Source organism: Rhipicephalus microplus, chromosome 9, assembly GCF_043290135.1.
Source record: "Rhipicephalus microplus isolate Deutch F79 chromosome 9, USDA_Rmic, whole genome shotgun sequence".
In the NCBI taxonomy this organism is placed as follows: Eukaryota; Metazoa; Arthropoda; class Arachnida; order Ixodida; family Ixodidae; genus Rhipicephalus; species Rhipicephalus microplus.
In genome coordinates, this window is record NC_134708.1 from 13,637,079 (window position 1) to 13,709,167 (window position 72,089).

The window sequence follows — 72,089 nt, forward strand, 5'->3', positions numbered from 1 at the left end:
ATAGAACGTGCGTATGTGTCATGCAGCTCTTAGCGTGACTTAGGCATGCATGTCATAATCACTACATGTGCAGGTAGGCTGGTTCTCATTGCCATCTCTCGTTCCTTCTTTTCTTCTTTTTTTCGTTCGTTCTTTCTTTGCTCTTTCTTGTTCTTTTTCTCTCGTTCCTTCTTCCTTTCTTTCTCTCTTTCTTTCTCGCTATTTCCTTTTTTTGTTCTTGTCACACTGCCTTTCTTTTTTTTCCTTCTTTTACTTAGTAATTTTTATTCTTTTCGTTCGTTTTTCCTTCTCTCTTGCTCTCATTCTTGTTCTTCCTTGTTTTCTTTGTTTCGCGATTTTTGATTTAATGCTCTGTCACTGCATTCTGCTCCCTGCTAACTCTAACAGAAGGAGTCTGCTTCTGCACCATCCACCCAAACGAAATATTTTTTTCCTCTCAATTCGCTCTATAGAAAGAGAGTTACCCTTCTTTATAAAGAACTTTGGCAGCGAAAGAGATTGATGAAGCTTCTCGACAGCAAGCAATACAAGTGCCTGACCGGTGGGCTCACTGTCTAGTTTGCATGCCTGAGCGATTACTTCTTATTCACTTTGGTTTACGCACCAGATCCGCGATATTGAAACCAAGCGGTAGCCCCGCTTCCCCGTTCACCAACTCGCGTGCGAGCGCACACACGCATGCACACACATACGTACACATGGGCATACGTGCACCCTTAGAGGTTTTCATTTATTCACCCATCTATAATGCTTCATCAATACGGTCGCAATCGATAAATCGGCGAAATGTAGAAATGCCACTGACCTATGCACTCGGATTGTGACGTCGTCCTCTATGGCGATGTTGATGTCATGGCTGTAGACGGCATCAAATTTGCGTCAAGAGCCCTGTATATACATATATATATAAATATACATATATATATATATATATATATATATATATATATATATATATATATATATATATATATATATATAGTAAGATGTGGGAAGGAAGGAATGGTCGCTGATGATGACATCCCACCGCTGCCACCAGTTGTAAGATGTTGAAGGAAGGAATCAGGTCGCTGATGATGGCATCCCACCGCTGTCATCAGTTGTTCAGGCCGAAAGGAGGAACGCAGGAGGATACGGGAAAACATAACAGGGATTTATGACATTATTTACACATATTTACAGAAAAGAAGGGATTGTGGTTTCACAAACCACGAGCGTGGTGGTTGAACACTACATAGTTCAGAGCCAGGTTCAGAGAGCCCCGTCCAGCACTCTGCTGCTTCGTTTTATGCCCTGTCAGGCTCCTCCTCTCCGAGTCGAACACCAATCACGCACACACAGGTGAGGAAGGCGAGCATGCAAGGTCCACGTGAACACTGCACAATGGGTGGCGCCAGCAGGGCTCTTCCGCGTCGTGTGTGTGCCGCCACTCGAGAGTTCCCAAGATCCTGGCAGCATACTTCAAAGGGTCCGCCAATTTTGTTCGCTCAATTAGCGGGGTAATTTGCGGTGGCTGTTGGTCTCCTCCAGGAAAGTGCTGTCTCTGTTGGCCTCTCTCGAATGGTTAGCGGCGTCTTGGTGACACGACGTCTCGCCCTCCGGCTAGCACGTACAATGCATGACGAGCATAGGCAGTCTGCCGGTCGGCTTGGTGAATGGGGATCCAAAAGGGAGCGCCGCTCCTCGGTCAGCTCCGGCGCCGGGCAAGCCAGCCCTCCTGTCACCCGACGAGTCGACGAGGTCATCAGTCACGCTGCTGCTCGAAGGGACGACCAAAGGGTCCGCACCTGAAGGACGGGACTCGCCTCTGCCCGCCGCCTGGTCGGGACAATCACTCAAATACTTGACAGCGTCGGTAAGACTGGGCGCCGAAGGGATTGAGAGATGAATTCCCAGGCCAAACCTAACAGCTCCTCCGCCGCCCGGAAAATCTCGGCTGGCCAGCGCTCCCAACCGCTGGGCACGAAGAGAATGGGTGGTGACGAGGACGATGGCCTGGCTTTTCTCTCCAGCTGCGTACTCGAAACCAACTCCCAAACCAGCCCACAATGGTCGACAACAGCAAGGCGAACCACACGACACAATACCATGCTGCAGTCAAGCACATTGGACCCGCTTACAACCCTCCAGGCTTCTCGAAACACAAACAAAAAAGAAATCTGTAGGCTAAAATTTTGAAACAATTTTGTGCCGCCAAAGTTACAACAATCATGGATGTGGAGATGCTTACTAAAGATGGAACAAATTGCCGTGTGAGAAAAGCACACAAAGGCAAACACAATTTGGCCCCATATAACCGTAATTCCAATTTTACAAAACGCTTTCTCCTACCACCCGCACTCCTAAGTTGTAACTGACATTTAATTTCATGCTAACTTCATGAAACAAAACCAAATACAAAGGTTTCAGACCAATGCTGCCATACCCTATACACAAGTTATCTGGGCGCTTTCTTCATCCTCTCAATACATACTTGCAAGGTGTGGTCGAGAGTACCTATTTTTATGACACCCTGACGCGAACAAAACTCTCTCACATCAAATCAAACTGCGTCTTATAAATCCTAGAAATGTATCTAGTCTCAAAATTTTGGTGAACGCAGTGCTTTCATCTGAAGTGATCATATATGATCCCTAAGTGATCACAAAAACAACAAAACGATGTAAACTTGGTCTGCTAACACGCTCCTTTGTTGGATGTAGTTTCATGTCAGCCCATGGTTTTAAAGAACGCACATGACTTTGCTGTGCGCTCTAGCACGACATCTTACTTTGATCCAAAGAGCGCTAGCATACCCACATGCACCTAACCATAGGTGATATCTCTCTCACCTACGTATCCTTAAACCCTCATCTGAACGTAAATTTTCTCAAGATATCGAACTGTGTAAATCCTTAAAACGCATCTCTAATCTCAACGTTCGATATATAACATAATGCTCAGCTAAAGAATTTCACCTGATTCCTGAGCACATATTAAAATCACAAAGGGAAATGCAACTCGTGTACTAACACGCTCATTTGTTGAATGTAGTTTCATGTCAGCCCATGTTTTTAAAGAACGCACATTGCTGTGCGCCCTAGCACGACATCATACTCTCAACCAAAGAGCGTCAGCACACCAATCGCACACCTAACCATAGGCCATTTCCCTGTAACTACACTAAAAACATTTACAATGCCCTTAGAAAATCTAGAAGGGAAAACTGTATCCAAACAAACTAGCCTGGGAGAGGACAAAGGAGTATTACTTCAAAACCAATAATAATGAAAAAGCATGCTACTAAGAACACTCCCCTGTTCACTCACCAGCTTACAGTTGTCCCTCCCTTCAATCGCACTCGTGGCGGTCGAGGACTTGGCGGATTTCGAGGGCGCCCGAGGCAACGTCGCGTAAGTGCTACAAGCTGAACGGCAGCGCTACGCCTCATTTGCGATTTCGGCCGTCCTCTGTCAATCCGGCGGAGGGAACCCGAGCAATGCAAGGGAAAGAGTGACGGGGTCCTATTTGGTCTAGCGGAGCGGTGTTTAGCTATTGTGGTCTTTCTTCTAGGACCTCGTCGACACTCTTTTCCATGAAAAGCTCTAAATCTCCACCGCGCATACCGTCGCGTGGACTTGCACCATGGCCTACCGCTTCGCCGCTGGCGTTTTGCTGCACGACACAAAGGCCTCCCCGGCAAACTGGCCAGTAACCTACCCTTTTCTCGTTCGCCCGGCTGATGGCCATCTTTAACATTCCTTCGTCGCTTCGCTTTCCTACGGCAACGTTTGCTACCGACCCTTTTCTCACAACTGGGAAATTGATCTCTGGTTGCGTTATTGCTGGCTTCACCCCTCAAGGGTACTTCTGCACCACCTGTCACCTTACCTCGGCCCTTCGGTCTCTTAGCACTGTTGTCACGTCGGGCCGATTCACCTGTACTGAACCTGCATTCGCGCGCGCCCTGAAACGTGCAGTCGATAGAACCGAAGTACCGACGACTTACGCGGGAATGTATTCGCGAAGAACCCGCTTTTCTTTTTCTTGTCTGGTGGCTCGGACGCTTACAAACCGACTTAGACGTCGATGCAAAGTGCCTAGTACTACTTGCTACGCTCGAAGCTTTTCCACATTCCTTTACACGCGTAGTACTGTTCGTCTCCCTCGCGGCCTTGCGGCGTCTTTTCCGTCTGCGCCGCTTCTTGCGGCTCGTTGCCGAGCCTTCCGATTTGATCCCAAGCTCGTCAACTCTCTCACAGTATTCGTCAGCTGTCAAACTCGCGCCGTCTAAATGATTTTCGAGAAAATCACCTTTTCCACACTCTAGATCGGCGGACAGCTCGACGCTCTCAGAAACAGTGCAGCTGCTTTCCCGAAACAAATCTCGCTCGTCTTGCTGGGAGCTGCCTACAAGCACACTGTTCTCATCCTCTACCTTCGCTGCTTCTCCTGAGCTTTCTCCAGTGTTCTTGCCTACTTCGACCTCATTTGCAAGATCCACTGTCGCGACAAACACAGTTGAGGTCTGTACCAGCTGTTCTACAGCTATCCTAGCTGTTTCGCTAACAGTTAACTGGCACAGTACCTCGTCGCACTCGCTCTGGCCTTCGTCGGCCTCTCTACGCAGCGCAGCATCTTTAGCAGCACTCAAATTTGGTTCTTCATCGAACCTGCTGCTGTCTTTAAACGTGCTAGCCTTCTCTACAACTCTGGGCTGCACCTCACTCACTAGATTATCGCACTTCTCGTGCGCTACAGTTGCGGACGGCTGCATCTTCCGCCTCCCTGCCTCGACTTTTTCTTCCGACAGTTCAATCACTAGGCTGAGTGCTCGCTCACGCTCGTCACCTCGCTCCCGTTTTTCTATCTCCCATTTACGCTCACTATCTAGCTTGGGGCTATAAGAGACACGCGGACCTCTCTCAGGCTTGGTTTTACTACCAGCACAACGTCGCGCGTTCTTCACGGGAGCGTTCGTGAGCTTGTACTCTATTCGCTTTCTGTCAACTCTGATGCCGAAGCACCGCAGTAAAGCTGCCTTAGCTACATCGTACCTATTGAACTGTTCCTCGGAAAGGTATAGTAACCTACCCATCAAGCTGCACGGAAGGACACTCGATAAGGCTAAAGACCAATAGTCCTCGTCGAGCTCTAGTTCCCTGCAAACTTTCTCGTAAGAGGTTAGATAACTCTCTAAATCCTCGCCCGCTTCGAATGCATGTATCCTCGAATTTACTTGAGCCAATCTAAGGTACTGTATTGATCTTTTTCTCTCTTCCTGTTTTAATTTCAGGCTTTTTTTTTCCACTGCTCTCTCTCTTTCTGTCCTTCCAATCTTTCTTTTTCTTCTTTTTCTTTTCTTTCCCTTCTCCGTGCCTCAATTTCTTTCTATCGTTCCAATCTTTCTTTTTCTTCTTTTTCTTATCTTTCCCTTCTCCGTGCCTCTCTTTCGCGTTCCTCTCGTTTCCGTTCCTCCAACCCTTTTAAAGCTTTTAACGCGTATCCAATATCCACCGCACTGGCGCTTTCCAAAATTAGCTCTAAAATTTCTGACCTGCCCATTCCTTTCTTAATCTTAATACCAAGGTCTTCACAAATGTCCAAAAGACCATCTTTTAGCAGTGTCTTCACCTCACTGGCTTTTTGCGAGATCAGCCTCACAATGTCTGTCCTGCCCATTCCTTCCTCTACTTCAATGCCTAGATGCTTACTCACAAGCAAAAGCTCATCTTTTAGCATTGCCTTCCACGACATGATTGCCGTTGTACTTTGGTCCTGCATCTCACACAATTGTAGGGGATCCCTCTAATACACAAATAGGTGATCTCCCTAACTCACACACAATCCAGCTTCTACTCAATTCACACTCACAAAATGAAGCCTGGAAAGTTAAAGCAAAGACCAAGCACTCACCACAGCACAGCACCATGCCGCGAAGTCGATCCCACCGCTGCCACCAGTTGTAAGATGTGGGAAGGAAGGAATGGTCGCTGATGATGACATCCCACCGCTGCCACCAGTTGTAAGATGTTGAAGGAAGGAATCAGGTCGCTGATGATGGCATCCCACCGCTGTCATCAGTTGTTCAGGCCGAAAGGAGGAACGCAGGAGGATACGGGAAAACATAACAGGGATTTATGACATTATTTACACATATTTACAGAAAAGAAGGGATTGTGGTTTCACAAACCACGAGCGTGGTGGTTGAACACTACATAGTTCAGAGCCAGGTTCAGAGAGCCCTGTCCAGCACTCTGCTGCTTCGTTTTATGCCCTGTCGGGCTCCTCCTCTCCGAGTCGAACACCAATCACGCACACACAGGTGAGGAAGGCGAGCATGCAAGGTCCACGTGAACACTGCACAATGGGTGGCGCCAGTAGGGCTCTTCCGCGTCGTGTGTGTGCCGCCACTCGAGAGTTCCCAAGATCCTGGCAGCATACTTCAAAGGGTCCGCCAATTTTGTTCGCTCAATTAGCGGGGTAATTTGCGGTGGCTGTTGGTCTCCCCCAGGAAAGTGCTGTCTCTGTTGGCCTCTCTCGAATGGTTAGCGGCGTCTTGGCGACACGACGTCTCGCCCTCCGGCTAGCACGTACAATGCATGACGAGCATAGGCAGTCTGCCGGTCGGCTTGGTGAATGGGGATCCAAAAGGGAGCGCCGCTCCTCGGTCAGCTCCGGCGCCGGGCAAGCCAGCCCTCCTGTCACCCGACGAGTCGACGAGGTCATCAGTCACGCTGCCGCTCGAAGGGACGACCAAAGGGTCCGCACCTGAAGGACGGGACTCGCCTCTGCCCGCCGCCTGGTCGGGACCATCACTCAAATACTTGACAGCGTCGGTAAGACTGGGCGCAGAAGGGATTGAGAGATGAATTCCCAGGCCAAACCTAACAATATATATATATATATATATATATATATATATATATATATATATATATATATATATATATATATATATATATATATATATATATATATATATATATATATATATATATACTGAGAAGAAATGATGCTGGGTCCGGGCAAAAATATGCGCATTGAACTTGACACACGTACGAAGTAACTTTATTGACGTTTCGGCCGCGGGTGCATGGCATGAGTGCTGTTTATAGACATGCGCATATCAATGAGAATAACATAGGAAAACTGACATGACAGATGACATATGGGCAAACATGTTTGTCACTAGCTTTGAAGTGCACCAGACACACCTGTAAAAAGGGTATCATTTCAACGATCGAGCACGTGGTGAGCACGTGGTCTACAAATGAAGGATAAAACGCATAACATGACATGTAGTACAGCCGGTAATAGCAATTTGCAAAACCGAACCAATATGTAAAAAAACGTGAAAGAACTATATCAAATACGTTACTGTGCTGCTACGTAAAACACCACATATGGACAATGTAGTGTGGCTTGCTAGGCAAAGAAGAGATAAACAACGCGATACAGTTTACACAGATAGGCAACTGAGTTTTCTTACGTTTTCATTTAGGTCAGACGCGACGTTGTCAGACTTTTAGATGAGGAATGATTCATGGGCTTCTCTATCATAATTTGTGGAGTAACCAGATTCGAGTAATGTGACCTGTAGATATTCAAAAGAGAGGCGCACGTGTCTTGAAATGGGCAAGTGGGGCAAGGTATTAGCATGAGATTTATGGTTGTTAAAACGCAGTCTAAAAAGGCCCTTCTGTTTGACCAATGTACTGTTTTTCGCGTAGCACACATTCTATCATATATACCAGGTTCTTCGAGTCACAGTCGAGGTTGCTTTTGATTTTTAAGGAGAAGTAGGAACCAGTGCTGGTGACCTGTTGAGCTGTGCGCATGTACGGGCCTACTTCGCATCACGGTTTTCTGCAAGGATGGCACCCGATCGTATCGGGACAGTCTTTTTTCGACGACGATGATGATGAGAGTACGTCTTGAATATTTTTTTTTGCTCTGCGATACACTGCTCTAGGTGGTTTTGCAAAAACGGTTCTGAGGTGTTTGCTTCACATTAGAATATTATTGTGCTTCTTTAGCACACGAACAACACGTAAAACTGACGCAGAATGAGTGAGGACAAGGTTTGTCTGCGGTCAGGAAGTAGAGTTCTTAGAAGCGCACAACAGCGTTCAACGATTATGCTATAGTCGGCACGTTTTATCGCGTCATAAATTAATTGTTGTGGATGTTTTTGTTTGACTAGACCATCCTTTAGGGTCCTGCAATTTTTTCAAACTCAGATAGCTCTGAGCAGATTCTTTTGAAGCGTAAAGCCTGGCTTTGGGGGATGCTATTTTTGCAGTGTTTCACGTGGCTACTATCAAAGTGAAAAAAATTGGTATCGGTCTGTAGGCTTCTTGTACAGGGAAGTGGAGAGTTTATGATTCACAACCAAAATACTTACACCAAGAAAACCAATCGTAGATGAGGAATAGGTGTGAGAAAATGATATTGATGGGTGGGCATCACCAAAGTCGGATATGAAGGGAAGCAACTCTTGTTCACCGTGTGGCCAAATAAGAAAATGTCATCGATGTAACGTTTGTAAAAAAAAAGGTTTTAGTGCGCGGCTTTGCAAAAATTAACTTTCAAGCTGGCTCATAAAAATGTTAGCCTAGTTGGGTGCTATCCGCGTGCCTATTGACGTGCCGCTGAGTAGGACATAGTGTTGCCCTTCGAATTTGAATTTGTTTAGCTGTAAAATAGGCCTGAGGAATGTTGCTAATGTGCTGCTGTCAATGAGCCTATCCAGTGGTATTATATATATATATATATATATATATATATATATATATATATATATATATATATATATATATATATATATATATATATATATATATATATATATATATATATATATATATATATACATATATGCGCGTGTAATATCACCTACCTGCAGACACTTGGAACTAAACTTCAAGTTACAAAATCTTCGCGCCCCCTCACCCTTAGACGCGCAAGCATAAAAAAAGTTCATGTATATCCAAAACGTGAATCATGACGACTGCGTTATGCTCAGGGTATCGTATGAATAAGTAACCACGTAAGTTGCCCTGTTAAGTCACGCAGAGTGACATAAAAAGCTGATGACAGAGCTACGTCCATAATGTGGATGTTGCAGTGGCCAGCCGGCATAAAGGGTTTGTGCTTCTAGGGGCTCCATATTGTTCGGTCACAATTATGATTGGTATTAGTCAGTTTTTTTTATTCTTGCATACCCGAACTTCTCTGTGAAAGACACTGCGGACGGACAAGGGTCAGACCTCAGGTGATTTACCTCTAAAAGACGCCTTAAATAAAGTAAAACATGCATTTTGCTTGATGTCATAAAAAAATGCGAGACATACAGAATGATGTCACGGAAACAAAGAGTCGCCAACAAAAATGTCTTCGTGAAAAATTAATTACAAACATAACCATGATAGCATGAAAGCAACGCAAGGCACAAGCAGGGACGCGCAGACAAGGGCTAACATTCAGCCAAAGGCTTTATTGTCAAACGACAGGTTTATATACGCATGCAGTGGTTGCATGACTCACAGAAAGAATAAAGGCACACACGTGTCAATTAGGCATCGACAGAATGAACAGTGGGTGTACGATTGGTGCACAAAACAAAATTCCCCTCAGAAAACCCCCAAAATAACCCGGGCGGACACTGTACTCCCAGCCAGGATTTCGGAACCACAGCGCTGATATGGCTCCGCCCAAGCATTCTAACGAAACAATTGCGTTTCGCTCACGCGATGCACAGTTTCGGGGAATGATTTCATCAGATAGATTTGCCCCTGAGGCGACCCATGTCTCCTGACCAAACTCCGCGCTCGCCGGTGAAATGTAACGCAGTTGCGTTTTGATTCTGCGGGGGACAAAAAATTAACGTGTACGATTAAAAGACGTGTGTTTAGTTACACTCTGGCCTTGAGGGCGTGGTGGCGGTAGAGTTCACGACACGATTGATGAAATCTAGTCAGACTAAAGCTGCACGCGATGCCCGGAAACTCGAATGGTGACTAAGTTCGCGTGCGTGGCTCGCTTACATTAAACGCAGATCGCCCGCTGATTCCCTTCCACGTGCCTGTCGCGTGCATACAAGTACTTCGTCCTTACTCGGTGGCTGCAGTCGCACCGCCTTTCTATAGACACTCCCGTTTCGTAAATATCGTGCAGCGCTGTGGATGCAACGCGGGAAGGTCGACTGTCAGAACGAATAGCGCCGTGGGCGTTTCCTGACGGTATTTCGCGGCTGGAAATGCACGCCTTTTGCACCATTACGCTGCTTGCAAAAAAAAAAACAGTAAAATAAAATATAATAAATAGGTCAAAGCCAATTCAAGCACAAGTGAGAGCTGTACGAACTGAGGAGTGTCGATGGGTTTGTTTGCCTTCTGTTTACCTGCATGCTCTATTCTGTTCTACTGGCATGGTTGTGTGATGTATCTGTCACTGCTATCTTCTAGTGAATGTCTTACTTGTTTTTCGACTGCCTATTTTCGGTTCTTTCCAGTCCTTGCTGCTGTTTTGATACTGGTCAATATGTTTTGTCGATATAGGACACGACAATAAGCTAACCATCTACGCCTTTGCCCAGTCAGCGTGAATAGGCTCCGTCACGATTGTCTAGGGCACCGTCGTAAGCTTTACGCTACCGACACCTTTGGCGCCGTCTACTGGAAAGAGATGGAACTAACAAGTTACTTGTGAGCCTGCACCACCAGAAGGACGGGGCTTCCGCTTTTGGGGTCATCGCGGATGAAAGACTATTAGAGTCGCAAAACAAGAGTGAAACGGAACACATAATCTGAACACGTGGTCGACACGTCACAGAGAAATGTAGGCTGTGGGGTTGTCGCTGCACTCCGGTTTCATCACGGGCAGTGCTATACTGCCGGGCAACTTAACAAGTTCGCATGTAGTGAAAACTGCAAACGAGGGACAAAACAGGCTTAGTCACAGAGTGCACGTATTAAACCGACACCGCAATAAAGAAAAAAAAAGAATAAACCGGCCACTTCATGAAGGATTCGCTTGTCAAGAAAAGTTTGAGATTGGATTAGTTGATTGATTGATTGATTGATTGATTGATATATAGGTATTAACGTTCCGAAAACACCATGAGACGCCGTACTGGAGGGCTTCGGAAATTTCGACCACCTGGGGTTCTTTAAGAGATTGGATTAGTCAGTCATGCATTCTCAACAACTGGTGCCGAGCGCGCAACGAATCGGGAAGGGATTGTGATTCCGGATTTATAGTTAAAGGCGTATGTCACCTCCCCCCAGAACGCCCACATCACGACACCCCAAGGCGCTGGCTTAAAACATCGTTATTAGCCTTAGAGCGCAGAACACCAAGTATAAAAAAAAGCTTTTGTGCCCATGGACAACAAGAGGTCCACAGAACAGCGCTTTAAAAGCTTTGAAGACATTTCTTGAACACAGTGGCATTCTTTGCCGTTACTAGCTCATTTCAGCTTCGTTTCATTTTAATGGTGCAATGTATAATTGTGTAACTGCTGAGTATTCTTGTGTTGGTCATGTTTGTTTAGCGGTTGCTCCGCAAATTTGTCAGCTGTGTTTTTTTACATCACTGTGTATACCGTGTATGGGATTGTTGCTTATGGCTTTGACTGTTATGTCTTAACTGTTACTAAGTTGTATATTTGTGTGCTGTGGGCGGTTATGGTTAGAAATGTGTACCCTACGCGCTTTATGTTTGAGACATCTAAAAGCTAACAAGCAGCCGGTGCATTATGTATGCGTGAACGTCTCCTTACACCGCGTCAATAAAATAAAAAACAAGCTGTTGGTAATTTTACGAATAAAGTTTTGTCAACCAAAACAAAACCGCCCAAGCACTCCGTACAAATGGTTGACCAGCAAAAGCTGGAATGTGTAACCTCGGTGTTAAGCAGTGGATAACCGCCGCTCGTTCAGCGCGCCATTGTTGCAAGTGTTTGACATCGCGAGCTAACTCGCTAACTTGGCCGCGCGGATTGTAGGATCCGCCTGCCACCGGCGCCTGCACTATATACCGTTCGCGATTTAGCGCGGCTTGGAGGGCTGCTGGATCATCAGTTCGCAGTTGTTCACGGCGTTCGGCCTCCCGGGCCTGTTTTTGTGTCCACACTGCAGCATCGATCAAGCTGGCCTTTGCGGGCTCTCTCTCTCGTTTCTCCGGTCGGCGCTCTCATAAAGTTGTCAGCTGTTCGGTAGCTCGTAGGATCCGCAACTTACCAAAGTGGAAGCTCTAAGTATAAATTTATGCGCGTATGCTCAGTGTCATGGCTGCAGCGGGATGGACGACGTCACTCGCAACGCAGCCAATGGCGCGCGTGCCTAGGTACGACGCTGAGAATGACGTATCTGATAGCACAGCTGATGGAGACCGCTCGTGACACCGATGTCAAACAGTTTTTTTTTGTTTCTCCTGGTCATATACAGCTTTCACTGTAAAATGAACGAAGACAAGCGTTGACCTCCAACTGTCACTTGCCAAGCCAGGTTGCGTGACGAAGCTCTCTCCTAGTTTACTTCCCGCCCTGCATTGCCGTCAGTTACGCGCGTCGCCCAGCCCGCCATATCTCATGATTCTGTCTATTTAGGATCTGAAAGGCGCCATGCATGTGAAAGCAACCGTAATTTATCAGCGAGCGCCCTTGCTCGATAACGCAACCATTACAGCACGAGAAAGAAAGAACTATGCCTCGTGCAATCTGTCATAGGGCGCAATAATCTAAATCGCGAGTCACGTGACTATTATCATCGTGAGCCGATGCGCCTCGTCCACAGTGTTCGCGCATGCTCAAACGAGTTATTTTGACGTTTCGAACATTTTCCAGTAGGCGGCATCACTGGTCATGACGTGACGCGATTACCGCCACTTTCAACAGTCATCGAAGGGGGGGGGGGATTTTCGAAACGTGTGCGCGTATCGAGAACTAGCTTCATCAGAAGCGAAACCGGAGTTGCATGCCCCCAGTTACCCCTTCACTCTTCACTCAACGCCTCACCTTCACTTGAGAAAGCCGTCGGAAGCGCCCTCCCCAGGCACGGCAAGTCACTGCATATCAGCGGTAATGTTGAGCGATTCTCGAGCAGCGCAGCGTCATTTTCAGCCGAGAAGCGGCGCATTGCTCAACTCTGTCAAGTGAAGGGTGAAAGTCGAGTCGAGGAGCGTTTGTGAATACGGGGGTTAGGCCTACTGCCGTACTCTTCCTTTTTGCAGATGCTGTCTCGAAAGCCCCGAAACACCTGACAGTCATGGAAGGTGAACAGACGTCGCTTTCCTGCCCTATCAACATGTTACGCGAGCCTCTGTCCGCCGTCTGGTTGCACTTCAGCACCGTGGCGTTTCACAGTTCGAGTGCAGACAGCGGCGCCAAGAAGAAAGAGCCGAAGAAAGTGTACGCCCTGACGGCTCCCGTCTCGACCCAGAGAGTGCTGGCTGCAAGCGTCAGCTTGGTGGACGGAAGCCACTGGAAACAACCACGGTGGAAACACCGGGCATTCTTTTCCCTGCTAAGCCAGCCACCGGCGCTGCGCCTCAACAGGCTGGACAGGTCCGACACCGGAATTTACGTCTGCAACGTCACGTATCGCGACGACAACGCCACCGCCGGTTCAGTCACCGTAAACGAGGCCCACTTCACGCTGTTTGTTGCAGGTGAGCTGCCTTCTTGTCTCGGGCCTTGATCTGAAGAGGGGGCCGGACAGGCAAGTTTCGAGTGTCAATTCGAGCCCGCATTTCTCGGGGGGAAAATTCGCTGGTTGAGAGGAGAAAGCATGAGCCCGGTGTGCCACACCCTGGCTACGCCACCGGGCGGGAGAAACGAGTAACAAAGATTGCATGCAGACAAAGAGCCAGGGCTGTGTACAAACGTTTTCTAGTGTGTGTGGTTTCTTCCGTACTCGTATTTTGTGCGTTTCAACTTTGCAGACGTCGCAACAAGTTGACAAGACCTATGCACTCCTGAACCCAGCAAATATTGTTCTACCGCTACTCGTCTGCATTAGCGAAGAACAGTCGGTCGTCTTTTTTTTTTGGTTTAGAGGAATATTCAAGTTTTTTTTTTTACGCACGAAAACCGGGACCTAATTGTCAAGCACGCCGAAGGTGTCAGTTGAGGAAGCTATTGGGCGCGAGGCGAACCACTGAAGGTGCGGGTGCTGCAATCGCTGTAACGTGCAGGGTTGGATCACGTGGTCTCACCTCGCTCTGGCGAAGGGAAGCGAGCAGTTGAATGCATTGTTTTTAACCAAGACTTCGCAGTGTTTTCACTTTCGAACTGCATTGTTCTGTTTACTTAATGTGTGCGAACTTTCGGAGACTACACAATGCTGAAATGTGCAGGAAAGGCTATCGGTGGCGTGAGATTCTTCATGCTAGCTCCGTACCACAGTGCGCTACGTGTGCAATACTCACGGGTTTAAACAGGACACTCAGAGCGTGTCAGTCGCTACATGTGCCGCCGCTCGTGGAAGCAAGGTGTTACATTGCGGTATAGAATGAGGAGTAGAACACCTACAGAGTAGGATTACTCCTTCCGGTCACCAAAGAGTCGGCACTTAGTTCGCAAAGTGCACACGTCCCATGCGGCGCCACAAGACACGCGCTTTCGCATGCCGCCCGAGTATACGCTCGGTGCCGCGTGCCATTTATATTGCGGCGCGAGCAGGATACGCTCCCCCTCCCATCCACAGGGTAGCAAACCGGCTGTCTATAGGCTGGTTAACCTCCTTGTCGCTCTTTTTCTCCTATTTTTTCTTTCTTCCTCGATGATGCAGCACGCATGTTGTGCCGGTAAGAAACGCGATTCAGCTAAGACATTGAGACTGATGTGCGTCCATAGACAAGATAAATAGCTGCAGAAAAGGATAAAAAAATTTCGTGCTTGTGGCCTGTTTTAGGACAGGATTGAAACAATGATTCATTATTTTGTTGTTTCGCGCCGAGCAGCCACTACTGTGGCTATTCGGCGTGGCAAACTTTCGTAAAGCTATCAACCATGGCGGAACAAGCCAGATTCTGCGTTTTTTTTATTCAATGATTGATCCCAGTTTGCCCTATGAACAGAATACATGTTGTTGAGTATTAAGCGTGGCAAACTTTCGTAAAGCTATCAGCCATGGAGGAACGAGCCACATTCTGCCATTTTTTAATCAACCATTGGCCACATTTTGCTTTATGCACACTGATACCCGATGTTGTTGCGCAAAGGCAGGCTGGCGACTAACTTTCCTATATGTCGTGACAGAATCCACGAAATAAACGTTCTGTGCTTCTACGCAGATGTTTATCGCGTCTATACGAATGCATGCAAGGCGCGATCTCCTAGCTGAATCCTGCGTCGTACTTGCACAGAATCTGTAGCGCATCGCGTAAGCGCGCGAAACGAGAGGGTCGTCCAGTGGCGCCGCTGTGTAAGTGGTGCGCAGCGGCGAGCCAATCCGGTCGACGCGCGAATGTTCCCATAAGGTGCTTGAGCCTCACAGCACAACGCTGACAGTGGGCACTTTGTGAACTAAGGACTGGCTCTTGTGACCGGAAGGAGTATTTATGCTCTATAGGTGTTCTCCCCTCGCTCTACCACAATTCATCACGTTGGTTCCACCAACGCCGTGCTCTCTACCAGGCTGCTGAAATTAGGTGCCTTCTTCTAACCTTACTAAACAAGACTGAATGCTGTGAATATAGTGAATGTTTGGACAGCACTCTACTACCTCAAAAGCTAGTAAGTAGTAATACCTTTTTTTAAGAGTGCCTGGCACTGCACCCTATTTTTCGTTGTTGAGCCCTCATCGTTTTGACCTCGTTCGATAGAAAACGAATCGAACTTGCGTGGCTGTTTCAATTTTAGGGGAAAAAAAATGAGGGCACGTCAAGGCCGCTTGCATGTGGCCTCGCCTTTCGTGCGATTCGATTTAGCATGCGCGGCATAGAATGCAGCTTTCTCGTAAACGATCTGAGGGCAAGCACTGATAATGATCTATATAGAAGATAAAGAAATGATCTTATACGCAATTTTATGTCTGCTGAAATAACGAATCCATCATGGCCAACTAGTGACTAGCAAATGTGGAATTGCTCAATATCCGAATAAATGAGACACGTGCAAACGCAGCAAGAGAAAAATTAAAGTGCGTTTCATATAGATCTTGTCATTGACCCCCCCCCCTCACTCTGGGGGTGGGGGTGGGGGGTGAAGGGTGTTCAAGTATGCGTTGTGATGGGGCGCTTATTCGTTTTGTGTAGCCTAAATACCTAGAAAATCTCATAACGTAAGCACACAGGAACCACACCTTATTAACGTACATGTCTGTACAATTCGTTAAACGATGCCTATTTTTACATGCTTTGCTTAAAGGCGCACTAACACGAATATCCAGAGGTGACTACTATACTCGGCCAAACAGATCTCCTGTATCAAGAGACGACTCTGCGCAGTATGTTGCTCAGTTAAAGCTCATGAATTTTTTCGTTCTTTGACAATAATATTCATTTTATCATGGCGTGCCTTCTGACAACAACACTAGCGTGCCGTCCGACCACAGTGTGCATTCTGGTGACTTCAAGCTTCACTGTGGCTCGACGTGATGAAGCCTGGCACCAAAACATTCAAAATGGGTGATTGTGCACCACGAACGGAACCTGGAATGGAGCAGCCATGCAGATCTCACGACATGGTCACGTGATCGTGACGTTAACGAACGTCAAGATCAGGCTTTTTGTTTGGGTGAACCCATGCCCGGGAAACGAAAAGTAAGGATAGAGCAATATATGCATTATACTGACAGGGGATAAGTATCACGTGTCGATAATCTTATCACTGACGCAACGTTTTGCCTTGTATACAGTAAGTTCTTCCAGCGCTATCGCAAGTTCTCCCGCAATCCTACGAATACTTGACTGGTTTGCTTTCGGCGAGTTATGCAATAAAACTAACACTCAATTTATAGTGAAACTTTCAAAACATTGCGGCACGTTCTACGCCGGGCGTGGCTAGTGTTTTTTGCGGGTAAGACCTGAACTCACCAAAAGTAATAAACACACGTGAAAATTTCTTGCCCGAGAGTCTGACGAGATGCTCATACCTCGTCTTTTTTTTGACGTAAGGGCACCTTAATAACCAGAACTTTCTTTTGAAAACATATTGGAATTACTTTTTTGGGCGCAATCTTACCACTAAATTCTTTAGGATCTTCACGGTGTAGCCTTTTAACTGATACAAATAAAAAAAAGAGAGAACATTTTCGTTCCAGTATTCCTCTATTTTTGTATTATCTTCAGTTGCCCTGACACATTCCAAGTGTCTGGCACAACGTAATACTTGGTCTACGCATTTTTTCCAATGGCTCTCGCAAAGCGAATGTCGATAGGGAACGTTATGCGGGGAAGCAAAAGTGTCGGCATCGCCTTTTCAAGACTGCCCCTCTCGTGCGAATTGCTTCTGCATCACTGGGCTGCCACCCTAGCTTCCCTCTCGCATTTCTCCTTTGCGCACCATTTCTTCCAGGCTGCGCTTGCCTTACTGCCCTTTGCGCAATATAAACGGAAATTCGCTGTAACACGCGTCTTTCGAGCGCCTACCAATATCTGCACGTCGCGCATGAGTGCACCCGGAAAAAGCCTTACTCAAGCCTTACTCAAGCCTTACTGAACACGAAGCGAAGATCTCGGCAATATAAAAGATGCCGGTGCGTCTTCGATTCCAACGCTCCCATTCAATGATTCTATGCAGGAAGCAACATGTCCACACCGTGGTTCATTTACGATCACGAAGTATTTTGCGACGCATTACACATCTGATGATTAAAAAAAAGAAAGCGAAATTATGTTACGGCGAAATAACAAAACGTGCTCTGCATTGCACTCTTGTTCTACATTGCAAAATCTCTCATGCAGCAGATAAGGGAGTTTCGTTGTGGCATGGGTTGAGGGGTGAGTTATTGGATTTTCATGCGCGCATTTGTCGAATCGCAGTCGCGGGTGCGTCACTTGTGAATCCACACGAATGCTTTACCATAGGGCAAAATTTACGAACATGCAATGACCGAGCTTTGCGGTGCTCTCATTCTGGGGTTGTTGTACCAACATGTCTTAATGGAAGTATCGACTTCTTTGATGGTCTTCGGCAATGTCAAACTAGAACAAAAACCAAGGAATGGAAAGCACGTTACTTGGGCGTGCTCATTCATCATATTGCCTCCTTATAAAGCATACATGCATTGTTATTTATGATTGCCTAACCTAAGTAAGATGCAAAGGAAGAGGTAATTGTTTATATTAGCACAGTCTGTCTGTATAACAAAGATTTATACCGTCAGTGTGTCAAAATAGAAGCTGCAGAATAACTGTGTTCAACATGTAATGTGGTATCATCCAAAATAATAGTTTACTTGAAATAAAGACTGTTTTTCTAATTACCCTTGAATAAGTACGCCTCTTTTTAGTGTTTTTCATCTAAAGGGTCTTTAAGTTGACCTAATTATTCAAGCTTGTATCATTTTTACAGTTGTATATAGGTATACACTTCTTCGAAATTTAGTGAGGAGTCCATAAGAGAGATCCTAAAACTACCAGCATCTGCTGACTTGTCAACCCAGTAACAATTTCGGTGAGCTGAACTATGAAGGTTCATAGAGAAAAACATGAGACTTCGACAATTTCACTGCAAGCAAATCCAAAGTTGCACTCCTGAGGAGTCCCAGTTCGACTGCTACTAGAAACAACTTTGTGCTTGCTCCTGTAAAGGATGCTAAACCACAATAGGACTATTAGTGCGACGTAGTCAGCTTCGTGTTGGTCGAAGTCCAAATAGCAGAATGGATATGGAGTAGATGTACCAACATTAAGAAGTGGAGAAGGGCATCGGAGAAGCACAAAGATGTTCGAAGGGAAGGGCGAAATGCGAAAGACGGCCTTGGCACTGAAATGATCGATCAGAATAAGCAGACCATTTCTAGTCTTAGACGATTAATTTAAGCGACCGATATTCGTATTGAAAAAAAGAAATCAGTAATTGTTGCTCTTGAGCTCGAGCCCAGATTTCTACAAGTACACTTGTCCTATTCAAAGCTGGAATGATTTCCTTAACGCTGGCACGTGGATCTTTCGTACCCTATCCTCCTATTCGAACAAATGTGAGGGCAACTGTGGATGCTGGGTCACAAGAGGGGGGTCACCATGACAAATTTTGGACAGGCACAGATTAGGAGTGCAACTTAGATGGAGCTGTTAATGAAAAACAAAACGTAGGTTACTTGAACGTGCACGTCATGCTTCTATTTCATCAGCAGTGGAACATATTTAGCTTTCGTACGAATAAAGGAAACTACAGACATTTATAAATCTTCTTCATAACGCGCTAACATTAGTACTGTTGGGACGTTAAACCCCACATATCAACATTAGTACTGTCGTGCGAACGAAAACTCAGTTGCGTCCGTCGGTTACCTTGTGCTTCGCTAGATGTGGACTGCGTTACGCATATACGTGATTGGTCAGAGCAAGATCACATGACCTGTCGACTCGCACAAGATCTATTCAGGTGGTGGCCGGTGAATTCGTCAATCAGCCGCAGGAATTCAAATGCGCGTGGTTACAGCTGATTGGCCAAAGCGAAGTCACGTGACCTGCCGGCTCAGCCGACCACCACCACCGCCACTCTAATACCACAACTACCGCTAGTACTATTCCTATTACCACTACTACTATTCCTACCACTGCAACTAATACAAGTACAAGTAACACTGCTATTAGTACTCTACTGTTACTACTTTAATGTTGCGACCCAGGCTACCTTAAGACAGCTGCACTGTAAACTTTTTGGGCCATTATTAAGTGAGCCGTACCCAGGGTGCACGTGCATGAACGATATCACAGCAGTAACTTATAGCTCGCACCACTTAGACTCTAACCCACAAGGGATGTTCAACCATTTAAGAAGCCACTTGTCGCAGTTTCACAAGCGTATCGCGCATTTATGGGACGCATATCAGCGCCGAGTCTTACTTTCCTTTCACGATGCCCGTAATTAATCACTCTTGCGAATTACTAGACAACATCGTGTTGATTAGACGCTAATGAAAGAAAGTCGGCACAGCCTCCTTGATGCCGGGATGGCGCACTTGGCATTACGCGCGGACGCTTTTATGAAGTAGCTGTCGATAGCAGAGGCGGCGATGTATAAAAATCTGCCTGTGAGATAATTAATCCAGAGGCTGTAAGCAAGGCAACACCGGCTCGTTATAACGTCTTCGATCTCCCTTATTGCTGGAGTGCTGTGTCGGCATGCTGCGTAGATCGCCTCTAGCGTTGGCCGTCTGTTTTTACGCTCTACATCAGCACTAATCGGCAACTATCTCGCTCAAGAACGTTACCAGTGACGCGGCGTTTCCACTAGGAAGAACCAATCAGCGTCGGGTTTTCATCTTGCGAGGCCAGCACTGTAGGATATGGTTCAGACGTCGGATGCACGCGCAGATGTGACCCACGAACGCGATAGCGCAAGCTTGAAAGCGGATATGCTGCAGCAGCGTAGGGAGTTGGGCCGTTTCTTGAGAAGTCTCTGCGATGAGGAGAGGAGAATGTTTCGAGTGTCTTTAATTTTTTCTGCTTAATACGGCCCTAATGAAACATACCGGCAGTTAAGTCAATAATATCATAGGAAGTATTGTCGTTTTCTAACTGTAGTGTAATGTCAGCTGCCACCTCACGCTAAAAAAATTTGCCGCAAGCCATATTCCGGTGTTTCGGGACATCGGCCTCCACCAATAGGGTCCTTTGTCTAGGAACTCCACCTGGTACAGTAAAGGAGCTGACACACATGGGGCTGGTTTTCCAGACAACCTCTCTGTTAATAACAGTTTAATAAATAACCACCACCATCCTCTCGGGCGATAAGTGGGCTGCCACATCTTGGTAAGATAGCATTCAGCGTGATGACGCCCACTGGAGAAAAATGGTTCCACACTCGTCGCCTGGACCAGGAGGGGCTCTGGCGAACACTCTTAGGTATAAACAACTTATAATTATTACACTACAAAAAATGTGGACGAGGGAGTGCCCTCCATTATTGTTCGAAGGGTGGAGTGTCAGACGTGTAGTTAAAAGGTCGTCAGGTTTGTATCCTACTTGCGGAAAAGGAAATATCGGGATCGAGACGCTTGTCAAGAAAGAAGCGCACCGGCTGTCCTGCAAGTCATGTGCCGCTTTCGTCAATGTAATCTTTTGTCGACACGTTTTTCGCTCTTGATCTTAGAATAATTGCAAATGCATGACCGCGCTTGTGACCATAGGTTTGAAGTTACCAAATATCTGGAAACAGATGAACGTGTGAACGTGCATGCTGGGATAATTTCGCCACAAGATTCAATCATTACTGTGAAGATGTGACAAATATGCCCTGGGACAGCTGCTATTTTGTTCAAGTACTTTTATGGCTAGAACGATTTCGCAAAACGTTCCTACATCAATTTTTGTATTGGCTGCCTCCATTTCAGCGGCAGCCCGTCAAAACCTGATGCAGGTTGAAGTAAATAAATAGATAAATAAATAAATAAATAAATAAATAAATACAGATTGCGTTAAGTGTCACGTACAAGGCACCGAAACTCACGAAATTTAGATCACATATATCACGTGGCGCATATTAGGCTGTCCCAAGCATTGTGCTGTAACACGTAATCCTACGCTGTAACATTGGGAGCGGAATTGATGTACCAACTTTTGTACTGTACACTCCGTAGATGCTGTGTTGTGCAGCGCCCCACTGCGGTGGTCTAGCGGCTAAGGTACTTGGAAGCTGACCCGCATGTCGCGACATCGAATCCCTGCTGCGGCGGCTGCATTTTCGATGGAGGCGAAAATGCTGTAGGCCCGTGTGCTCACATTTGGGTGCACGTTCTAAAACCTAGGTGGTCGAAATTTTCGGAGCACACTACTGTGGCTTCTCTCATAATCATATGGCGGTTTTGCGAAGTTATACCCACCATCTCAATGACCACATGTTCTTAGGCCTGTTGTGTAGATAGCGCCAAATCGACTATCAATTTAACGGGAAATGGGGATAAAGCAGGAGCCCAAAACTACTAAACTGTGTCAGCGTGCGTAAAAAGTAAAAAAAAGAGTTGAAACATACGCACAAAGATCAGCAAAAATGCAAGGGTTCCAACAAACGTGAAAATGGACAATTTTAGCGTGCTCAACGCCTAAAGAGCATAACGCGCGGCGCGTTGGGTACGCAATGGCTGAGGTTACCGCGTACATCACACCTGCGGAGATAAAGTAGGGTTGCTGTGAGTATTTGTCGGGTTTTAGGGGTGAAGCTCTTTGAAACGGCACCTGTTCGTCCCTCGTAATAGTCGTAGTCGTAGTGTGTAACCAGTGTTACGTTTTGACCTCCAAGGTGGTGCCGGTGGGAGATTTCTCCTGTGTGTTGTTGAACAATAAGAAATGCGCAGCGTGCGCGTTACCTAAAAGCCCAATTCTCCTGTCTCTCATTCCCCATTAGCAGTCACTGGCATGTACATTGAGCACTATCTGACAAGAAAGGGTTGCTACGTTATACTCGCTGGGCATAACCTCCTTGGTTTTAGAAAGGTTTAGCGAGCGTTGGGCCGCAGTGCATTGAATACAGTAAACTAGTATATGCCACGAACTCGAGGTGGTTAAAGTTGGGAAGTAGACACGAAGCACAAGCCGTAAGAAAGTGTGCGTGTGCCACCTCTCCTTTACTCCTTGGAATGTCCGCTGGATGGCGGTGCTTCTGTTGGGGAATATATGATGAAAAGATGCGAGATGGGGGTACTTGGAGTGTTGAATAGATGAACGAACGGACACACAGACAGATGTATGAATGGACGCACGGATGGCTGCACGGACAGATGGACGCATGGACGGACGCAGGGGCAGATGCATGGACGAACGCAGGGACCGACGCACAGATGGACGTGTGGACGCACTAACAGACGCACGCACGGACGGGCGGATGGACGCATGGACTGTCACACAGACGGACGTATGAACGGACGGAGGCTTCGTCCTACTCTCCATCATTCACTCCGTGGCTATGCTGGAATTTTTTTCTTGGTCTCGTGCGTCGCATTCACACATGTTGCATCTGTGGAGGCATTTTATAGATGGGGCTATCCAACAGCGCCGAACTGTATAGATGTTGCGACTTTTTCTCCGTTGTAAAAACACAAGTTGGAGTCAAACCTCTTATACAAGGACTTGCAAGGACTCTTCCAACTGAGGGCTCAGCATTAACTCGGTGGGAATGGAAACGATTTCTTTCTAGCCGGAATTGAAATTACTCGACAACTTGTAGCTCTTGTGCTCATACGTAGCTGATATATAAGTTGGCTCAGCTCGTTTATAATCGGGCGTTCATAAAGTAGTGAAAACCGACACCCAAGCGACATAGGAGGTGCACGTTATTGAATCAAGTTGCATATAAATATCTGTCGTCTTACTTCTCAAGCTGGCGCACGCATTATAAGAAACGCCTGAATCGGTAGAGCGTGGAATAATTACGCTTATAAACTCCTTGTTCTTCGATGTGCTTCGAAAGCATTGGGCTAAGGCATGTGCTGCATCAGAAGAAAGCAAAGTTATTGCAGAGGTTCACGCTTCAGGCTGATGTCCTAATAGCTTGTTCTTGTTATAAAGCTCTCCTTGATGCTAGTACACTACAGCCATCATTAGGTGCTGGTAAACAGGACATAACGAGGCGCTGCCTAATATCGGAGGCACCTCACAATAGCAGCAGCGATGCAAATACTTTGTAGTGCTCCTTGTCCCGCAGCCTCGACATATTGTGAACATCTGGTGGAAGCCTCGAAGGAAAAACAAAAGCGCTAATGTTATGCGCACAAGGAGTGCTTCGGCGTTGGGGCTGTAAGTGTTTGCGAACGAACGTGTATTCTTAGGCTACAAAGCTAAGGCAAAAAAAAAGACGCGTGGAGGATATTTATTGCACTGCCTTCAACAGACGCCCCTCATAACTTGCCCGCGGTTTTCACATCGCAAGTATAGCCTTCATGATCTCTTTTGTATATTGTCCCGTCTAATAGAGAGAGGATGTTTTGAAAGCGGCGTTACAAAGCCCAAGTCTTCAAAGAGATCAGGATAGCATAGTCAAAACACAGAGGGTAGTCTTGTGAAAACATTGAGTGTATACTGAAAGTGGTAATCTCACAAAAACACGTACCAGGTCTAGAATAACAGAAAGGCTCCCACGTGCGTCAGCCAGCTGTTTTTTAGCATACTAAACCGAGAAGCGGCTTATCTCGGTAAGTCTCTGGCGTTGGGAATAGATCTGCTGAAGGCAAGTGCACGATTGGCATGGTGTGGTTTATTTCACCACAGCTCTACCACTTTAGTTTTGTGACACTCATGGGCAAAATTCACTTTTTGTGTTCGGTTTGTTTTTGTTATAGTTAATAGTTTTGAGCTGGTACTCGTTGATCCGTTTTGCCTGTTGCTGTCGCCTTTTGGTGTGCGATAAAATCGGGCCACTCTGTCTAGCTAAACTTCCGTTTCAAGTAAGCGTTCGTCTTGTCTAGGTCTTTTTCTGTTCTTTGCGTGTTTGGAGCTTCCAAGTATGTTCACAGGCAGATACAATGAAAAGGAATTTTGGAGCACTGCTTCTAATTAAGTTATTTCCAGGGCTTAAGGACATCTGTACGTGGCGCCGTCTTTCGGCGGCAGAAACGGCGTGGAACGATGCTCTCCTGTTTTAACTGCATGGTAAATGATTATGATTAATATATAGAAGTTGCAAAAAGTTTGTCATCAAAAACAACTCCGGAATATATTCACAATGAGCCTTCTGGAGCTTTTTGGTAGAATTTCAGTGTCGCTTAACAAGAGCATGTGCCTTCACAGAACGATTGAATCCCGCTTTTCAAAAACGCATGGGGCCCATTTTTAAAACGCTTGAGCACTCTGGGAAGCGGAATAGTTGGGATTGCGAAAATGCAATTATAACAAAACGTTCAAATAAGCCTCTGTTGTACAAAACCGAGAGGTCGTTTAGAGGTTTTTTTTTTGCAATAGATTCATTCTTTTTGTCTATTTCCTATTACGTTATAGCGGGCCACAATTCTGACCTACAAAAAAGAGCGCTGCGTGATCGTCGTTTTTTGGTATAGAGTTTTGTAAATAGATGATTAAGGCATTAATTAGGCCAACACTAAAAGACTAATGTTTTTTATCTCTTTGTCGAACCTGGTAACACACTTGTCGCTACCCTTTTGTATAGTGGTAAGGACAAGTGTGTTATTAGGCTCTGTAAGAAACTTGAAGAACTAGAATAACACATTTCTAGCTATAGTTGTTTGATCATTCTGAGGAGATCTTGACGATGACTGACAGAAGGAACACGGGAAACAATGCTCTGTGTTCCTTCTTTTCATCCTCGTTAAGTGTGCGCTGTTTTCGCCTAGGTAAGTAAATCGGGCGGACGGAAAAGGCTTTCACGTGAAGTCGTAAAAGGTGAATTCGTAAGGGGCCATAGGATTTTTGAGACGGTTGCACTTTTACGGAAAAGCGAACTTTGTATTAACTTTTACCAAACGCTTAAAGTAGTTTCTTAAAACATGTACAGTGACGATAGTATTTGTGGCGCTTACGCAAGTACGGCTATTTATTATACAGCATTACAATGAAAAGTTGCCTACTCGGAATAGCTGCATGATGCGCACACACACACGCACACAGTGCACAGGACGAGAAGCCAGGTCAAATTAATTTTTTTTCCATATGAGGAATCACCATGTCAACGCCCACCTCATTAGCGTAATGCAGCATAAATAAATTAAGGGCGTATCGGCAGCAGTTAATGGAACGTGCTAACTTTCGCGGCAAAGCTTTCAGCGAAACATATTGCATGCGCAGGCGCTATTTCTCTATGCAACACGTGATAGCTTCATCAGTTAGAGTGGTAGCATTTTATTATTTCAAATTCTAGTCGTACATGTGTCTTCTGATATTTACGCAATCTGTGATGGTTTGTTCATTTAGAATGGTCGTATATTTATTCATACAACTTCTTTTTCCTCCTGCTAGAGTGTTCTCGTATAGTTCAGTAATACATACAGCATAGCAATGATTGAGCTAACTTGAATCATAGAAATTTATCAAGCTCTGGTAATGATGCTTTAATACATTGCCAACGATTGCCGAGGTCAGTACGTATTGTTGGCAACAGCTTAAAATAGCTGTTGCCACGGTCTCCCACGTACTATTAGCATCCTCAACATTTCACTTACGAGCCTCTTCTTCTGCCTCTTAGCTTAGCTTTTCCGCACCAGGTTTCGCTAACCAAGAACGTGGTTGGTGCATCTCCGTCTTTCCCCTTCATTTGCTCACTCTCTCTCGTGCTCTCCAAATCGAAATGCATAGAGGAGCAAAATGTGGGAAGGCCTCAGTCGTTTTGTTTGGTGCATGTTTCAGTCAGATAAGTAGTTCAATACGGTTCGTATAATGAGATAATATCTTTGGAAGGACTACTACGGGTTCTCGGAAGCTTGCTTGGTTATCGAACGGGCAGGAAACATCGGGGCGACAGAGAGGGCGCTTTCCTAATTACCAGAAATGGGCTCCCAATCTTCCTGTTACCATTACCCGGTTAAACCCATGGCGTCGTTGCTTATTTAGAAGAGTTATAGCCATGCAGGTTTTTTTACGGTGATTGTGACCGATGAAAACTAATGTTGTTTGTTATGTCTGCACTGCCGCTTGGCGCGGCTGATGAGTTATTACGCCATAGGAGTATTAATATTCATGAGCATCAATAAGTTCGGACATAGCTTGGGTGTTGGAGTCCCAACCGGACAACGTTCTATGCAAAAAAAAAAGGAGCACTGCGTTCACGTGCACGATCTTCTTGGCTGTCACCTTTTACCACGTCATGTCTCTCTTCAAAAAACCATTAGCTTGCTGTCTTTAACCCCGGAAAGATGGGTAGAAATAACAGGTCGTTGCAAGAAGCGCGTCATCACTTCATTTTCATTTTGGCATGAATAGCGGAACGTATACGGCGAAAGCCTTTAATGGCTTATACGCATTAGCGTCCGACCCTGGAATACCGCCAGCTGCGGCCTCTACCCTTCGAAGTCTCACTCATCATGGGATGCCACAGCGGTGGCGTCCGACCGTCCGTCCGTCCGTGTCCCCTCACACTCTGGACAATCACTGGATGGCACAGCAGGGGCGTCCCACATTCTGTCCATCCGTGTCTTCTCAAGTTCTCTCAGCAAACAGGCGCTGCACAACGGGGCGCGAAGCAACGCTCCTCCTTCCGGTGTCGAGTTTGGTCGGACGGCTTACAAGTGGCCCGATGATGATTCCCCTCCCACTGGAAGAGGCACAGGCTTTCTCCGAACACTTAGAAATTCACAAAATGGCTCACAATTGTTCCGTTTCCCACTTTACCACTGGGGGAAGGGGCAGGCAATACGAGGATATTTCATCTATTGTTCCTATACCGGGTGTTTAAAGAAATGTGCCCAAAATCCTCAAAAATAAGGAAAGTGCGATATCTGCTCGCCACTTTCACCATTTTTGCTTGAGTTTCAATAATTACTTGAGGTTCCTTTTCGAAATCTTTAAGATGAATTGGGTTCTCAGCAAGAAGAACTTCATTTCTCCCTTTTTACGTAATTGCTAAAGTCTACTAATTTAAAGACTCATAATATGACGTTCCTACTTACCATCCAAAATGATGTCTGTTACCATCTGAAGATGCCTACCGCTACAAAAAAGCGATTGTAATGGCAGTGAGGAAATATCGCATTCTAATTTTTGAGAATTTCGGCCACATTTCCTGAAAGTCCCTGCTTTTGATACCACAGGCTCCCTGCCGAAGCATATAAAGAAACATCGCCTTCGAGCCCCCTCTCTTGTTTTCTAAAGTGTAAAACCTTGAGCACGCTTATATGGACCACTTTATACTTTGCGGCAAATTGCATTCCTTGAAACGGGCTACTTTCCTTTTACGAAATATTTCGGCAACCGCTGTCAAAAGCGCGCAAGTATAACCAGCAGTCAGCAAGCGCCCAGAAAGATCATTTGAAAACTGACCTGCATTTCATGTCGGCAAGATTTCCTGTGAGCAGCTTGCAGACATAGCTTAGCAATCCCAGTTTCACTAATGTTGCTTCCACTAAGAATATAGGGTAGTGATGCCTTGCACACTCTGGGCCTTGTGGAAACAGCAGACACGATTGTTACAAATTAGATATAAATCTTAATACTGCAAAGAGTCATTAAAGAACCTTGCGGGTAAAGAACAAACCTTTCTTATTCTCTTCAGAGGAGCCTTTGTCATTCTCTTTAAAAGCGCCGAAATCAAAGTGTACAGGAGGGTGGAGACGGTAAATCGTTAAAATAATTAAGAATTCATTACCATCTTGTATCATTTTAAGAACAACACTGTCACCTTAGTTAATCATCATAGTATTTATTATACGTTGTCTGTTATGTTGCCCACACGGGATGACTAGAGACTGTTTTGGGGACATTACTACTTGTGCTTGGGACATCTTCTTTTGTCTAATCTTGGTTGCCCGCGTTGTCTGCAATGCATCGTTTATATCCGAGTGTTACTGTGAATATTTTTTATGCTTCTTCTTGGTGTTTCATGGTGATATCCTGGTGCTACTGTAAAAAAGTAGCGAGTTGTATGCTCGATCCCTTCAAGAGCTTGAGAGCAACCTGTGCCTCACTTGTACGCCAACGTCTTCTTCGAATCATATCAGTAAAAAACAAAAAAGAGGCAAATTGTGCAAGAAAGCATGAAAAAACGCCCTAAAAATTTACTCAGCGGGGCTGACACAGTGGTGTCTTTTCTGTGCATTTCGCGTTTTTCTTCGTGTGCAAAGAGCGCGTCGCTAGCTTCAACTATGAACAATCAACTAGCACCTATACGCTGGCAGTTTCACTCTTTAGGGCATACGCTCTAACAATAATAATAATAATAATAATAATAATAATAATAATAATAATAATAATAATAATAATAATAATAATAATAATAATAATAATAATAATAATAATAATAATAATAATAATAATAATAATAATAATAATAATAATAATAATAATAATAATAATAATAATAATAATAATAATAAATAGTAATAATAAATAATAATAATAATAATAAACAATGGTGCTTTACGTCCCACGGCCACCATACCACGACTGACAGACACCGCAGTGGAGTGCTCCGGAAGTTCTGACCACCTGGCGCACTTGAGATCGCACAATACACAACCCTATAACATTCGGCCTCCACCTAAATGCGACTTGTGGGGCTGGAATCGAACCCGCCACCTTCGAATCAGCCCCGAAACCACTGTTCCATCGACGCTGTTCTGCACGGCCAAATACACCGAAGAGACTAATGCGGCTCCTTAGAAGGATGTACATTTTACACACACAAAAGCGCACGTACGCCATAAGTCGTGTTCCGGGAAGGATGGGGCTCTGACTGAACAGCAGTTAGGGCTAGCCAGCTTATGAAGTGTCTGTCACCGCCAGGGCGACCAGGAATGCGAGTACGCCCCATAATATAGCGAATGCCGGGCTCTAGCGAAATGGCGCAGTCGCAGGGTGTCTGCGGAATCTCTCGTCTGCGTCCTACGCCTTCGGTATTGCGTACGCGGTTCCGCTCTGAGACGTGGTTTTGTATCACGAGCTCTACCCGGAACGCAGCCTGGACATGTCACGAATCTGCATATTGATCTCGCAGTTTTCGCTGGATGTTGGTTTTCCTCGGCTTATCATCGATTTGTGTCTATGGTTGGAGCTTAGCTGTACTGCATGTTGAAACCTGCGTGGTGCAGTGGGCGTGTCCCCTGCGTGCGCAAGCTGCGCACATTCTAAGAAGGAAAAGGAGGTATCGAGGTTGCTCTTTTAGAGGAGTAACTAACTTGCCGCACCCATTGCACCATTTTGGGAGCAACTGCGAAACAGTAACCGCACTCTCGCGGCTGCTTCTCAAAGGAGCAGCAGTCAGCAAAAGAAAAACCAGGTTTTGGTTCGGGCTTAACCACCTTTTCGAAGTGCGTGCGGGCATTTGAATAGATGTACAATCGATGTGCAAGCACCACATTCAGAAATGAATTTCGGAAAATTGGCAGCAAGCGCACGGGATTCGAACCTCACGACCACTGAGCCACCATGCGCGTACACTAACCACTACAGCACACCGCGCACCATCTCAAAAGAAAACAGGCTTCTGTAGGCACCGATGGGTCGTTTGCACACGGCGCGAACATTCCTGCAGCTACTCCTAAAAATGGCGCTTTACTCCACAAGGAGGAAAGAGCCCTTCCTAGCCGTGCCGTGTGCAATATTTTGCGTGCATTCCGTCTTTAGCAGGAGCAAAAAGCTCTTTACGGGGGGGTAGCTGTGTGTTTCCCCCGGAAAACGCTTTAGATTGTACTCGGGCGAGTGAAACGTTGTACAAGTGAAACGTTGAGATCGAGGTTGACTTAGATTCGGGTGAATGTAAAGGAACCCCAGGAAGTCGAAATTTTCGGAGCCTTCCACTACGGCGTCTCTCATAATCATATGGTGGTTTTGGGACGTTGAACCCCACAAACCAATCAATCAATCGAGATCGAGGTTGATTAGCAGGAAAGAATATGTCAATATGAATCGGAAAGGATAACCAACTATGAGCTCCAGTTTATAATGGGTTTGATTCATCATGCCGAATTTCGGCTGGTGATATCAAAGTGGCCGCAACGTTCTATTGTTGAACTCTAGTTTATAGCGGGTTTGATTCATTGTCCAGGCGGCCGCATTTAAGTTGCGGCGAAACGTAGACGTACTTGTCTACCTAGATTTATCAACGCATGCGAAAATAAAACGCAGACCATGATAGTTAATTCGTAGTTCACCGCTATACTCTGTCAACTCTCGTTTACATGCGCTGTTTATCCAGCGAAAAAGTTCAATGTAACGACGCTACCTGAGCAGTCCGAAATTAACAAGGGTCCTTGTGTTAGCGTTACACTATTATGTGGCACAATAGTTCAAAGTAACTCCACTTTCGAAAGGCCCCTCCAAGTGGGGTTCTTCTATCGGGTGCAAACTTCAGGATAATTTTGTTTGCGAAGCAGAATGTCTTGACACTTATATGTGTAGTACAAAAGTTTAAAACAGCGACGCTTTCGAAGCGGCCCGATCTGTGAGTGGGGCTATTCGGTGCCGTATACACAAATTGAGTCGGGGTGCTTACAGAGCATTTCATATGTATGTGACCGGTTATTTGAGCAGCCCTTGGCGTTTTTCTTCGTTTTTTGTTGATTTTACAGTTTTAAACTAATAGAGAATACCCAAGATTTCACCCGCATGCACACACAGCAGTTATAAATCGTACAGCGCGATCGCGACGAGCGGCTGGTTTCGGAATCAGACGATGATGTGACATGTAAATGAAAGGGTTTATTAAAAACTATATATCTGCGCAATACGTTTAGAGAAATAAAAAAATAAAATAATAAAACAGGCAAGCAAAACAGAAATCCGATAAAAACTTTCTCATTATGTTTATGTTGCCGACGGACGAGTATCGTACCATCCATTTTAAAGAAAAAAAAACACCAAATGTACATATTTTAAGACTAACTGAACCTAACCCACAAGTAATTTGTTTTTAGATGAAACGTACCCTGAATACGTTCCTTTAAAAAAAAAGCAAATGCTGTCGGAACACTGTTTCAAATCATGCCGTATATAGATACGTGACCACGAGATTTCTGCAGAACCTTACCGCCTGGGGGCCATACATACCAAGCCACGTTGAGATTGGGTTCGCCGATCGGCTGCCGTGCTCGTCGCTATCATTCGAGTGCTCTATTTCTCTATGAATACCGATTCGCCCAACAAGCAGTTCGATTCTGTACTCATTTTTTCCCCGTCAATATTTCTACTTCGCTACCGCAACCGAGTGGAAGCGTTCAGTAGCCTGGGGCTTTCTAAGCGGATTTGCCTAATGGTGGTTCTGGAAGACAGCTCTCTCTCTCTGTCTCTCTCTCTCTTTATTGGTTATGTGCTCAGCAATCGGTCCAAATGAATTGTTAAGCAGATTGATCGCGAAGTATTTGCACTAAAGCGCCTTCGGTGGCATTTGAATATCTATGCCGAAATTTAGATTGTGCTACCTCCACCAAACAATAGTAAAGGTAACAGTTGCAAAAAAGCGAACAAGCAAGCCAGGTTTCAAACAGATCAAATGTAGTAGCAGATTCACAGCCACATTATGCCACCACCGAACTGCGCTGCGCCACAAATTATGCTTCAATCACAATTTGCGATTCACAGAATAACAATAGGATCTGTGGCTTCACGTTCCAGAAACACGATAAGATAACGAGGGATGCCGTAATGGAAGTTTTTGGGGAATTCAGACAACCCTAAAGGTGCACTGATATCGCACAGTACACGAACCTTTATCATTTAGTCTCTGCCGAAATTATTTTGTCACGGCAGGAATCGAACCCGCGACCTTCTGGTCGGCAACCGTAGCCGCTGCTCCACCACGGGAACGTGCATTCAACTGCGCTTAAAAGTTTGCAACCAAGGCCGAGAAGCACGTGGCATGATGTTGATTCTGGCGCCTATTTCCAACCCCTTACTGTAAGCGGATATGATGTCCACGCTGTGACTGTCGACGCTCACTTCTAACAACACTTGTCTCGGAAGCCATCGTTAGCAGAGCACAACGGAAAGTGGTGTAGAAAGGGAAAATGAATATTAGAACCCGGAGCAGAAGCTGGAAAGCAAATGAGGAATTGAAAGTACCAACTGGTATTTATTTGAGCCCGGTGTAGCACAAAAACGGAAGTGAAATTGGTAACTAGAAATTGAAAACGGTGATTATTTCGCTACCGGAAGTAGAACCGGGAAGTGAGTGCCGGACATGTGTGTCATTAAACCTCGACCCGATTTTTTTACGCACTACGGCAGTTCCATTTAAAGGAAATAGCTGTAAATATTTTGTTTTCTTCATTACAAATTCCCGAAAATCTTGGAACGAAACCTCCTCCCTGTTTCGCACCGACAAGATAATGAATATTTTCTGAACCGTGGTGAATAGGCACGATTATAGGCGAGAAAAAAATCATTACGTTCACTCTTCTGAAACATTTCTTAACTAGTAAAATAAAAGCTGTAAATTACGAATATTTTGATTATGCAACTTTCTCTTCAATTACGCGACCACCCGGTGTTCAATCTTTGGAGCATTAAACACGTGACGCAAGAGCCGTAAAAAAATGAAAAATAAAGCTCCAACGCTGCACCTCGTTTTATTGCAGTATTTGCTGTGTGTTGTATTCCGCTTCCGCAAACCGCAATAACTGTTTATCGCTTAATTTTTTACGTGCGTGGGCTTGCTTCGAAATTGCATTCGAATTCACACCACCGTACTGGCGAGAAAGTTTGTTTTTCCTACGGACTCGTACTAAACCGCCAACATTGCAACAACCAGCGCTTTGCGCTACTGATATGTGGTTTATGGGGACACAGATGAAAATGTGGCTTTCAGTGAAGCATCGCTGAAGCTTTCAATGTGCGCAGAACCATTAACACCTGACTGTAATTACTATTTTATTTTAACCAATTGATACCAAATATGAATACGAAAAAAAGGTCTTGTCTCAAGTTAATTTCGAACTCTAGCCCGAGGCAAGGAAAAACTAAATGAACAGCGATAACTCTCTCCAGGACCAAAATATAAAACGCTATAAATAATTTCCAACAAACATCTTCAAAAACTGATGGTGGAAAGTGCTAGCAAATGATGACAATGTATGAGATGTTAATTAGCAGGTAGTTAATAAAAAACGATGAAATCACCATGTTCGGCGAAAAACTCAATAGTAGCGACAACGTGACGTTACTATAGGTGTTCCGTGCACTGTCTACCTACCTACCTACCTGCCTACCTGCCTGCCTGCCTGCCTGCCTGCCTGCCTGCCTGCCTGCCTGCCTGCCTGCCTGCCTGCCTGCCTACCTACCTACCTACTTACCTACTGACAACGCATTTCTGTTTTTCAAGTCTTTCATGCGTGTCTTATTGCTGGTCGTCATTGAACACTCTTCGTTCAGCTCCGAGGTGGCATAGTATATCCACCATCCACAACCTTAGATAGCCACAAGAGAGAGAGAACACAAGGAGAAAGGCAAGGAGGTTAATTAGGGCTGAGCCCCGGTAGGCTACCCTGCACTGGGGAAGGCGAGAGGGGAAGATAGCCACAAAGTATCTGAAGGGCTAAGGGAAATGAACGAGTGCATCATCGCGCTAGAAAATCATGCCAAACTGCTTAAATCCGCGTTACTGGGAGCGGATTTAGGGAGCGTGCTTTGCAACGTGAAAATGGCCACGCCCACACACATTGATGGGCCGGGAGTTCATTACGTAGAGGGACAGATTCCTCGAGCCCCACTGACTTCTCAGGGCGGAGACGAAAGCGGAATCCATATTGGAAAACGATAAAAGCACTATCTGTATTTGAGTGTGGGACTGCGGGGAGTACGTTGGTAAAAGATCACTCCTGTAGCAGTACTTTTGAACAATAACGGAGACTTCAACTTAGAGCATTTTAAGAGACTTTAGCCTCTGCAGCGTCCCTTTTTGGTTACCGGGCCTGGCCAAACAGGAGGACGAGGTGTCTGCACACTAATAAGAAGCTGACACATGTCACGCACAAATTGAAGCTAGCAAAGCAGCAATGTCGAAAGTGTGTAATGGGGGAGATCCTGCTTGACACACCGCGGCGCAATCAGCGCAAAAATGGTGTATTTGGTTTGGACGTCTACAGTAACCCCAAGCACAGGCGCCAGAAGTTCCAGACGTTGCTCGAGATGGCAATAGAATTAGCTTGTCCTCGGCCCCTCGTCATAGTCTGTGACTTCATTGCCCCGCATGGCTTATGGGGATACGTGTATAAGACGAGAAAGGGTCGAGACCTCTGGCAGGACGGCAACGAACTAGAATTTACCTTAATAATAATAAGGCTTTTCCTACGCGGATAGGCGATTCGGCAATCGGAGACACGACGCCAGACCTCACTTTCATCAAGAATATTGAAAAGACTACATGGACCAACATCGCCATGGTAGCGGCCACTACGTTCTTCGAACCTTTGTATTGGTGGAACTTAGCAGAGAGTTGCTTCCTCACGTTGCTTCCAATAAAAATTTGGTTCAGTATTTAGATGTTTATGTGAGATTTGGCTTTAAAGGACTTATCCTGCTTTTTTTTACAATAAACTCCATACATAAATAATTCCGGATAGCAGCTTTTGTTACCGTCCTCTTTTAGCGTGTTTTGTCCTAGTGTGAAGAAAAGTCACGTTGCGCTGTACCGGAAACATGTTTCCATGTGTTTCTTTCAAAAAAATTACCAAATAACAGTGGTAGTACAGGAAGAATTAGTTAGGGTGGCAGCTATTAGCTGCGAAATTGTTTCCTGAAAGTAAGCACAGGAAAACACAATAAAGAGAATCCGTTTGGCATGAGTTTTTCTCAGCTTTTACAGAATACTGAGCATACAGAAAATATGGCCAGATTTGTCGTTTGTTCATTTGCTGCACGTGATGTCATATATAAATAACAAGCGTTTTTTTTCACACACTATCTAACGTACCTTAAGCTGGGGCCGATTGTGTCCCGCTTTATATTCTATGCTTGCTTATAATCTCACAATTCTGAGTGTCAGTTTGCTCACGAGAGTTATCTGCAAAGCTTGAAACATTGCATGTAATTTTTATTCGTTTTTTTGTTTTTGGTAACTCACTTATTTTGACCATGATATTTTCTGACATATAATTTGCAAACTTGAGCCTTTTCGTAGCCGCGGCTGGGACATAGCGGTTACGATGCTCTGTTGCTGACCCAAAAGACGCGAGTTCAAATCCTGTCGCGGCGGCCGTATTTTGGTAGAGGCAAAACGCTATAGTGCCGTGTGCTTAGATTTATGCAGACGTTAAATTTTATTCAAAATACAGTTGTCCATACCGCAATTATAGATTGGGTTGTGAGGCAACAACAAAAAATAGCTCCAGATGGTCGAAATTTTTGGAACAGTGCGCTGCGGCGTCTCTCATAATCATATTGTGGCTTTGAAATATGAAACTCAATTGTTATTGAGTGGTGCTCTGAGTAGACGTATATCCCGGTCTTTTCTCTCTCTCCAAAAGTTGTCCTTGATGACCTATGCAAAGTTGATGTCGCTTGGAGGTTTACGAAAATGGCAAAAAAGGCAATGATGGCCCCAGAGCTCTGCTTGCTGTAATGATCCGATGAAAAGGTACAACGGCAAGCTCGTGCAGTAATAACTCGGAAAAGGCCGTGACATCGTGACTGGGTACTAATGGGTGGTATGTATCTTCTTTTGCTTTTTGTGTCAAGCCTGTCGTGAGATATCATCATTTGTCGTTGTTTACTGCAATGCTCTCGTTGTGTACGCATTGCATTGATTGTTGTATGACACTAGACAGAAATCAATCAGGAGAGGATATCAGTCAGCGACATAAATAATATAGATGGTCATTTGCTTTAAACATCGAATATGTATGCGAAATTGTGGTCTGTGACGACTTCTAGTGCTTCTTATCTTCACGTCATGGCAGATGGAAAGTTCGCCTGCGTATATATAAACGGTGATCAATTTTATGCGGAACACTAGTGACCCTAACGTGCTTTTAGTAGCCAGAACGTCATGTTGCTATTGGCAACGTTCCTTAAACACTAGTAAAATGAATAAAAGAACTTTATTTACTAGTAAAACACTAGTAAAATCATTTTTTAACCGGAGGGGGTTCAGAAACAGCAATAACAAATGTGAACGGCACACGTTTAAAACAAGCAATGCTTAGTACTTATAATTAATTGGCCAGTAGTGGTAAACAAGGAAACCTTTATTGTTGCGTCATTCATTCCCACGTGAAGCTTTTGTATGAACTGGAGCCTCATTTGAAGTTCTGTTCGCTATTTTTATGCTTTTGCAAATACTTTTAGCACTCGCTACACTTTCCACATTCCGAATCGACTGTTTCGGTCAGCATCATTCCATCAAGCCCTTCAAAAATCTCGTCCTTGTTTCGGGGTAGTCCGGCTGGCGATGCGAGCAACGTTATTGTCAGTCTTGCTTTTGGGATGTTTGTGCGACGTTTGTCCCTGTGCCGCATGCTACCACAATCAACAGTGCGTTGGTATTGTGGCTAGAAATGAACTTTCAAGAGATATAATATTCTAGCGAGTTAGCGTACAATATTTCGTCATAAATCGGTGGCCATGTACAAGTCGGCCATTTTTTATTGCTCAACAGGAAAATGGCACATCGATTGAGCAGTAATGAATAGTTTCGTAGTATGAACGCAATCAGGCTTCTCACCGTGTTCTGGTTCGAACTCGTCATCATTCAGTGGGAAAACAAGCTCCTGGGAAAATCTTGTTCCTCGTTCCATTTGTGTTTTACGAGGTGATAACCGGTAAGCAGCTGCCACAACAAGCATTGATGTATGGCAGCAACTGACCAGTTCGCAATACCAGTTGACAGGAAGGAAGGAAAAACTGGCTGTGGTATTTTACCGCTTACAGTGACTTGGCGCCATAGCGTAAACCATACATGGCACTCTTGCGTCAAGTGGCAGTGCTCCTTGCGACCATTGCGGCAGCAGTGGAACGATAGAGCACGTTCTGTCACTGCCCTCGTTACAGCTTGCAAAGACGGCAGCTAGCTGCTGCGTTAGCTCGTCTTGACCAAAGACCCTTGTCAGAACAGTCAGTGCTTGAAAGGCGACATAATCTGGCTTCGCACAGAAAATCAGTGAAGGCCTTATTGAACTTTTTGCGTGGTAGTGGCCTATTGAATAGGCTATAGCACTCCAGTCCTTTTTTTTCTCTTTCGCGCGTTTATTTCGCTCTTCGCTTTCTTTCCCAGCTTTATTCCCCATTCTCCCTTCCCTTAGTGCAGTGTAGCAAACCGGGTGCTCTAATTTCTAGTTAACCTCCCTGCCTTTCCCTCATTTTGTTCTCTCTCTCTCTCGTGACAAGAAAACCTAACCCACTTGCGTTTGTGACGTAGCGGCCAACACGGTAGGACATAGCGCTTCAAATTCGTACTGTCGAAGGAACAATTTTCTCACCTACTCCACGATCGACAAACTCAGACATGCTCGTTTTTTTATTATTTCTGAGGCACCCGCGTGCGCATTATTGATGTGCGCCAATGTTTTGTGGACTCCAGCATAAAACGCTCTCGTTCTATACAAAAGAAAACTAAACCTCCATTCATCGCATGTGTGTTTTATTATAACATTTTATCTATTTACTTTCTCTCAGTTCCCCAGGAACCACCAGTCATCATGGACTCGAGCGGTGCTATTCTGAACTCAACAGTGGGACCTTATGCGGAGGGAGATACAATACGGCTCACCTGTGCTGTGCCCGCTGGCAAGTATTGAGCCTCCTGTTTCGAAGTTCAAGGGACGCTTGATACGGCTGGAGTGATACATGATATCCATAGGGTCGTATTGTCTACTCCTTTTTTTGTGTGTGTTGCGTCGCGTTGTTGGCCATTAACAGATGCTTACTTCGCAAGAGACGTATGCCATACTAACATGCTTGTTAGCATCGAAATACACTGGCCCATGTACTTCGTCATGTACAGAAACGGCGAGCCACTTTTTCCTTTCCTACTACCAAGGGCGCTCCATATTACATGTAAGGTGCAGATAGCATAAAAATGATTTTGTTCGGACAATATATTTTCTTGTCTACAGTGAAACATTGTGGATCGAAACCAGAAGATTTGTTAGTGTTCCATCATATTTAATTATTCACGCGTACTTGAAGCGCAAACAGGAGATCACAGCACAATAGTCCTGCTATGCGTTCGCAACATTAAGAAAAGGTCGTCGCATCACATTCCTTGAGATGACTTTTCGGTCAGTCAGTCGATCATGTCATGCTGATGAATTCATCCGACTGTATACTGTTCACAGCAGCGTAAAGTGTACAATGTAGAAATTGGATTGTTTTTCTAGCTGACCTCAGGGTGTCGCTATCATGGAAGCGTGACGGCGCGCCCCTGGACTCTGCGCTTGGTACCGTTTCGACAACCGATGGCCGCCGGATGACCATTCTGACGCTGGGCCCTCTGCGCCGCGAACACTTGCTTTCGAACATCAGTTGCCTGGCAACGAGTGACGTCACAATTCCCGTCCAGAGTTGGGTGATTATGGACATGTATCGTAAGTACGTGCGGCTGATGAAATCGACTTGCACGATGCGCAGATCAGAGCTCATTCGCCTCGAGCTCATATCAGTGGCTTTCAATATATTCAGCTTTGCAGAAGCAGCATAAATCACTCGATGAATGGCTGAGGCAAGCGAACGCTTCATTGATTCATCTTTCATGTAGTTTCATAGTGCAGGACTACATTCAATTGCTTTTTAGATGCGAAAAGTGAGTGAATGTAGTCCCTTTTTTGTTTATTCATTTTTTCCTTCCCTTTTTTGTTTATTTTGTCTGCCAAGGAGAAGGTAAAATGGAGAAAAGTCTTCCAGAAACGCATCTTTCTTCATATCCCACTCCTGGGAAAGGGATTAAGCGATGAAGGGAAGTCGTAGAAAAGCGCTATCAGCGCGGAACAGCAGCTCTCTACACAATCGGGCTCACAGTGGCCAATGAGCTTAGACTCTGCACGTAGGCAGCAATCGTTGTAATAGAACTTCACCAGGAATGATGCAGGCAGCCCTAAACGGCGTTCTAGAGTCTGTAGCTTTTCATCAGGATAACTTATTTCAAGATGTCATTCTAGCTAGAACATATCGCATACCATTTATATAAACTCTACGGTGTTCTCCATAAGCACGACAATTATCGATGCCTTTCAGCGCATGCTGCTGACTCTTTGGACAGTAAAACTTGCGGCAGTTAGCAGAGTGATCATTCGAGACTAAACACAGCAGTAGCCTCTTTTTGTAGCATTTTATTTTGATGCCGCAAGCTGTGATGTACCACACGTGAGTGACGAGGCTATGGCAGTGGATTTTGGGTAGGCATGCTTGAACCACTAAAGAAAGAGACAAATAGGATAGACTCGTTCTTCCTTAAGGATCCACTAACTCTATGTGCACTCATTGCGCATCGGTCTCATTCGGGATCCTAAAACTTTATTGTATTTTTGCTTTTCTCACCAATATCTGCTTTTTTTGACCCATGTATTTATCATAATCCGAGTTTTTACAAAAAATTTGCACTTTGATTTTTTTGTTGAGCCCATCTAACGAGTTCTCATATATTTTCTGAAATCTGTTCTGCGGTCTTGTTCTATTGTTCTTCTTACTCGCGAGATCTTTAACAAATTATTGATGAAACGCCATCACTACCAATAAAAGGAGCTTACGTTCGGACCAATGCTCCTGTATTTTCAGTGTCGCCTTCGAAGGTATCCGTCTCGGCATGGCCTTACGATGAGAAAATGGCTTCCGGCTGGTTTATGGTGGCTCCTGCTATGGCCACGGCTACGTCTTCGATCAGCCCTTCGTCTCATTTATCGACTAGCCGAGCTGAAACATCGAACACCTACGGTCTATACGAATCTGTTTCGTCATCAGCGAGTAATTCGCCGGACTTCTACGCCCCTCGTAGCTTCGAGTGCGTGGTGACAGGAAGCCGCCCACACGCTAATGTCACGTGGCTCCTGGACGGCCGCCCATTGGATGAGCACCTGAGCATGACTCGTGCGAACGGCAACACAACGACAAGCGTGCTTTTCCTGCCTGCTTTAAAGTACGCGGGAAAGCTGCTTCAGTGTCGTGCGACCAACGACCGTTTGCAGCAAAGCCGTGGCATTTTAAGTCGCTATCTGCCTGTCAACCTCTCCGGTAAGTAAGACGCCATCTTAAATTAGAGTAGGGCAGTTCTCCTTAACCTTTATAACTGAAGCAGAACTTTACGACTGAAGTTTGCAAAATGTGTGTGTGTGTGTGTGTGTGTGTGTGTGTGTGTGTGTGTGTGTGTGTGTGTGTTTTCCCCTTTAAGCACTTGAGGGGAATATCACTCCCCATTGTCAGCCGTTGCGCATATAAGGCTTCCTTTTTCAGAAAATGTTTACAAAAAATATGTCCCGCAGCTTCTTGGTTGATTCAGGTTTTGTTTAATTTATTATTCACTACGTTTCGCAGTTTAAGATACAATATAATAAATATGTCATTGATTCTGGGAATGCTTCTATGTGATATCAATGCAGATAAACCAGAAGTTAACCTGAAGCTAGGGGCCGGCCTCAACGCCAGCCATATTACTGAAGGCACCGACGTCTACATGGAATGCTCAGTCCTGGCAGCTTCCAAGGTCAGCGAGGTATCCTGGCGTCACCAAGGGCGCACTCTCGCACCGGCTCCTGCTGAGGGATTGCTGATGACGTCACGATATCTGGTGATCCGGCGCGTCACTGCTGGTCACACTGGAAGCTACACGTGCAGCGTCAACAAAGCTGAAGGCGACTACATCGAAAGCACACCATTTGAACTCCGCGTTCAATGTAAGAACTCGTATAAGGAATATAGCTATTAGTTTGTTTCTAGTTGGTAAACATAATTTTTGTAGTTGCCGAGTGTTATAGTTCTCTATAACGGGCGAAAGGCAAAACAGTCGGACAGACGCACGTCCACCTTGCTATCGTATGGGAGGAAAAATAGAAAGAAGTGGTGGGGATGCGAAAAGTTTGCATTCAGTTAGGTGACACTGCTGCATCGCATAAACGTAAAAGATGTCACGTGATCGTGACGTCGACGAAGGTACAAATTGGAATGTTCAGGATGAAACTTTTTATTTAGGTGAACTTGTGCTCGGAATATGAAAAGACGAGGTATAGTCAACTCACGCTGTGCATTGATAGCTGTGAACAGAGCATCGGTTCTCGGCAACTTTGGTGGAACATGTTGTCTTTTATACAGCAGTCATCGAGATATGGAGTGCTCGCGTAAGCTCTCGCTTAAACTGGTATATTCGTGTCCGGCACGCAATAATAATAGAATGATCTGAAACAAAATGAAGCTTCCCAAACTTTGCTTCAACTGCGCGCAGGGCGTTGCTAACAGTGGCTCAAAACGGAATACGCGAAAGCAATGCAATAAACGTGTGTGATAACTAAGATACCCACCTTCACAGCCCGAGAGTGTTACGAGTAGATGTAGATGCAGGACCTCATGCGTGCCACGTTCCACTGTAGGAACTGACACATGCCTGATTGTTGGCGTGCCGTGCGAGGTAGAATGAAGAAAAATCACGGATGCTACGTATTCAGCTTCGCGAACATTGGCTAAGCCACAGCTGCACGCATGAGTGATGGTCGGTACAAACCTGAACACGAACTAAGGCATGGATACAAGGGACACACCATCTCCTAAGTTGCCGATGTCAAGCAGGTTAACAGTGGCCGTCGGTAATATTCAACTCTGTGCCTCCTACGGACATGCCGATTGAAGACAAATGAATCACTACAGCACTTCTGTCATCTTTAGACATATTCACGTGTTTATTGGCAAACTCAGCCGTAAGTGCAGTTGGTACAAGAAGTACTGGAAATTTTAAGTCTAGTGCTTACAAGCGCACAATAGGCGCCATTATCTTTCACCTACTGGTATTTCAAAAAAAATTTGTGCACCGTTCTCTTTTATCACAAATTTCAAACTGCGTTCTATTCAATGCAATTATTACTTTGTATGACATCTCCATTTTTTTCAGAAAGCACAGTAGATTCTGTGTCGCGGCAACAACATTAGGATTAGAGAAAAATACCTAAAAGCTCCGGTATTCGAGCTCCCGGACGCATTCTCGAGAAATTCAGGTTATAAAAATCTTATTATGCTCACAATGGAGTGTCTGCTTCACAGTGTCTTAGACTGCGACATTGAGTAGCACGATGGAATAGTATTGGATGTTATGCGCGGGCAGGAGTACATGTGTATTTCATGAAAAGGGTAGTGGGGTTCGTTAGCTCAGTCTTTGATTGATAAAGCTTGCTGATAGAAACAGGTGTCCACGCTCACTGCAGGGCAAATGCCTATTCCGTGTTTTGCCAAGTGACGCGAAGTTGTACTTTCTGCGGCCGCCTTATAACCGCAAATTTCTTAATCCCGTTATAACTTCCTGCCTCTTTCTCGTGTGCTTGCATTCTCTTCAAATCCACTCTGCTATTCTCAATGACCACCAGGAGTCGTTCAACGCCTCACAACTTCCTTTCGTTACAGACACGCCCAGATGTGAACAAGAGGTGGAGCAGGTGATAGAGGTGGAACGAAATGTCACCCTGAACGTCACGTGTGACGTTCGGGCAAACCCTAGCCATCGGTTACGCTATTTTTGGCTTGTAGAAAATGCCAGCGAAGTTGCGGATCAAGCGCGGGAGGATCTACGAAAAGTTGACAAGAAAGCCATTCCTGGGCCGCAAGTGACGGACTCGGCTCACCTGGAAATCGTCGCCAACGCTTCACTGTTCGACGCTCTCTTGTTGTCGTGCTGGGCCGAGAACTCGGTGGGATTGCAGAAAAGGCGATGCAGCTTCAAGTTCTTGCCTAGAGGTACGAATGTTTACGCGAATCCTACCGAAGGACAAAAAGAGGAATTTTTGGCTGCTTATTGGTTCACGACTTCTGCTCTGTTCTGCATAATTAGTGATCAGTAAATGACGTACATTTTCCTGTGAGGAGATGATAAATCGGGGAACATCCTGCGCTTTTACGCCCCTCGTAGTTTCGAGTGCGTTGTAACAGGAAGCCGCCCACACGCTAATGTCACGTGGTTCCTGGACGGCCGCCCATTGGATCAGGAAACGCCATTTTAGGAAGTCTCACGAGGAAGTGTAGCCAAAATATAAAAAAGTATACTGATATTTATGACGTCACGCATAAAAACATTCAGTGCGAAATTTAAACATGAAACACTGACCTTGAGTTTTTGATCGGTTAATGAACCTGTGACGGTGAATTTTAAAAAGATTAGGCTGCTACGGCCACAAGTCGTGAATCTAAACATATCGGTTGCTTTACTTTAGGACATGTTTGTTCATGGTCCCATTCATCCTTTTTTTTAGATGCGGAGCATCTTATACTCGCGCCTTGTAGTGCGCCGTCCGCGCCGTCCGCGCCGTCCGCACCGCTTCTCGAACATTCGACAGCTGACGCGCGCGCATGCGCCGTCGCGCCGTCGCCCACTCTTCCACCATCTGTGCATCCCTTCCTTCTCTACACACCGCGCGCGCTTCACTCCTCCACCATCTGTGCACCCTTCCTCCTCTACACACCGCGTTCGACATCTACAATTCTCCTGATTCTCCAGTGGACGCGCATGTGGCGTCGCGCTTCGAGAACATTCAACAGCTGACAGTGCATGCGCCGTCGTGCTGTATATATACTCAAGGTCGGCGCTCGCTCGCTCAGTTGCCGCTCGTCGGTTGGTTTGTACGGCGCGTCGACGTCCAAGGTCGCGGTGAAATGAATTCCAACGAATCCACAAACACAATGATCGACGTCCCTTCGACCAGCGCCGCCCTTTCGCATACGTGTGTACGTGTTCACTCATTTAACACCCCCTCCTACAACCACGTTAACCAATTTAGCCATCGACCCAAGTAAGTCGCAATTTAACACCCCATTTCACAACCACGTTAACCAATTTAGCCATCGACCCAAGTAATTCGCACTTTAACACCCCATTAACCAATTATATGGTCCGCATCCTCCTCAGTGTTCCCCCGAGGGAAGCTGCGGGTAATTTTTTTCTCTCGCTGTGAACTATATATAGTCAGCCTACAGACGCATAATCATTGCTTGCCATCCCCTCCTCCTTCTTTAAAAAAGTGAAGCCACCGTCCATGCAGGCGAATCTTTCTCGTCTGGAATCACGTGCATCGTGGGCAATTACACGACCACGTCATTTTCACTGGTGTGCTCCACGCCCATTGGTCGAAGGAACGGGTCAACATCCCGCCAGCACCAGCGACTATTGGTGGAGGTGCAAGACTCTGAGAAGCGCAACCGCTCCGAGCGAAGCTTTTGGAGCAGCGACTGGAACGCTCCAATGTTCGTCACTGGGCTACGACCATCTACGGATTACTTGGTCGTGGTTCGAATGCCTCCCAATGCAAGCTTCCGGACTTACGTCCGCACGCTCAGTCCAGCACAGACGCTCAAAGAACGAGAAGGTGAGATGCTTTAAAATGGATTCGGCAAAGTGCTCGTATTATGTATTGGGGCGTAGTAGACGTGCAGCCACCCATAATTTTAACCTCAACGTGTGAGCATCAACCACAGAGTCTGCAGGAACCTGCTCCCGGAGTCTTGGCGTCTGGTTCCCGGAACAGTTTAGCAGAATAGAGCTACACAGAACTGCTCATCGCAGACATGCACGCATTCTCGTTCATTTAGCCGTGGTGCTTCATCTAACACCACTTATCGATTGGGCAGTCGACACTCGCGCATTCAGGTTAAAAAAAAAGTCACAGCTTTGCCGTAAAGGCGAAGCAATGAATGCGATAGGAACACATTCGAAGGTCACGTGCAAAATGGTAAGCAGATTGAAACGTGCCCCGCGTTTCTTACGCACGAATCACGCACGAAACGTACTCACAGGTACAGATGAACGTGAATAAGCACCTCAGTTGTTACTTTGCTGTGTCTGAAAAGCGCACCCATTTCGAAAACGGAGGCTGTGCAACAATTGCAGTGACCTTTGTGCGCCCGGTAACTAGAATAGAATTGCTCCGGCTAAACCCCAAGTCTATCCAAGCCCCACTTTATGATAAGGGCGCGCGATCGAGCGTACATCCGCTTATTCTCTACGCGGGTCAAAGTACGTGTCAGAGATGAGAGCCGCCGAGCGCTCACTGCGCCATCTTGCTGATAAACCTGAAAACACGATAGTCCCCCCCTCCTCCCACCAAGACACCTGCCAACAGCGGTAAATGGTAGATATAAATAGTTCACAGTTTAAACGTTCAACGAGGTACTCCGCGGTGGCTCAGTGGCTAACACCCCGCATTCAAGACGCGGAGGTCCCACGTTCGATTCCGTGCGCGGTAGACTTTTCTAGATTTGTTTCTTTCTTGAGTTTTCATAAATATAGACACGTTTACATATACGGTGCATGACATCGGCGTCCACGCCGACGCCGGCGGTGAAATCCAGTCGAGAGTGTCCATATAATTGCTACCGCAACAAAATGGGTGACTGTAGAGCCTGGAACCCGTTCTTCTTGACAATCGTTTACCGGCCATGGCGGTCGCATTAAGATGGAGGTGAAATGGTGGAAGCCCGAGCACGTAGCGATGTCAGTACAGGTTTAAAAAACCCGGATGGTCGAAATCTTCAGAGTCCCTCCACTACGGCGTTTCTTATAATCATGTCGTGGTGTTAAGACGTAAACACGTTAGCTATTCATAATCATCGCTTAGGGTGTTACTCTACGTATGTTGTGGTAAACAAGGAAGGATTTCATGGCAATATATACATAGACACCCGCCTGTGAGAAGTTAAGCGCTACAAATACTATACTTGTACGAAATTAAATGGCATTCAAGGCTTCTTTCTGCAACTGAATGTATCAGTCACTATATCGTCATCATCAGCCTGACTACATCCGCTGCAGGACAAAGGCATTTCCCATGTTCCGCCAGTCAACTCGGTCGTGCGCTTGCTGCTGCCAATTTGTACCCGTAAACTTCTTAATCTCATCTGCCCACCTAACCTTCTGTCTCCCCTAACCTTCTTGCCTTCTCTGGGAATCCAGTTAGCTAGCCTTAATGACCAGCGGTTACCCTGTCTACGCACTACATGCCCGGCCCATGTTCGTTTCCTCTTCTTTATTTCAACTATCATGTATATGAAATGGATCGGTAATATTTCCCTAGTTACGAAAAAAATATTTGCTGAAGCATTGTTTATGCCAACGCAACAATTCCATTTTTCGTAAGATTGTTACTGAAGAAAGTATGAAAAAAATATACGTATGTGATGAAAATATATCGATTTCATAAAAAAACATATGGATGTATTTTAAATACACATGAAATATTTGAGCAGAGATATGAGGTAGCAGAACTGTGTTGTGACAAAAAAAAAACAACGCAGGAGTTGAAGGTGGCAATTCGAAAGGAGGATAGCGTGCCAAGGAAGAAATGTCTGGAGTCAGTATCAGTGACACTGAGTTTTCGATGACTTCTGCATTGTGAATGCACAGGTCAAGGGCGTGCAAAACGTAGCAAAAAAAAGTGTCATTGAAAGCACCTAAGTAACATTGTACACATCAGCGTAAAAACTCTGCTGAAAGTTTTCGCTTACGTTTCTTGTGATGGAATCAAATGTTTGCTATATTCACAGCATACCTAGCTTTGAGAAAGGTGGTAGAACGCCGCTTGTGCTTTCATTGAAGGTGAACATACATAAAGAAGCCCCGGAAGAATCCATGATTCGGTGAATTGGCTAGGTTCGAAGTTATTTTTAAGGTTTTGTTAATGTTATTTTTACAATTAAAGTGGTTCAAAAGACAGGAGCACAAGACGAAGAAGTGCAAGGGCAAGAGGTAAGATCATAGTTGAGCTACTTGTCTTATGATCTTTGTCTCAATGTGAACCCATCTTTTGCTCTGCTTTAAACACTAAGTAACCATGCTTGTTCTTTTGTGTGATTTGTTTGTTCAATATACCCTCAAAACGCAATATAAAGAACAGAAATGTTACAAAATGTTAGTTATAACAAATAAATAAATGTTATAACCTTCATAACCAATTTTTGGGTATAGCAAACTTATTTTCTTGTATTTTGTAAAGACGGTTAAAGGCTGTATAAATGTAGTACTTTGTTTAGAGTATCCATAGGGTAAACAACATCGCATTTTACATCCTGCTTATCATTTATAATCTCAAAGTATGTTTACAAATATGGTATCGTTTTCAGACACAACGGCGCTTACCCAGCCCGACCAATGGACTCTGCGCGTCGTGCTGATCAGTGGTGCACTGCTGGCCGTGGCTGCAGCCCTCCTGGGAATCTGTTTCGTGCACGTCTACAAGAAACGCCGAAAGAGGCCGAAAGTGACATGTCGTCACAGCGACAGCGTCCCGAAAGGGCACAGCGATTCGATGTACATTCGTGACGAGGCCTCGTACGTCGCTACAGCGGAACCTTGTTGACAATCCTGACGTGAAAGTGAAAGAAAAAAAAAACTCAGGTTTAAAACTACTTTCTACTGCGTGAGGACTCTCTACACCGTATAGGGATGCAAACTTCGGATTCATTCTGGCCCCCTGAATTTCAATATTCTTCGCCTAAGACGACTCGATCAGTCATCTTTAGCTCAATCGATCTAATGATCGTTCCCCATCCCTCTCCGACTAATTCCTGCGTATCACGTAGTGTTGTGCATTGCCTCCTAGATTGGAGGCATTGAACGGTTTCCGAGCATTACCCGATTACCACTGCCTCTGTGATCGAACCACTCTTCATCAAGCGACGACGTCATCAGATTACGTCATCGTGAAACGCTCTTAGGTGACGTCATGACACGTAATAGTGATGTAATGATAACGTAATCAGTTTGAAAATATTTCGCATAATGGTGACGTCGTACGGTTACATCTACACATGATGAGTGTTTTGTGCATCATTCGTGTCAACACCGGCGACGGAGGACGCAGACGCGGGACGCAAGTCAATGTTCGCGTTTGGTGACGCACCTAAGGCACTCTCCTTAAAAAGCATGCTTAAATCAATCTAAGCACATGAGGAGAAACGCATTTCCCTGCCACGGAAGTGCGGCAGTCCAAAAGTAGGCGACATGTCGCCGATCCTAAAGTTGCTTGATACTTACGTTGGGTGCAGAAATCATTCATATGATGACAAGTAAGGATCAACGCACCAACTGGGAAGAAAACTTAAGTGTGTTTTGCCTTCCAGTCGTGCTAGAAAAGTGCACATGGGTCCTTGTTAGCTTTTGCAAAATGTTTTTGTGCATTTTAAATAAATTAAGTGGAGTTGTATCTCTGCGAAAATGTCGTAATATGCCCCTTTGTCATCGGGTATTATTTCAACTGTTTCACAATACTTTACTAAGAGTGGGTGTGAATGTGCTTCTATTACAAAAAGAAAAAAAAACCTGGGATTACAGCTTTTCGTAAAGTTGCATTTTTTTAAAGAGTTGCCTCAGCTTAATAAAAAAAAACGTATTATGGGACAATCTCGACCGCAAAAGCAAGCCCATTTTCAACTACAGCCAGCGCTGCTCAATTAAAATCAGGGCCATGGCAACACTTTTGTCATACTTTCGCACAGCGCCGTGCAGAACTTTTAGAATTGGGGTATCGTATATTGCGGTGTTTCGTCGATTGCAGAAGAACGCTTCTGTAGATGTCGTCAGATGTTAGAACGATACCTAAAGAGCTCATTTCGCTAGAAGTTTGGCGTCCCTTTCAGTGGTTGAAAGTTGAAAATGGACATTTTTTGTCAAGTTCAGTGCAACTAAGTAGTAAAAACCTTGGGATGAAGCGTTCTAGTACAGCCTTCTACTACAGATGGTCTACTACAGAGTGTCTGAGACTGTTTATAAACAGTAATACGAATACCATGTCATGTAAGTACTCCTGTCGCTCGTAGTATTACGAGCCAGACAAGTCACACCAGGCAAAGTAATATGTACATTGTACATCGTGTTGTGATGTCAGCTGCCGCCAAGAGCACATGCGTGAATGTCAGTGGCATGACGTCACACTAGAGTTGCCTCTATAACTAACTCAATAAACCTGTGTTCATTCTTGTTTCACCATCCGTTACTTCAGTGGCGACGACGCGATAAACCCCCACGGACAGGGAACGGCATGGTGACGCATGCTGGACCACCTATTTTCGACGGAGGGGACAAGTGCGAAGCATATCATGTGTGATTAGAAGCTTTTTTTTAAGCCCAGGAAATTTTTAATCTTCAGAAGCATCGGGATCTTCTGGTTAGCGCCCTGAGTACCAAGACTGTAAACCTTCTGGCCGGCCGTTGTACACCTGAAAAGGTTCTGGATCTGACGTACGAAGCAGCAGTTCAAAAATTGACCGAGTACTTTGCGCCGAAAGGCAACAAGATAACGCAGTCGTATCAGTTTTTTCACAAGAAATCAGCAGGCTAACGAGTCAATGAATGATTTCCTTGTCTAGTTGCGAAAGATGGCTCAACGGTGCCATTTTGGCCAGGCGCTGGATAGAACGCTGCGCGACAGACTTGTTTGCTACCTGCGTGATGGTGGAGTTCGTCGTAATCCGCTGGCACGGTGCGCACTATCGCTGCAGAAAGCTGAGGAAGCGGCGCTAGTGGCTGAGATGGCGGCGCGCAACGTACAACATATGAGAGATGGACAAATGACTGACGGAATCAACGCACTGCGGAAAAAGCAAGAGGGGCAGCTCTCCAGGACGCCGCAGCTAAGGCGGATGGCACAATCGAGCGACGAAAAGCAGAACAGGTGCCTTTGCTGCCGCAGTGGCCACCACAGGACCACCAAGTCTAGGTTCCGCCACGCTGAGTGTTCCCGTTGTCGGAAGTGGGGGCCCCTGGCTTGCAAGTGCAAATCCAACCAACACCAGGAAAACGTAGCTCACTCTGAGGAACCATCCTCGGACAACGAGGACTACGGACAGTTTCTACTACACCTCCGTGAGTCATCGACTGCAGTGATCGGGCCAGTATGACGAACGTTTCAGTGGAAAGGCGTACCGGTGAAGATGCAAGCAGACATGGATTCACCAGTGTCAATAGTGGCCAACGCATATCCAGCACCGTCCCCATTGGCCCAAGCTTGGAAAGTCGTCGTTCCAATTGACTTGCTTTCCTGGGGAAGCTGCCTGTGAAAGGACAGCTGCAAGTTCCGGTCACCTATACGCTGGGAAAACCGTCAATGCGACGCTTGTAGTCCTCGGCTGCTCTGGCTCAAACCTGTGTGGGTGGGACATAATTCAAGCATTCCAGCTGACCGGAGGCCCAGTGCTCAACGTGGACGTCAACGACGGTAAGCTACCAAAGACTGACGAAATTTCTATTGCTGCTGCGCTGAAAGGAGAATATGGTGATCTGTTGCGCCAGGTCTAGGATTAATCAAGGTAACGTTATCCGGTTCATTTACAGTGCGTGAGGGAGTCGTACCGCGATTCTTTAAGGCCCGTTCTGTACCAAACGCGCTACGAGAGGCTGTAAATGAAGAAATCGCAAGGTTGGTTGACACGGGCATTTCGACGCAGGTTGCCAGCGCCTAGTGGGTGGTGCCTCTTGTTCCCGTCGTCAAGAAAGACGGATCCATCCGCCTGTGTGGTGAGTTTAGAACGACCATGAGCACAGCATGATACACCGAGCCATATCCATTGCTGAAGATAAGAGATATATTTTCGAAGATCGAAAGAGGGGAGTATTCAGTACAATAGGTTTGAAGGACGCATACAACCAGCTACCAATAGATAACGCGACAAAGAAGTTGTTGGTAGTAAACACTCCGAAAGGGCTGCTTTGCTTTAACCGCCTACCATTTGGGGCTGCGTCTGCACCGGTGGTTTTTCAGAAGCGAATGGAAACAATACTGCATGGTCTGCCAGGTGTACAAATATACTTGGATGATGTGGTGGTCGCAGAAAAAAAAAGAAAATTGTGACACTCTGCGCAAGGTGTTCCCGCGGTTCAGGGAAGCCCGTGTTAAGCTTCACCCGATCAAATGCAGATTTAGTCTTCCGGAGGTGGAATTCCTTGTTCACTGAATTAGCGCCGATGGTCTGAGGCCAAAGACTGAGAACATTGGCGCACTATTACGAATGCCTCGACCTACATGCGTCACCGAACTGCGCACGATACTCGGCCTGGTTACGTATTACAACGCATTTTTGGCCAACTTGGCTACCGTACTTTCACCGCTGTATGAGTTGCTAAGAAATAACACTCCGTGGAAATGGGATGCTAGGCAAGAGGATGCCTTTGAGGCAGTGAAGCGGTTGATAAAAGAGAGGCAGGCTTTGACACACAATGACCCAAGCAAAGCCATTACCTTGGAGACAGATGCGTCCTCACCGGGTATATAGGGGCGGTCTTGTATCACAGAGTGAATGGCGCAAACCAACCAATCGGATTTTGATCTCGCACCCCCTCTTCAGTCGAGCGAATTTATGCCCAGATTGAGCGCGAAGTTTTAGGGGTGGTGTTCGGCGGGACGAAGCTCCGCGAATTTTTACTCGACGTAGCGCGTTTAGAAACATAGGACAAGGGAAGGGACAGAAGGGAGCGCTTACTTCCAACACTTTACTTTAGTCAATTAGCTCTGTGAATATTTACTGGGAAACAAATTTGCATTGGTAATAGATCATAAGCCGCTGATGCGCCTTTTTAGTCCCGATAAGGTAATAACACCTTTGGCAGAGGCACGAATACAGCGTCGGGCTCTTTTACTCGGTGGCTACAAGTACTGCATTCAGTACAAACCAGGAAAAAACTTCATTGTGGCTGATGCATTCAGTCGTCTGCCCGCGCAAATGCCACACGATGACAATACAGTGAAGTCAATGCTGAAAGACGAACGAGAGTATATGTGCTCTTTGCAAACCAGCTAAACACTGGACTGGTGTCGTCGCGTTAACTGACCGATTTAACAGCACGTGATGTTTGATTAAGCCGATTATGCGTTACATTCAGGAAGGCTGGCCAAAGAAATCGCCGTCAACACAAAAAGCGTTGCAGCCTTTGTTCCAGAAGAAAGATGAACTGACTTGCAGCCATGGTCTTGTTTATTGGGGCCATCGGGCCGTGATACCCGCCGAAGCTCAGAAATCAATGTTACATGTGCTGCACGACACGCATCAAGGCATGACAGCAATGAAAAATCTGGCTCAGTCACTTTTCTGATTCCCGGGGCTTGACAAAGATATCGCTAGCATTGTGCGCGCATGTGTAGTAGGCCAGCAAAACGCATGCCACGTGCAAAAGCATGCCACGTGCTCTTGGAAGAGCCGGTTCCATGGCCGGACACTTTTGAGCGATGGTCGAGAATCCACGTTGACTTTGTTGGACCAGTGGAAGGGCGAATGTTGTTGATTGTAGTGGATTCTCACACAAAATGGATCGAGGTTGTTCCAATGAAAACAACCAGCGCAAATAACACTATTGAAGCCTTGCGGATGATCCTATCATATTCCGTCGAGAGCTTCTATGATTCCACCACCGTCATGTTACACGCTACCTGTATATAATATTGTAATTAAAAGTTACTGTTAACAGCTCTGGGTTCCTCTCCTCGACATCTCCCCGAGATTCTGGCTGGCTTCGGTCCTCTGGGCAGAACCCCGACTACATCAACGGGACTCAAGAAAGGCGCCTGGCCGCCTGCTGGTTACTGCGTTATCGACGCACCCCTCCCCGCATCAGAAAGACGCCAGACTTCATGCTTCTGGGCTTTGAACCACGTTTGCTGTTGGAAAATATTGTGTCACGACCTTTTTCTACCGCAGGCTCACTTCCCCGCAGACATTCGGCCGAAAAACCCCTATGGTGCAGGAACTATGGGGAAGGCGCCAGCTGGAGACCTGCAGTGGTACAGACTATCAGGGGTGCCCGTCTAAGCACGGTCAAAACGGAGGACGGGGAGCTCTGTGAGCGCCATGAAGATAAGCTAAGCTACCGCTTTGAGGGGCAGCCACAAATGCTGTCGGACGGGGAAGGGAAGTGTCGGCACCGACCAACGTGAACGCAGATCCGCGAGCAATCTTTCCACTTACCAGACCTACTCCTTTGCAGGTTGAAGAGCATGAGACAGGACCTGCTTCCACTGGAGTCCCGGAACAGCCTGACACGTGTACTTAATATAATGAACCCCGGTACAACCCACTTCGCAGATCAACTCGGCGTCACAAGGCACCAGACCGTTTCTAGATGTTCCCTTAAGGGAGAGGAATCGCTGTGATGCCAGCTGCCGCCAAGAGCGCATGCGTGAATGTCAGTGGAATGACGTCACACTAGAGTTTCCTATATAACTAACTCAATAAACCTGTGTTCATTCTTGTTTCACCATCCGTTACTTCACAACGAGGGGTTGACTTAAATGCCTATGAATTACAAAGGGCACGGACATAGTTGAGCATTATTTCCAGCAGCAGCAGCAGTTTATGGGTGTGTGCTGCCTTCTGCACGTTTTTTGGGTAATTGGCCGTGTCATTAGCTCACGAAAAGTTACGAGAGCCGAAAAGCACAGAATACCAGCGTTGTGCACGTTATTATAACTTCTTTCGCGCTAATTTGTAACTAGTCGTACTGTAAGTAAATTTAGCGCACTTGAGAATCCTTGGGAACACTCACACATTCACACTCGCTGTGTGCGTTGGGTGTTCCTTGAGTGGCTGCAAGTTCGAAAGTGTTAGTGCTCCCAGACATTCCAAAGTTGCGCTAAATTTACTTACGATATGACGTTACACATGGCCAAGAAGTCCACCAATTACTCCTAACGTAACGAGTACTACGCCAACAAGCAAAAGTAACAATAACAGCGCAGCAGGAACTACACAAGTGTACAAGGTAAGTCCATAATGCTTGAGAATCTTTTATTCTTCGTAGGTTCACCGCAGTAAGAAAAATTGTATATTTGACTCTTCTGGGAACGCTGAAAAGCTTGTAGCCTTTGAAAATATTCAATTTTTAGAAGACTCGTCATAATTCAGAGCAACTGAACTTCCAGTGAGTATTTTTGGCTCAAAACAGTCAGCCAATCTTGGATATCTTTTTTGAAGCTTCACTTTATTCTAGCAAAAATAAATTCTTGAGTATTTCTGGCTATATGATAAGAAAATAAATTTTGCAAATCTTGCACTTTTCAATTTATGGATGGTAGTTTTGTTTCAGTTAAACTGAACCTCAGAAACTCCGTCCTGAATAAGAAATCCTTAGAAATGTCGAATTTTCTAACATTGTAGAGGTGCACTTTTTTGTAGAACATAATCTTCAAGATTAATCTACAAATATCCGAAATTTAAAATATTTGTTGAATACTGTTTGCTGTTATAATTATGATTAATTTTACTAATGAGACTTTGACAAATACAGTAAACGTCCAATTGACAGCAGTCCCTTCAAATGTTTACTATGCTTCACCCCAAGATTTTCTCCGTACTACGGCAAAGCTACCTTTCAAGCTTGGTCATTATTGTATTGAGTCAAGAAAAGGCTGGTTCCAACATTTAAATGATGGATGCCACAGAGGTGGGTGCTCAGTCACTGCTCTTTCGGACCTAAAATTTCAGCAGGAAGTCTGGAAATTCGGACCCCACAGATTTTTAACGTGCTGAATTTTAGACGTTCTCAATATTGACGTCAACGAAGCAGATATGTGACTCCTAACTCGAAGGGAGCACTATCTGCCACATGCACTGTTCGGCCAAGTCATCCACTTCAGCTGGACTTCCACAAAAGTTCAAATAGGAGGAAGGGTGAGCCGCCAAGTCTACCCGCCAACCCACCCGCCGACGTGCAAGGACTGTAAACACGTTGAGCTCGCAGCTAGGAACGCAGTCCGGTACAGGTTAACCCATAACTCGCATCATACGCTCATGTGTTCGTACGATACGATGTCATATCGTCATCGTGTCGTACGTACGCATGAGCCTACAATGTGGTTCGGTGACTTCTTCAGCCACCTTACGGTGAGCCGTTCACTGTCCTCTATCAGGGGCGAAATCATTGAGAGGGTTTCTTTGCTGTCGTCAGCTCGTAGGTAGAGCAAATATGCAGCCTACTTGTTGGAAATGAGGCCGAATGGGGCTTCCAAACCAGTGACGGTTCGGTTTAAATCATTGCTCTCTACCGTCTTGGCTGCCTCCACGCACTTAATAACGTGGTTTAAAAGCTGGCCTGTACATTACGAAGGCCATTCTTCAATATTAGATGCTATTTTTGCTTGTTCGAGCCTTGGTGCACACGAAGGCTACTGGCTTCCTTGAAGAAAGAGGTAAATATATAGCAGTCGGAAATCTTTGGTTTTGTGATTCTTTGGTTATTTCTTAGGGTTTCTTCAAGTAGTCGAAAAGAGTTGAACTCTTTATTAGCTATAATAAGGCTCAGCTTTTTCTGGCGTCACGCTTTGTAATCATTAATCTATCCAAGTCCCTTCGGAGCTGAGGAGTCCCCCGAAAGCTTGCTGATAGCGACATTCTGTCCCTCGTGCGTACTTGAACCGTGTAGATCATACCTTTTATTTTATGATGTTATTTGAAAATATTGAATCTTGTAACATGCTGGTAGCCGAGTGTTTAAGTGTTCAGTCCGTAACCACAAGGTTGCTGTTTCAAACGACAAAGCTGGGATGTCTGGAGCACCAGGCAGGCACCCACGCATCATACTGCCCAAACTTGATCTTACATGCTGTCACATAATTTTTAAATCTAGGTGCAAGTAATGCGCACAAAAGTGCGGTGTTCCTCATAGTCCAATAAATTGTGGTGTGCCTGTTTTTTTTATGAAGAAAAAGGTTTGTTTATACAAAAATAGGAGACATACACTACAGCAGCATGAGATATTCAGGCCAAGCGTACCCATGCCACCAAGTTACCGCAAGGTGGTGATATGGTGGCATTATGTTTTCAATTTGGGGGACTATGTTCTCTACTGTAGTTTATTGTCATATTCTAGGAGTCCGTGGGCGAAAAAGTACCCATTTTATTGGCTACATCTGAATCGGTAGCTTTCAAATTACCCGTCTGGTGTTTTTTTATTGCAAACGGCAATGATTGACACATCCATGTCCACTATGTTGAATATGTATGTACACGAGTCCCTAGAAGTGTTGGCCAGTGCCACTTGTAGTCTTGTAGTGAAGGTGGTGAGTGTGAAACTTCTCACCAGATTGGAGGGAGGGGGGAACGTTACATTTGCTACAACTGCTGCTAAGGAAATCATACGAAACATAGTGTTTTACTATGGTAATTATGGCGGTTGTGTAGTAATAGTAACAGTGTGCGCCTCTTTTCGCTCAAACGAAACCTACAATTTTTTAATATTCTGTAAAATAGTCTGCTGATTGCAGTATAAAAGAAATGCTATCCTATCGTCCACTTCTAGGTCAAATCATAATTTGGCATTGTCAAGTATTGTGTCCTACCTTTAACTTTCAATACTCTTCATACTTTGTGTATCTCAATGATATAGCATTGTGAAATCTTGGTCCTCTTCAAGCTTTTCGATCTTCGATCCTATCCAGTGCATCCTACGTCGAAACCCGCATTGCCTTCCACATCCGGCGTGTGCCTCTTGGATGGGCAAGGCTATCGTCGATACACCCCTGTCCTACAGCCATGGCGTCCCCGAGTTCACAAGGATTCCTGCCTCTAACTTGCCTTCTCGTGAATGCATCGTACAAGCAAACCCATTGCTGTGATCTGCCCTTCAGTCTTCAGTGCGCGTGGGGATTGTCTTCGGAGTTGCTGTTCGTCCTCTCTCCGCTGTGGCCACCAGTGGATGAAGACTGGGTGAAAGGGTGCATCCCGTGTTGCCTCCGCAAAACAAGCCACTGTTCTCTGGATTCACCCTGGGCTACCAGCTACCATTCAACTGCTGCGCAACACCTCCGCGTCGCTGATCAACAACCTATTATCTTAAAGAGACATTTGAAGAATAGTCCCAAGGCTTACAGTTGTCTATTGCGCCTCAAAATTATATGCTGTTCAAGGGCCATACAGTGGATAAAGAGTGGATGACAGTATGCATCTCGTGTGGCCTCCACGAAACATGCCAGTGAACTCTGGGATATGGTCCCATGTTAATCCACGACTTCATCCAAGTACCCGTTGTATCTTTCCCTAATTTTCCTGCCGGCATGTGCTTTCCAACTTGGCAATCAGAATTGCATAGTTCGCCCTGTCAGTTAACATGTGGTGGTGTTTTTAGCGACTATGTCAAATGGAATTGACCCATATTCTGTATTTACCCACACAAGCGTAAAATTTGCTACAGTGTTTCCCCATCATTCTCGTACTTCACGCGACCATATGCCACTGCCGTACGATTGATAAACCCACGGGCATGTTTTAAGCCACGATAGAGGCATTAGTTCACTGTTTGTAATGTAGTGGCATGTCGATGCTGATTTGTATCAAAGTGCATGACAAACTGGTTAACTTAATAGAAATTTATCTATCTGTATTGCAAGGAGGCTCAATTCTGTTTGTGCACGTGAGCTAGGTGTGTCTTGGGCGCCACTTTAATTTCAGCCATACACGGCTGAACTCGATGCTTATTTGTTCCGGTCTCAGGGCTTTTGTGCAGATGCTGTCAGCACGTTCCTTGTAACTTTTTTTCTGCAATTAAGTAGCTCAGCTGAAGCTTTGTCAATCGTTGCGTGCGATTGCCGATGCTTTTGCATGCGATTGCTTCAGCCATCCTTGTTGGCGGTATCCCGAGCATTGGAATATGGTCCAATGTTAATCCACGACTTCACCCAAGTACCCGTTGCATCTTTCTCTCATGTTCCTGCTGGCATGTGCTTTCCAACTTGGCAATCTGATTTGCGTATTTCGCCCTGTCAGTTAACATGTATGAGCACAATTATGCCAAAATGTAGACAGCGTGACTGTGGGTTTACGTGGGTGCAGGCCATAATCGTGGCAAAAACTTGTCTGATATAGGAGCCTATTTCAACATTCTTTACTTGTAACACTTACCTTTTTATTTAAAATGTTGCTCCTATATTTCTCTATGTAGCTTTGTTGAAGATATATGGAGGGACCCCGGTACCTCTCTGACCCCCTTATATATTTGCAGTGGGGCAGCAAAGCAGGGCTTCTTGCTCTCAGCGTGACGACTTTTTGTGTGTTCTAAACTATTGGTAGGTTGCATATTAGGAAATGGTACATGCCTACTGCAATAATTGAAGCACAGCAGCCAGCTCTCTTGGTCAATAATGAAATAGTCCTGTTCATGGACTCTGCAATGTTTTACAACAGGTGAAACCACCGGCCAATCATATGTTATCATTCTCGAGTACATATGCATTGGTGCAGGCTTGTGAGTATCTGATTTAAAGAAAAAATGCTGCTCTCTTATGAAGTTGCATCATTCAGTCTAGTAGGCCGTAGAGATTATTTGGAGGTAATTACTAGTGTGCCATCATTCAATCAAAATGTCCGGAAAATTTTGTGTTAAGTTGCCTTTCATTTGCTGCTCTGCACATTTGCTGCTGTACATGTTTCTTTTCTACTATTGCTTCAGATTTATTAAGTACATTTAGTCCTTTGCCCTTGTACTCTTTCTCTTCCTTTGGCTAAGACTTATTGTCGCTACATGGTTTGTTCGATTGAGAGTATGCATCAGTATAAAAATATTTTGTCCATTCTAACCATTAGCGCTACCATATGTCGTCTTTACCCAGTGAAGTGTGAATTCCATTGTAACTGCCACATTTGTTTCCAGACTATACCTACAGCTTCCCGAACTAATTTCCCAAAGCGCTTCTGCTATCGTGATGTTCCGCGTTGTTTCTGTTCCAAAAGTAGATCGTGGTTGCTTATATTTGTTCAGATAGAGCGTACATTCGGCTATTTTTCTTAATTAGTGATCTTTGATGTTCAAGTGGTAGAGCACTACTCTGAGCAATCGGGCTTGGTGGCCAACAAAGTGGCCCTTTATAAATGTCATTCATGGAATAGTTTTTCAAACATTGAAACGATACATTGCAAAGCTTCAATGATACGTAAACGAAGTTGGCTTCCAAACAAAACTTCCAAAACTGTACGAACTAAGAGAATTGAACGCGAATATTGTGCCAATTCATCTTCCTATTGCTTGAAGTTCTAACTGTAAAATGCCAGACACTGACGTCCAGAGGTGAAGTATACAACTGAAGTTACAGATGCAATCTTGCTTCTTTGAATAAACATCTTTGCTGGGTCAAAGCAGGCATTGCATGATGCTGCCTGGAGCGCCACAATGGTGACTTCTAAAGTGATGAAAGAGCATCGGCCTTTTGGGACTGTGGGTGCCGGAATGTTCATTTTGTGGGTCATGTTTGATGTCGTACAGCTCTTTCACATATCCTTGGATCATTGCCAAACTGAACAAATTTGCTTCTAGAGTAAAGTGAACAAAGCTTCTGGTATTCTGAAAGCTTTGAATAAAGTTCATTAGTGTAAGTAATGATGTAGACAGTGGCTGACAAGCGAATCACGTGCTGTAATATTTTCTGGCATGACATGTCCCAGAATCGTTCAAAACAAATTGCTGAATTCTTCGGGAATCTTTTACAAAGGTAAGTTTGGCCAACCATCGTTGTTGGCCGTTACAAGTCGGGGATGCTGCCAGCGCAGTAGCAGTTACCCCCTTATCACAGCCTCTCCCTTAGCAATCTCTTTCTTGTTTCGTTTAAGAGGAAACGCTCATATTGAGAACAGCACATAAGTTCAAGACTACAAGCCCATTTTCCACATAAAACAAAATTCGGCGTACTTTAGACCAAGAAGGTCAGCCCTACATCTTTTGAAAAAATTCAAAGCTGCCCTGACTCACAACGTACATTGAAAGCAGTCCGAAAGGTAGGGCGTCCTTATCAAGATACGAACTTAGCCTGATGCCACTGCTTACACTGCGCACTTACCATGCATATCACTACTACCTTACCCAAACAAAAAGGTTGCCCTGAAGCATTTGCTTCACCGCAGCGCATGTCGACAACCAGTCGAAAAAGTTTGATTCCTTATCACCCATGATAAGGCTCAACTTTTTTGTGACGTCAGTACATGCAGCAATGGATCAACCAGAAGTATATAAAAAAATTTTCCAAGAGAACGTTTCTGCGTTTGCTTCACCGCAATGCAAGTCCAAAACCACTGGAAAAAGTTCAGGCCCTTATCACCCATGATAAGGCCCAACTTTAGTCTGACGTCACACCTTGCCGAATTCATGTATTTTAGCTTTCGCGGGTGTCTAAAACGGTTCCGAAAATTTTCCCGCGGTCTGTGTTGTTCGGAAGCCACCTGGCAGTGACAACTGGTGGAGACGGTTGAGCGCCAGTGCTCTCAATAAAATACTACCCCATTTTTTTTTGTTACGCCCTCTATCTGATCACGTGTTTCAGCAGATGACAGGGAACAGTACTTTTGGTGTGACGTCAGACAAATGTTGAGCCTTATCACGGGTGATAAGAAGCTGAAATTTTTCACGCGGTTTTCCCACGAACCTCAAGTATGCATAAATGGCCCGCCATTGCGAATGTTGAAGTCTGAAGCTTAGCATTACTTTTGTCGCAGATTCTCTATCAATAAATGCTAATCACCACATCCAGGACTAACTCCAGAAGCCTACCGTTCACTATGTGCTATTAATTGCTGGTCATCCGGCTGTTCTATGCCACCTTCAGAAAGTTCCCAGCTCAACTGGGGAAGGTGCTAATGCAAATGCGAGTAGGACTGGTTGTTCACAGTACATTATTACTCGTGAAACAGCTGGAAAATGATGCTTACGATGAGAAAACCAAAAATAAGGGACGAAGGACAGCTGTAAGCCACAGCTCAGTGTTTAATAAAAAATGCAACGACGGCTTGCGGTATGTTTTTTTTCTTTATTGGAAACATACTTTATTGGTACTGTCAACCTACCATGCGTATGGAAAATAGGCTTCCAACACGCATGAACTATCTCCTGAAACATTCGCTTCAGAGTAATAAACATCCAAAACCACTCGAAAAAGTTGAGGCTCTTATCACACATGATAAGGCCCAACTTTTGTCTGACGTCACACATTGCCTATTTCACGTATTTTTGCTTCCGCGGGTGCAAAAGCGGTTGAAAAAATTTTCCCACGGTCTGTGCTGTTAGGAAGCCAACCTACAGTGAGATCTGGTCAGCTTTGGTGTGACGTCAGACAAATGTTGAGCCTTATCTAGCCTGATAAGAAGCCGAACTTTTTGCGAGTGATTTAGGACATGCATTGCGGTGAAGAAGGAGCACCAGGGAAACTTTTAGCGAAAAAATCACAAATAAGCTCAAATGCCCGCCACTGCGAAGGTTGAAGTCTGAAAAAAGCTTAGCATTACTTTTGTCGCAGATTCTCTGTCATTAAATGCTAATCACCCCATCCAGTACCAACTCCAGAAGCCTACCGTTAAGTATGTGCTATTAATTGCTTGCCCTCCGGCGGTTCTATGCCACCTTCCGAAAGTTCCCAGCACAAATGGGGAAGGTGCTGATGCAAATGCAAGTAGGACTGGTTGTTCGCAGTACAATAATACTTGTGGAAGAGCTGGAAAATGATGCTTACGATGAGAAAACCAAAATAAAGGGACGAAGAACAGTGGTGAGTCACAGCTCAGTGTTTACCAAAAAATGCAACGACGGCTTGCGGTATGTTTTTTTTTTCTTCATTGAAAACATACTTTATTGGCACTGTGAACCTACCATGCGTATGGAAATTAGGCTTCCAACATGCATGAACTATCTCCTGAAACATTTGCTTCACCGTATTAAACGTCCAAAACCACTCGAAAAAGTTGAGGCTCTTATCACACATGATAAGGCCCAACTTTTGTCTGACGTCACACCTTGCCTATTTCACGTATTTTAGCTTCCGCGGGTGCAAAAGCGGTTGAAAAATTTTTCCCACGGTCTGTGCTGTTGGGAAGCCAACTTACAGTGAGATCTGGTGAGCTTTGGTGTGACGTCAGACAAATGTTGAGCCTTATCTAGCCTGATAAGAAGCCGAACTTTTTGCGAGTGATTTAGCGCATGCATTGCGGTGAGGAAGGAGCACCAGGGAAACTTTTAGCGAAAAAATCACAAATATGCTCAAATGCCCGCCGCTGCGAAGGTTAAAGTCAGAAAAAAAGCTTAGCATTACTTTTGTCGCAGATTCTCTATCATTAAACGCTTATCACCACATCCAGGACCAACTCCAGAAGCCTACCATTCACTATGTGCTATTATTTGCTTGCCATCCGGCTGTTCTATGGCACCTTCAGAAAGTTCCAAGCTCAAATTGGGGAAGGTGCTGATGCAAATGCCAGTAGGACTGGTTGTTAATACTTGTGAAAGAGCTGGAAAATGATGCTTACGATGAGAAAACCAAAATAAAGGGACGAAGGACAGCGGTAAGTCGCAGCTCAGTGTTTAATAAAAAATATGCAACGACGGCTTGCAATATGTTTTTTTTCTTTATCGGAAACATACTTTATTGGTACTGTGAACCTACCATGCATATGGAAAATAGGCTTCAAACATGCATGAACTATCTCCTGAAACATTTGCTTCAGAGTAATAAACGTCCAAAACCACTCGAAAAAGTTGAGGCTCTTATCACACATGATAAGGCCCAACTTTTGTCTGACGTCACACCTTGCCTATTACACGTATTTTTGCTTCCGCGGGTGCAAAAGCGGTTGAAAAAATTTTCCCACGGTCGTGCTGCTGGGAAGCCAACTTACAGTGAGATCTGGTGAGCTTTGGTGTGACGTCAGACAAATGTTGAGCCTTATCTAGCCAGATAAGAAGCCGAACTTTTTGCGAGTGATTTAGGACATGCATTGCGGTGAAGAAGGAGCTCCAGGGAAACTTTTAGCGAAAAAATCACAAATATGCTCAAATGCCCGCCGCTGCGAAGGTTGAAGTCTGAAAAAATCTTAGCATTACTTTTGTCGCAGATTCTCTATCATAAAATGCTAATCAGCACATCCAGGACCAACTCCAGAAGCCTACCGTTCACTATGTGCTATTAATTGCTTGTCGTCCGGCTATTCTATGCCACCTTCCGAAAGTTCCCAGCTCAAATGGTGAAGGGGCTGATGTAAATGCAATTAGGACTGGTTGTTCACAGTACAAGAATAGTTGTGAAAGAGCTGAAAAAAGATGCTTACGATGGGAAAACCAAAATAAAGGGACGAAGGACCGCGGTAAGTCACAGCTCAGTGTTTAATAAAAAATGCAACGACGGCTTGCGGTATGTTTTTTTTTTCTTTATCGGAAACATACTTTATTGGTACTGTGAACCTACCATGCGTATGGAAAATAGGCTTCCAACATGCATGAACAAATCTCCTGAAACATTTCCTTCACCGTAATGCACGTCCAAAACCCCTCGAAAAATTTGAGGCTCTTATCACACATGATAAGGCCCAACTTTTGTCTGACGTCACACCTTGCCTATTTCACGTATTTTAGCTTCCGCGGGTGCAAAAGTGGTTGAAAAAATTTTCAGCCAACTTACAATGAGATCTGGTGAGCTTTGGTGTGACATCAGACAAATGTTGAGCCCTATCTAGCCTGATAAGAAGTCGAACTTTTTGCGAGTGATTTAGGACATGCATTGCGGTGAAGAAGGAGCACCAGGGAAACTTTTAGCGAAAAAAATCACAAATATGCTCAAATGCCCGCCGCTGCGAAGGTTGAAGTCTGAAAAAAGCTTAGCATTACTTTTGTCGCAGATTCTCTATCATTAAATGCTAATCACCACATCCAGGACCAACTCCAGAAGCCTACCGTTCATTATGTGCTATTAATTGCTTGTCGTCCGGCTATTCTATGCCACCTTGAGAAAGTTCCCAGCTCAAATGGTGAAGGGGCTAATGTAAATGCAAGTAGGACTGGTTGTTCACAGCACAATAATAGTTGTGAAAGAGCTGAAAAATTAAGCTTACGATGGGAAAACCAAAATAAAGGGACGAAGGACCGCGGTAAGTCACAGCTCAGTGTTTAATGAAAAATGCAACGACGGCTGGCAGTATGTTTTTTTGTTTTCTTTTTATTTATCAGAAACATACTTTATTGGTACTGTGAACCTACCATGCGTATGGAAAATAGGCTTCCAACATGCATGAACTAATCTCCTGAAACATTTGCTTCACCGTAATGAACGTCCAAAACCACTCGAAAAAGTTGAGGCTCTTATCACACATGATAAGGCCCAACTTTTGTCTGACGTCACACCTTGCCTATTTCACGTATTTTAGCTTCCGCGGGTGCAAAAGTGGTTGAAAAAATTTTCCCACGGTCTGTGCTGTTGGGAAGCCAACTTACAGTGAGATCTGGTGAGCTTTTGTGTGACGTCAGACAAATGTTGAGCCCTATCTAGCCTGATAAGAAGTCGAACTTTTTGCGAGTGATTTAGGACATGCATTGCGGTGAAGAAGGAGCACCAGGGAAACTTTTAGCGAAAAAAATCACAAATATGCTCAAATGCCCGCCGCTGCGAAGGTTGAAGTCTGAAAAAAGCTTAGCATTACTTTTGTCGCAGATTCTCTATCATTATATGCTAATCAGCACATCCAGGACCAACTCCAGAAGCCTACCGTTCACTATGTGCTATTAATTGCTTGTCGTCCGGCTATTCTATGCCATCTTCAGAAAGTTCCCAGCTCAAATGGTGAAAGGGCTGATGTAAATGCAAGTAGGACTGGTTGTTCACAGTACAATAATAGTTGTGAAAGAGCTGAAAATGATGCTTACGATGAGAAAACCAAAATAAAGAGACGAAAGACAGCGGTAAGTCAACGCTCAGTGTTTAATAAAAATGCAACGACGGCTTGCGGTATGTGTTTTTTTCTTTATTGGAAACACACTTTATTGGTACTGTGGACCTACCATGCGTATGGAAAATAGGCTTCCAACATGCATGAACTAATCTCCTGAAACATTTGCTTCACCGTAATGAACGTCCAAAACCACTCGAAAAATTTGAGGCTCTTATCACACATGATAAGGCCCAACTTTTGTCTGACGTCACACCTTGCCCATTTCACGTATTTTAGCTTCTGCGGGTGCAAAAGCGGTTGAAAAAATTTTCCCACGGTCTGTGTTGTTGGGAAACCAACCAGCAGTGATGTCTGGTGGAAAGGGTGAGCATTGGTGTGACGTCAGACAAATGTTTTAGCCTTATCAAGGGTGATAAGAAGCTGAACTTTTTGCGAGTGATTTAGGACATGCATTGCGGTGAAGAAAGAGCACCAGGAGGACTTTTAACGAAAAAATCTCAAATGTGCATAAATGGCCCGCCGCTGCAAAGGTTGAAGTCTGAAAAAAGCTTAGCATTACTTTTGTCGAATATTTTTTATAATTAAAGGCTAATCCAAGACCAACTTGGCTAATCCAAGACCAACATCCAAGACCAACTCCAGAAGCCTATCGTTCACTGCTGGGACTTTGTGCTGCTTCATTGCTTGTCGTCCGGCTATTCAATGCCAGCTTCAGGAAGTTCGCAGTACAAATGGTGAAGATGCTGATGCAAATGCAAGTAGGACTGGTCGTTCCCAGTACTTTAATAGTTTTAAAAGAGCTGAAAAAATGACGCTTACGATGAGAAAACCAAAATTAAGGGACGATGGACAGAGGTCACTCGGAGCTGAGTGTTTAATAAAAAAATGCAACGACGGCTTGCAATATGTTTTTAGTTTTGTTTTTTTCTTTATTGAAAACACACTTTATTGGTACTATGAAACTACCATGCGTAAGGGAAATAGGCTTGCTGGAAATAGGCCAGCGAGCGGAGAATGCGCCGGGGACGGGCCCGTAAGCCCGTGTGTCTCGAACAGCTGATACAGCCCGTTACTGGCTTGGCTTGGACTGTGGTGCTCGTTCAAGCAACTCGCAGTACCGTAGGGGGCCCCGAAAAAGGGATCTCTCCCGGTGAACGAAAGCAGAGGGTCGCCGAGATGGCCGTACCCTGCGCTGTTGCAGCCGTCCGCCTCGAACGAGATCAAGTGCGTCGCAACAGGATCGAACAGGAACGAGCGCCTCGAAAGGGTCTGCTCTGAAGCCCTGCCGAAACCAAGTTGGGCGCCAGTTATGTGGAGATAGGTTCGCACTAGGCTTACCTACTAAGCGCAAACGTGTAGGGATGCGACGTCCTCCACTGCCGCTGCGTGTGACGACGCTGTGGCCGGGTTCGTCGTTTTCTGCGACACGGCGCAGAAACCACGCACGAGGCAGGAAAACAAGAACGGGTTTATTAACCCCAGATGCAGCACAGACGGATGCATCTGTGAAAGAGTATAAGACAGATGCAGCACGCGATCCTGTGGTCCGCACACTTTTGCTCACGCCTGCGTATTATGAAACAGACCTTCATAATAGAAGTCGGCTAGCCATGAACACTAGCAAAATATATCACTGAAGAAATGACAAACACAGAAAAAGGAGGCGTCATTACGTTGCAAGTAGGCCTTATTTTGCTGTGTCCGTCGTTTCCTTGGCTCTATACTTTATTAGTGACCATGGATAGCCAGCAGGGCTGCCTGTTAGGCTACAGCACGTGTGTTGTTAGATGAGTGATGATGTTATCTTGAATTCGCATCGGTGTAATACGCTTGCCAAATAAATGAGTCTTCAAGTAACCTAATGTAAAACTGTATGACGAGACCCGCAACTATTACTACACACAAGTAACGGAAAAGCACTAAACTACACGTTATCAATCACTGTACACTCGTAGTCCTGTTAGGATAAGGGCAGCGTTTCTGCGGGTTCATGTAAGACCCCGTCGGACATTCGAAGGCGGTCGCGAAGTGAGGCAGGTTCCTGGCCGGCACGTTGCACTTGTGCGCAGCCGTCGGGTCGCCCCTGGCGCACAGCCCGATGCAGGCGCCGACGAAGAAGAGTTTTTCGTCGTTCAGCGACTCCAGGGCCAGCAACATCAGGGGCGTCGCCAGCTCAGAGTGCAGATCGACGAATTCTTCCACGACCTCGGCCACGAGGGTGAGGCGAGCCAGGCCGAAGTCATCACCCCGAAAGTCAGCTCGGGGCTCGAAGTTCGCGAGGCAGTCCAGCCACGAATGGTCCAAGTGGGACGCCTTGACCAGGGACGCCGCCAGGTCTATGCCCAGTCCGCCGTCGTTGAGCGCCGGCGGCATGTCGGCGCCGAATCGCGGCGGAAGCAGCCACGGCAGCGGTGCACGGCTCTTGCCATTCGCGCTGACCTATAAAAAACGAAAAAAAGATTTGTGAGCGCTGCTTCTAGGAGTTACAAATTTTGGTAACAGTGACATAGTGAAAAAAAACTGGAATCAATTAGCAAAAACATTGTTACTCTCGGACAACAATGACCGAGTTTTCTTTGCATCAAACTAACGCTTGCCACGGTAGCTAGCCATAATGTTAGCCGCAAACGCAACTACTAACGCCCGATTACCATATATATAGCAAAGCGACTAGGGAGGTTTTAATATAACCCTCCGGAACGTAACCACTCCTGGGTTTCTCTAGGATAGGACGGTGTCTGCACCTCAACTACTCAGGGTTTTTCGGGCCTGGACAGAAACGTCATCTGTGACGTCCATGATAGAGTGGTGCACGTCGTTGTCGACACCGCTGTGGCAGTATTGGTGATCGCAAAATAATGCGAACCAAGAAAGGTCACGGAGTAGGTGTCATCGCCATCAAGGGCTAATGATTGACAGTGAAAAAAAAATAGCTATAAAGGACCTTGCCCTTCAATCGAAATCTACGACGGTGGTATGACGTCATACATGACGTTCCTGCTGATGGCACGGTGAGCCGTGAAGTCGTTGAACAGCATATGGTTTCCATGATTAGGTGACACAAGGTGTACGCTTAAATATTTCGAGGCTCGTGTTCAAACTTACCTGTGCTTTCCCAGTTGGTGGAGGGGGCATAGGGTAGGTGAAGGAGGTGTCTCCGTGCGCGATGCTGAATATCTCCTTGCTGCGGACACGGGACAGCATAGAGAGGTACTTCTCGAGGAAAGGCTGTCGCTGCTGAGGCAGTTCGTGCAGCGAGAGTTCACCATAGAAGGCGTCCAGCTGGCCCGCAGTGGGGAGGTCAAGGATGAAGCTGGTGTTGCTACACGTAACACATCACCGTGCAATAAATTACAAGGTAGCTTTAGCACAATGCGCTGAGCAGTTTTGTTGCCCCAGCTGCGAAGTATGACGGCGCACGTAAAATATGGTTCCCGGAAACCAAGCATCACCGTGTCCCTTGTGCATTTGTCCAAGACAACTCAAACGCTAAAGACATTCCTTTTTTTTTATCGCTGTATCATTGGTCCTCCTTCGCGCTACTACGAAAACTTTTTGCCCACTACGCTTTAAACTACTTTCTACCCTTAAGGGGGCTTTGTTGTGTCTATAAGTACGACCTTACCATAAGGGTGTTTTGACCAATCAAAACACGTTTATCATAGAGAGTTAGTTGTAGACGAGTTTATCATAGAGGACGCAACGAATGCACCGCAAGCCGACATCAATCTAGTACACAAACGCTTTCTAGCTGTCACTCGTTCTCGCGCTATATTTAAGCCCTATCGGCAACGTGCAAGTTAAACATGCTCCATGTGACCGCTTGCTATTAGGAGCATACTCACGGGAACGGAAGTTCGAAGCCTCGTCTCTTCATGAAGCGGAATAGAGACTCTGTGACGTCACGGAACACCAGCTCCGCCTCTTCCCATCCCTTCGCCGAATCCAGTTGTTCCATGTAGGGAAGCACACTAGGGTAAGGCATCAAATGGTAGACGGCGTCGAAGCATTTGCCCTCTACGGTGCCGTAAGAAAGCCTGCAACAAAAGTAAAATATGTCAGAGTACCCAAGTCTGGCGACTCCAGTAAACACACCCCCAACGTTTACAATTTGATAGCTAGCTGCAATGGTTGTTATACTTTGAAAACACAATCGTAACCCTAACGCCAATGCAGCTACGCCGTTTAGCTATCTGTTCCTATGAAAGCTACGAATTCTCGCAAATATCAGAACGCCCACTTCGCATTCGATAGCAAAGCCGTCTTGTGCACACGTGTAGTGTCGGTCAGAAAAAATTAAGGGATCTGGAGCGCAAGGAGGAAAGACGGAGAACTGCATTGCTGTGCCACCAACCGTAAAACGGTGGACAAAAAAAAATAAAACCATATACCTTCAAGTCACCTTACAGTGTCCTGCCACACGTTCCCAAGCAGCCGTGGGATGAATTTACTAAAGGAGCTCACTGCCTCACTGATTCACCGCCGCAAAAGTTTTCAAAATCTGTTCAATACGAGTGGAGTTACAAAGATTTGTCGCACACATCGCAATCTCTCTTCTCACGTCCACATAAAAGCGCTGGAAACGAGAAAGGAGGAAGTGCACGGGGGAAGAGAATACGTCACGCGTGCCTTATGCCAGGCGCGTTGTTTTTTTTTTTTCATTGCAAGGCATCACATAGCGATAGACAAGTGGCGCGGCCTCCCACGGTAGTCCAAATAACGACCAAGCGCGCCATGCTCAAATCGGCCAATTTCTGATACCTGGCCAGTGACGCAGTGATGTTTCAGCCTGTAGCGTCATTTGTTGAAACAGAAGAAAGCGATTTCCAGCTGACTTTGGCAATTTATTTTAAATTCTAGGCTCGCTCTCTCCAAGTGATTATGATAAGAAAAAATAAGAGAAAGGTGCCGCCCGAAACTGTCCATCACTTTCAATGAGACACCTCAACAGGTTGGCGCAGGGGATCGGGTAGAGGGAGCAAAAGTGGATAGGTAAGGAGAAAGCACAAGAATAATGAAGAGGAAAAAAAAAGCTCACATTCAATCCGTCTTCAGCAGCGCACGTTCGAACAATCGCAAGACACAATCATTCAGGAAGGCCGCCAAGAAAACAGGGAGAAGGAGATCCGCCGAGTTGGGAGAGGTTGAAACGGGCCGTATAGGCGCGTTTGATATTGCGTGAGCGCGGAGCACTCGCCGGGGCTCGCAGCCGCAGCTCAGAAGAAGTGAAGGTCCGTTAAACTAACCTAAAAGAGTTCGCTGGACCTCGGTGTGACGGTAAAAAAAAAAAGGGGGGGGGGGGATGCGAGCTGTGCTGTACTGCATAGCACGCGTGTTCTCAGGAGCCTCGACTACCGATAGGCAGCGCTTTCTTACCGTGCTCAAAAAGCGTTGCAGGGCCCCTTTAAGAACCCCTGACAAGGATTTTGTTTGCAGCTTTTTTTTACTGTAATTTGAAGCCTCATACTAATGCCGAAATTGAAACGCAAGTGCTCTGTAATTACTGCTAGCATCATTAATTTCAAGAAGCTCTGGCGTCGCTTCAAAACATCCTTATGAAATCCTAAGAACTTAACACCGAACTAAGGGGGTGGGCTGGGATCAGTAGAGTTCAAGGTTTGGTGCCGCTGAACACGTAGATTTCAAACCGGGAAACACACGCGCAGTGAGTAATGAAACTATGTAGAGCATTAAGCGTGTACCCCTCTGGAAACAAGGAAAGCATTCTTGGCGTAAGCAGCCAGAATAACCTTGAGAGTAGCCCGGCAACAGAGCTAGAGGGGCGAAGAATAGTTCTCGTTCAAAGGCAATCGTGGTTTCACGTGCGCTCCGTGAAGTATTACAGGGAACCTATGTCTACGTCATACTAGCGGTGATGTCGCGAGGAGCTAAAGCTCGAATAAGCCCACATGTGTACATTAAAACTAAATTAAATTCATTAAAGGCAACACGCGTTAGCCATAATTATTCGGAAGGAACACAAGCATCCCGAATTTTCAAATTTGGTGTCAGGGGTCGTTTAGGCAGTGAACAGCGGACAGTGTTTTAATAGGCTCTAACGGACACAATAACACAAGCTGTTTACGCAATACCGAAGGACACCCGAAAGAGTGGATGCTAGCCATATTATCGATAGCCACATCACGTAGGTGGTTGCTCTGTCAAAGAGCATAAGGAATATTTTTAATTTTTCTGTCAAATTAAAGAATGATGGAGTAGCAGAGACAATTACATTATGAACTAAATAAGCATTTTGTAGTGCGGCGCTGAAAAAATTCACACCGTCTTCCCGAAGGGAACCCTGATGGGATGCAAAGTGGCAGCGTTGAGCACGGGTTGGACGACGCTAACGCGGGTGCTGTGATGAGCGCTGAAAGATTCGCGAGCGGCAGTAGCGGAGTGAGGGGTGGTAGTAGTAAGTGTTGCGGGCGAATGGGTGAGGCGGCAGCTACAGCGAGTGCGCAGCAGGCGAGGGAGAGAGTACCGTCAACGCGCTGCTACGGCGCGACCCACTTGGCTACGCTCCAACACCTGCGGCTAGGGGAGCGCTTTGCGGCTGG

The 72,089-nt window shown here is 45.5% G+C and overlaps 3 protein-coding genes across 3 annotated transcripts in view; 2 read left to right on the top strand and 1 right to left on the bottom strand.

The window, feature by feature from the left end:
• Positions 1-13,223: 13,223 nt before the first annotated feature.
• Positions 13,224-38,480, top strand: LOC142772185 (uncharacterized). The gene is made up of 2 exons (XM_075874350.1): positions 13,224-13,653; positions 38,359-38,480. Exons 1-2 carry the CDS (start codon positions 13,251-13,253, stop codon positions 38,478-38,480), a joined length of 525 nt encoding a protein of 174 aa, XP_075730465.1. The 5' UTR covers positions 13,224-13,250.
• A 587-nt stretch (positions 38,481-39,067) lies between these two features.
• On the top strand, positions 39,068-49,073 carry LOC142771258 (uncharacterized). The gene is made up of 6 exons (XM_075872736.1): positions 39,068-39,269; positions 40,456-40,908; positions 41,274-41,567; positions 43,279-43,608; positions 44,907-45,230; positions 47,980-49,073. Exons 1-6 carry the CDS (start codon positions 39,152-39,154, stop codon positions 48,213-48,215), a joined length of 1,755 nt encoding a protein of 584 aa, XP_075728851.1. The 5' UTR covers positions 39,068-39,151; the 3' UTR covers positions 48,216-49,073.
• An 18,372-nt stretch (positions 49,074-67,445) lies between these two features.
• LOC142771259 (uncharacterized) overlaps positions 67,446-72,089 on the bottom strand; it is a 6,988-nt gene continuing 2,344 nt past the window's right edge. The window contains exons 2-4 of the mRNA XM_075872737.1: positions 69,375-69,566; positions 68,635-68,851; positions 67,446-67,968 (exon numbers count right to left, since the gene is read on the bottom strand). Of these exons, the coding sequence (XP_075728852.1) occupies positions 67,468-67,968; positions 68,635-68,851; positions 69,375-69,566 (910 nt within the window). The 3' untranslated portion in view covers positions 67,446-67,467. The remainder of the gene's footprint in view (positions 67,969-68,634; positions 68,852-69,374; positions 69,567-72,089) is intronic.

What these genes read in the sequence shown, in the direction of transcription:
- LOC142772185 (XM_075874350.1), top strand. Translation starts at nt 13,251, where the DNA reads ATGGAAGGTGAACAGACGTCGCTTTCCTGCCCTATCAACATGTTACGC. An exon ending in CTTCACGCTGTTTGTTGCAG is followed by an intron (nt 13,654 to 38,358) that starts GTGAGCTGCCTT and finishes ACTTTCTCTCAG; the next exon opens with TTCCCCAGGAACCACCAGTC.
- LOC142771258 (XM_075872736.1), top strand. Translation starts at nt 39,152, where the DNA reads ATGACCATTCTGACGCTGGGCCCTCTGCGCCGCGAACACTTGCTTTCG. An exon ending in ATTTGAACTCCGCGTTCAAT is followed by an intron (nt 41,568 to 43,278) that starts GTAAGAACTCGT and finishes CTTTCGTTACAG; the next exon opens with ACACGCCCAGATGTGAACAA. An exon ending in GACGCTCAAAGAACGAGAAG is followed by an intron (nt 45,231 to 47,979) that starts GTGAGATGCTTT and finishes TATCGTTTTCAG; the next exon opens with ACACAACGGCGCTTACCCAG.